The sequence below is a fragment of the Falco cherrug genome, chromosome 10, assembly GCF_023634085.1.
Source record: "Falco cherrug isolate bFalChe1 chromosome 10, bFalChe1.pri, whole genome shotgun sequence".
Taxonomy (NCBI): Eukaryota; Metazoa; Chordata; class Aves; order Falconiformes; family Falconidae; genus Falco; species Falco cherrug.
In genome coordinates, this window is record NC_073706.1 from 24,198,199 (window position 1) to 24,270,287 (window position 72,089).

At 47.2% G+C, this 72,089-nt stretch overlaps 1 protein-coding gene across 3 annotated transcripts; it reads right to left on the reverse strand.

Annotated features, from left to right (window-relative positions):
• Window positions 1-4,102: 4,102 nt before the first annotated feature.
• On the reverse strand, window positions 4,103-44,831 carry BDNF (brain derived neurotrophic factor). 3 transcript variants are annotated; one of them, XM_005436173.4, is made up of 2 exons: window positions 44,734-44,831; window positions 4,103-7,783 (listed from the first exon to the last, which is right to left on the reverse strand). In XM_005436173.4, exon 2 carries the CDS (start codon window positions 7,760-7,762, stop codon window positions 7,022-7,024), a length of 741 nt encoding a protein of 246 aa, XP_005436230.1. In that variant the 5' UTR covers window positions 7,763-7,783; window positions 44,734-44,831; the 3' UTR covers window positions 4,103-7,021. The 3 variants fall into 3 exon arrangements, with proteins under 3 accessions (XP_005436230.1, XP_055579007.1, XP_055579008.1); XM_055723032.1 differs by lacking the exon at window positions 44,734-44,831 and adding an exon at window positions 25,670-25,941; XM_055723033.1 differs by lacking the exon at window positions 44,734-44,831 and adding an exon at window positions 25,163-25,267.
• Window positions 44,832-72,089: the final 27,258 nt, after the last annotated feature.

Genomic DNA, 72,089 nt, shown 5'->3' on the forward strand with positions numbered 1-72,089 from the left:
TATTGCACACTTTGGACAAGAAAGAGTTGTCTGTGGGCTTTTTGTTCAAGTCAATGTACTTCTTGTAACAAACAGGCCTTAATTTGTTGTGCTTATTCCTGCTCCAAAAAGAGCTGACTGGCAAAGGTGGGGGTGCCCATCCTGCTCTGAGAAGGATGACATGCAGCAGCAGCATGTCAGACGCAACTGTACTGCATCACATCATCTGCACTTGGCTTTTGGCAAGCCTCACTAGATTTGCTCTTTTCATGTTCCTCAAAGGTCTTTTGCGTACGTCCTTCCACCCAATTTTACAGCTGGACCAACCTGTGCCTGTACTACACGTGCTTGAGTAAGAGTGGAGTGTAGAACCAGCAGTGAATGGGCCTCACTGGGCTGTTTCATGGATGTAAATGACGAAGTTGGCAACGGTAACTATTTTTGTAACACAAACATGACTGCCTGCACTTTATATTGTCTTTAAATAACAGATTCCCAAGACTGGAATCCAAATATAGTGAGACTTCTATGAAGGACTGTGCTGGGGTTAGAGCAAAAATGAGACTCCCAACAGAGTGGTCTTTAGTTAAAGGTCAGAAAAATTTTAATTGGAAACCTTATTAGGACAATTTTAAATCCTTAGCGTAGAGGCCATTTGAAGGACTATTTAGTGCAGTAAGTACCTACGCTCTTATTTAGAGTCTGAGTAGTTTTAAAGGCTATTACAACCAACATAACACAGTAGGAGGAGATAGCGTGGTTTATGTACATGAACTGTGCCTTTAACTTGGAAATTCCAGCACTTTATAGACTTAAGCTGGACCAGATTGTTTGCTCAGGGTCTTTTTTTAATAAAGAGAAGGAGGGGACGGTATAAGGAAAGGATTATTTTAGCAAGAGGAAACATTTTCAGAGTGCAGATGCAGGAGATGCTGTTTCTGAAAGCACAAACCTCAACACTGCTAGCAGGATATATTCCATCCCTTTGCACATCACCTGAGATATTACTTTTATTAAATAAACCAAATGCTTTTGGAGTTTCTGCTTTGGCATTCTTTAATGCGATATGAAGGGAGTTTATACAGATTCAGAAGAGGATAAGGAAGAGCATTATTTCACCTTGAGCTAACGTATAAGAGCAGCGCCTGTGCCGGGAACTCAAGTTTCTGCTCGCTGGTATCAGTATATGCAAAAAAGTTTGGAGAAGAAAGTTTTTTTTGCTTGTTTTCCCCACTCCAAGTCCGTTTTGTTCTAGCTGTCTACCTGGCCCTATCGGCAGGGCCTTCAGGACCAGTCACAGCCTTGTCCCATTGCCAGGTGCCACCAGCCCGGGGGTGGCGGGCAGGACAGCCCACTGCAGCATCCCCTGGCCACCTCAGGGCTTTCGAGGCAGCTCCCTGCCTCTTTCCACTGCTACATGGGTGCTTCGCCCAGCTGGTAGAAGCAGAAAAGAGGGATTTAGACGACAAGCTTTGCAGCTCTGTGCCAAATCCTCCTCCTCATCTTCTAAAATCCCTGCGTGAGCAAACTGGCAAGGGCTGCTCTGACGAGATCAGCAGTGTCTGCTGCCAGCCAAGGCGGCTGAGGGCTCCCGGCAGCAGGGAAGCCCTGGCTGCCTGCGTGGTGATCCTGAGCACTAGGGAATTACCAGGGATTGCCACCCCTCAGTTCCCTCCACACGTTATTCCTACGGAGCAGGGACTTGTGGCTACAGGTGCGGTGGCTGCCACCCCATACCTGAGTCAGCAATGCAGCACCAGCCTGACCAAGGGACACACCAGCAGTACCAGCAGCTGTTTTGCTTCTAGGTAAATACATATACACATTTGTGGCTTCAGTATAGACCCCCAAGAGAACCCCACAGGTTGCAGGTAGGTTTTAGAGACTCACCCTCGCACAGCAAAGCAAAAATCAGCAGTCACGTGCCACTTCCCTCAACGGGGGTTGGTGTAGCAAAGGGCAGCTTACCTTAGAGTGCCTTCTGCCACCATCTAATAGGGTGGGATTTGAAAAACTTGATTTGCAGAAGCATCTCAAATTCCACAGGTGAATCCAAATCTCATTTGGAAAAGCTAGACCCACTTATGCTGTCTCCAGGCTTCCTTCTCCCACAGACATCCCCAAAAAGCTGCCAGTTCAACTCCACTGATTGATACCAACACCACAGTCTTTGACTACCCAAAAGGGTAGCAAGTAGTTAAAAAATAATAAAAAAATGCCACAAAAAAAAAAAAAGTTCAGAAAAACCTACTCCTCTTCCAAAACACCCCACTACAGAACCTTCCTAACTTTAAAATGGCTTCACCAAGGTGGGGCCTTGGTGCTCTTTATATTTACTCCAATGAAGCGCATCCATTCCTTTTTCATTTTAATTGCCTTGCCAGGAGGTGTCTTCTCAGTGAGATCTTAATTAGAAGTAGCCTGTGGAAGTGTATTGAATCCACCTGGGACAAATTGAAATAGATATCCTCCCCCTCTCAGGGCACTGCAATGCAGCCTCGATACTCTCTTCAAAAATCTTCTTTTACTGCTTGCCATTGTTTTCTTGGCCGAGTAATTCAGAAGTGTAGCTATTAGCCTTTATTTCTGCTCCAAGTGGTAAAAGCTATGGAAATATCTTTTCCCCTACAGAGCTAGCATTTCGTAGAGCGTAGGGATGGACCGTTAGCTCCCGTATCTTCCTCTGTAGTTCAAATATGTATTTTGAGGGTGCCCATTTCACCCCCTAGGTACCTATGCCATGTGTTTAACAAGCCAAAGCAATCCCACCTGTCTCTGCCCTGCCTAGGGGAGGAGGCAGGATCCTCGGAGCCGGCTCCCACCGCCGGGAGCAGGCACATGGTGCTCTAGTAACGTGCCCCTGTTCTCCCACACACCAAAGATTTTAGTATCTGTTACTGCTTCCCTTAGCTGATTTTAAGACAACAATAAAGCAAGTGGCGTGCACGCATGTGTGTCTAATATAAATGATAATCTGCAGAGGTACCGCTGCCTCGGTTCTTGCAGAGACTTTGCTGGCGTTGGGCTCTTGGGAAATGCACAGCAATAGAATTTTTTAGGAGTTTGGGTTTGTGCTTTTTCTTTTCCTCTTAAGTTATATGAAAGTTTTCTATTCATCATGAAGATTTATTGATTGTCCTAGGGCTGTAGGATAATTAAATGTACAAAGGATTGGCAGTTGTAGTATTCTTTCAGAAATGCTTTACAATATGTTAAATCCAAGGAATTCCACTCCTAGTCCTCTGTGGGGTCATAAATAAGTTCAGTGCAGGGGATATAAATATACATGACACCATTTAGAAAACCAGGTATATGACTGGACTATGGCTATGGAGTTATGTCTCATTTATCCCTTAAGTTACTGAGGTTAGTAACCCCTCCCCCTCACTTCCATTACGCTCGTTATTGTACAGCTGAATAAAATCATACCTCTCTATATATGTCATTCATGGGGTTTCAGTCTCACGAGGACTCAGTGTGATAGAATTAAATGGAAATACATTACTCTGCAAGTATCCCCAAATTTTAGAGAAAGCCAGTTCTTGCTGCCCCTCCCTTCCCAATGCTAACTGTCCGGCTATGAAACAGGGGGCTGCCTGCCCTCCGAGGGAGATTTTATTGCTAAAATAAATTAAAAATTGTTTTAAAACAAAGAACACACATCTTTATAGTAAAACTCAAGTTTGTTTTACAATTAGAGAAAAGAGTCACATGGTCCCCCAAAAACCCCCAAGTTTTATATATATATATTTTGAAAATATATTTAAAAACATAAAAAACTCTATAGTTAAACATATATTATGTTAATCAGTACACTTAAATATAGCTTAATTATATTTACAATATGACGCGGTTGCTTTTAAATTTTAATGCCAATTTCAGTTTTTCCCAAAAAACATAAAATTATATAAATATACAATAAATATTTATGTTACACAAGGTGAATAATAGAGAACAAGGCCACAGACATTAACTTACATTTGCAAGAGTCTTTACTTTAACACAGCACTAGGCCTGCTGACATGCATGATATACCTTTGTCACAAACAGACCACAGCAAGAGTTTAATTAAGTGACATGAAAGAAAAGCAACACCCCCACCCCACCCCACCCCCACCCCGAGCTCTGTTTTAACTAAGACTGCCAAGCCCGTGGTTACAGATGTATCAGGTCAGGCAGGTGAGAGCCACGGGACTGCGGTTTAATTGCCAATTTCACCTTATAGCAGTAGCCATGGAATCGGCATAGTACAGGGACGCGAGCATCACTCCAGGTGTACTGCAGGACACAGTTCCCCTGGAGGTTCTCAGCTCCAGCCCTTGGTCCCCCCACGGGTGGGCTGCCCTTTACCCCTCCCAACCTGCCATCCCACTGCCTTAATTCTGCCACGCCAGCACCACCCTTACCTGTGCCAGGTGAGCACTTCCCAGTTAAGGATAGAGCCATAACTAACTTTGGGAAATGAGGAACTTTATTTCTAGCATGTCTTAGGCATTAACACTTCTCCTTTGGAAATCAAATTTATTTGAACTGGGAATTATTTAATCCCTGCATCTGAATTAGACTGCTGTCACGTCCTAACTCTCATTTTTTCCCAGTCTAGATGAGTGATCTGCTTGTTACTCACTCATTAGCATCACCCTTTCCCCCTCCTAAGCCACCAGCCCTGGTTTTGATGGAGGGGACCGTTACACCATCTCTCTGCTGTGGCTTAGGAGTGTTGCCAAGAATAGCTCCTGAGCCATGTTTGGGTTATTGAATGCAAAGAATTATAATACACATACAGGTACTGGCCACAGTGGAATGAAACTGTCCATTACACCACCATTCAATTTGCATGAAGACCACGTCAGGGGAAGTTTGGAGACATTGCAGTAGGCTTTTTTAATTTCTGATTGCTGTCAGGGCACCTGAATACCTGCAATCGATTGGGAAGGCTGACGTCTGAAGCTTGGGTGGGTCACACAACCCTCCCTCCTCACTCACGGCCTGGGACACCCATGGCCAAGGCAAACGGCTTTCAGTGTCTGGGTGGGATGGGTCTCCACTGACAGCTGGTTATCCTGGGGAGGGGAAGCCCTTCTACCCTAAGTAGAAGAAATCACTGATTTTGAAGGTGTCTCTGCAAGCTTCCAGCATGGGTTTCTACTAGTAACAATATAAACTCCATGTTAAATACCCTCTTCAAAGAGAATTATTGTGGGGGATCATACTTCAGATAATTAAAAACCTGGACTGGGCAAAGCTTAACTTAACAGTGAGGCAGACTGACGCAGATTCTGCAGCGTACAGAAGCAGTTCTATTTTGCAGCATTTCCCCCTCTGTTCAGCTACTTTTCTTCATCTACAGGAATTACAAATATAGCATCTGCCTTCAGTGAGCTCACTAATGAGCTATTTCTGCCTCCCTGCCCACTGTAGTCGGTGCAGGCGCTATGCACAGCTCTCAGGCTTACAGCCTGCCTTACTAGAAATACTTCGGTTGGGCTAGTTAGAGAGATAGCACAGGGCTAAATACGTCTGCCAGAACCTAAGCAACTTTAAGCCAACTCCTCCAGCACTTCCTCTTTGCTTACTTCAAGAGTATTTTTTTTAATGCCAATATTCATTTCATAAAACAAGGCTGACAGCAGAGGCAGAGCCACACAAACATAAGTGCTAATTGCTTTCAAGCAGTGGCAGGGCTTCCTCCTGCCCCAGCTGTCTCTCAGGGCAGGGATGCTGCCACAGCTCACCCACCCCAGGCACAAGGCAAAGCTCTCAGCCCTGCAGGATGCACCAGACCAGGTTCAGTGCTGACTACAGATCTGGAATCACCTCCATCACCCCAAACCACTGCTGTTGATCCCTGAACCGGCTGAACTATTTAGTCCTGTGACCAACCTCATTTCAGATCCACTAGCATCTTCCTAAACCCCTTTTTCTAGTGACATTCTTCTCGTGCTTCACCAAGACATTTGATCCAAGCACAGCATCTTTTATTACATGAAAAATCATTGCTCTCAACACTCTGTAGAATATTTTCTGTATGACAGACTCCAGTTATATGGTAAGTGAAGTACTTTAAAGATCACAGCCAACATCCTTCTGGAGGGAGGAAAGGGGAGTGGGGGAACCCAAACACAAACAAACATGGTATAAGCAAATACAGGTCTCAAGAGACAGCAAATTAAAAAAGAAAAACAAAAACCCCCAGAACAATAACAATTAAAAAAAAAAAGAAAATAACCCAAAAAAAGCACGTTGCCATACAGTTACATAAGTGCTGTCTTTAAGCCTGAAGCTCAACAATGTGAAGTGGAACATCACCATTCTTTTTCAGTTGCCTCTTTTTTTTTTATTATTATTTTTTGTCAGTAGTTGGATTGCTATTGCAAACACCTTCACAACATACAAAAAAAACCAAATTTGTTTTTAATCCAGAATAAGGTAATGATTTTTTTTTTCTTTTTCAATCTGATGGGACTTCAAAATTAAAAGAAAAACAGTAAAACTATGACAACAGCACCTTGACATTGTTTTAATTCCAACGCTATCAGAAGTTAAAAGCAGTAAACAGATATAATACTAACAGGAATAAAGATACTTACTGTCTAAAATGTAAACGGAATGTTTTGGTTCAATTTATTTTTCTGAAAGAGGACAGTTTATCATCAATTCACAATTGAAGCAGCATGCAATTTGATTTTTTTTTTTAACTTTTTATATTTTCAGATCTTGGCAACGGCGACAAACCACAATGTTATCGAGGAATGTAATGCAGACGTTTTTGTTTGCTTGGGTTTTTTTTTGTTTGGGTTTTTTTTTGGTTTTTTTTTTTTGGTTTTTTTTGTTTTTTTTTTTTTAACCTTGTGCGCAAATGACTTTTGTTCCCCTTCAGGTCATGGATATGTTCAATAAATAGATTGTGGAACCACTGTACTGTATAAACTTCAGTTATACATGCAGTCCATAAAATTATTTTTACCGAATAATTTACCCTGTTATGTATATATACAAATAGATAATTTTGTCTCAATATAATCTATACAACACAAATCCACTATCTTCCCCTTTTAATGGTTAATGTACATACACAGGAAGTGTCTATCCTTATAAAGCGCCAGCCAACTCTCTTTTTATTATCCATGGTGAGAGCTCTCACGTAAGACTGGGTAGTTCGGCACTGGGAGTTCCAGTGCCTCTTGTCTATGCCCCTGCATCCCTCCTTCGTGTACCCCTTGGGGTTGCATTTGGTCTCATAGAAGTATTGCTTCAATTGGCCTTTGGGTACCGGGACTTTTTCCAGGACTGTGACAGTCGCCCCTGACATGTCCACTGCAGTCTTTTTCTCTGCTGCCGTCACCCACTCGCTCGTGCTGTCACAGACGCTCAGTTCCCCACGGCGAGCTGGGTCAGAGTGGCGCCGGACCCTCATGGACATGTTTGCAGCATCCAAGTAGTTTTTGTACTCCTCGAGCAGAAAGAGCAGTGGGGGTTCCAAAGGCACTTGACTGCTTAGCATGACTCGGGATGTGTACAAGTCTGCATCCTTGTTTTCCTCACTGGGCTGGATGTCCTGGTCCTCATCTAGAAGCTCCTCTATGACATGTTCAAAAGTGTCCGCCAGCGATGTCAGTCCTCTTGAACCAGCGCTGGGCCCGTTTAGGCTCTCAAGAGTCCCATGGGTCCGAAGACCTGGGTAAGCCAAGCTGCCTTGTCCTCTTACACTAGCTTCTTTCATCGGGGCAGCTTTCATGCAACCGAAGTATGAGATAACCATAGTAAGGAAAAGGATGGTCATCACTCTTCTCACTTGGTGGAACTGTTAAGGACAAGAACAAGGGGGGGGGGGGAAAAGTTAACTAACTTAACAAGGGATCAAGTAACAAAAATTCACCTGAGCTGTCATAAGACATTACACATTCTCCACAGAGGTGTGCTGCATGCAGCCGCAACTTGTTACTGCTGATAAAGCACACTCTTGTACAAGGGTGTTCTTTGATTTAGAGTTTCAGATAAAGCATATGCCAAAGCTTAGGCAATATTGATACCAGCAAGTCAGAGCTCTTACATGCCGAAGTCTTTCTGTAGTAAGTATTATATTAGCTACTATGCGGGTTCCTTACTCATTGACTGATTACACCTATTTCCCGTAACAGCGAAGGCAGAACTGCTATTTAGCAATGCAACATTTCAACAATAAAAGGCAGCTTCGCAAGTTTCAAGTGCAAATGCAAACATTTGGTTTTTAAGATCTCCCTATGCCAAAAATACGCCATCGTTCTACCCACAAAAAACTGAACAGCACCAGGATAAATTGCATTTGTATTTTGAAAGCAACCTTCCAAACATAGGAAGGGCCCATACAACTCTGGGGTCTCAGCAGGTCAATTCCTCATCTAAAAGTAGAAGGTGCGTATGCATAAATATAGAACAAGGAAACTGCTCAGGACAGTATAATAAATTTGAGCTGGACAGATTGCTTGCATCATGTGAATGCCGTGGAAGGGACCTGCTGGAATACAGAGCTGCTAAGAGCTGTACTGAGATGACATACCAGAACCCCTGTACCATGCTTGCCCAGAGCCCCACGCCGCCCGCTCTCAAGCCAAAGCATCTATTTAACCCCAGTTAAAGCCCAGAGCCCAGCACAAGCACCAGCAGCACAGCCAGCCCCACTGCTGTACCAAAACTCAGCAGTTTGCCCATTTCCCTCACGTTCTGCTCCAAGTTCTGGTGCACGTTATGGGCCACGCTTGGAGGCTCCTGTGTGCGCTGGGCTCCATCCCTAGCGAGCGTGGAGGGGTAGCACCAGGAAGGAGTGCTGGTAAGAAAACTCCTCACCAGATCGGGAGCAGCACAAGTCACTCCATCAGCCCTCCCAACAGCTTGAACTTTCCCAAGCACTTTGCTAAGTCTCCATTGATTATACATTCCTCAAGCTAGTAAACTGGTTCCTCCTCAAGCGCAAAGTATGCGCTTTAGGTACTACTACAAGAGCCCCCCAAATCCCACAGTGACAGAGAGCTATACTTTCTGTCTGATCCCAAGTGCTACTACAACATCCATCACATCCAGTTGTTATTTTTCCTCCTTCCGATCCCCGCTCTCACCAGTTCTGCTTGCTAGAAAGCAATGGCATTGTTCACATTTTTGAAGCAGCAGCTAATACTTGTTTCAGAGCTTTTGAAGTTCATTCGGAAGTACCTCATACTTGGCAGCGCTCACAGGAGTAAATGCTATTTCTGTTTGCCAACAGGGTGCTATGTAAAAAGCCTTACTTCATCTCCTGCAAATATGCTGTGGGAAACTAGTACTCTTAAGACTTGAACATGGAAACACAATCTATCATAAAACATACCAAAAAAATGAAATATGTACTGGAAAAGCAGTGCCCAAATGGCAGGTCTCAAAGTTTACCTAATGGAGCATGGGGGTGGGAAGTGTCTGGGTTTGTGTCCATGCCCCCCTCATCCCCAGCCCCCCACTAAACAAGATTTTGGCCAAGAAACCTCTCTACCCCAGCACAACTCTTCCTTCATGCCTCCATCTCTCTTCCTGTTTAAAAGTGTTATTGTGGCATAGATTTATTAAGATTAAACAAACCTGACATCCGTGACTCACAGGAACATGGTGTTTGCTCTAACCATGCAGAACATTAATATTTTGCAGATTTTTTTCATCCTATGATTTTTAAAACATTCTACGGGGAGTAATATCAGATTTCTTCCTCAAAGGGGAGGAAGAGAGACACGAGAGAGATGACTGACAACACAAGGAAGGAGGTTATCAGTCTTCCTTTATCAAACACAGCGAGACAAGGCAAGAGGGAGAAGGGGCAGCTGGGCTAAAATACAAATGCAGAGCCAGTGGAACAGGCAACAAAAATAATAGTATTCATACGCTCCCTCTTCTGAGAGTTGTTTTATATAAAACATAAAAGGAAAAAAACCCCAAGCCCAGCACCCACATCACACTTTGTGACCACCAGAGCAGTGAACAGAACACAGATCTGGCTCCTCCTCAAGTTCCTGTTATTTTTATTAGAGTAGTGCCCAGAGGTCCCAGCCAATATCTTTACTCTGGAGAACAGAGTCTGTCTGAGCACGCAGTGCCCCAAAGGGCCTTCCAGCGCAAAGGAGAGAGGACATGACACAAAGAGGCACTAAGACAGGCACAAAACAGAGAAGCTCACACCCATCACCTAAGTACACCAGTTGGAGGCTGAACATTTGCTTTTCAAGCTAGGCAGGTGAACAAAGGACAGAAGGATTACTGGACCAAGCCACATCCTTCGCTGTTCTCGTTGGGCTGTTTACCTCTCACAGTAGCAAGGCACTTGGAGGGATGTGAAACAAATCAACAGCGGCTGTGCAGCTTCATTTGCAGGGACATGTTTCTTGCAAGGGACGACAGAAGACAGAGGTGCAGACAAACCTCGCCAACTGACTTCAATAAACCCTCAGCACCCTCCGCCAATGGCGGGTTGGTCACCAGACCTAAGAGTCCTTCATATCTCACGTTAAATTAATCCATCCTTAATCAGTTTTGCCTTCCATTTAGCAAGGAAACTGCTGTCGAGCTTGATCAATTTATATCCCATCCGATGACATACAACTGCCACTGTTATCTGGGGTAGCAAGAAACCGTGTACAACTATGCTCTGAACACAAAAGACTTCAAGACAGCCATTATCCACACAACGTACTGATAACACACAAGAAAGTGTGTCCCCTGAAAGCCACCCCCCTTCCTCCCATTTCTAAGAGTAGAAGAGTACATCAAAGTAAGCTTCAACAGTGCAGACACATGGAATATTGCTAGCAAGCAAACACAGATCAGACATCTACTTCTTTGTAAATGAGTCCCAGACTAAGCCAAACTGTGCGAACAGGGTGCGAAAAGATCCTTCCAGTTTGACAGTGATTTGAGCAATATAGACAGTCCTTGTCTTTGGCAGCAAAACTATACCAAGTGATTTAATACAAAGGAGTGATATTTTAATACCTAGGAAAACTCTTCATTTTAGAGGCCACAGCAATTTGTAGTAGCTGCTGCCCCAAATCTACTTGTTTAACAGGCTATAGCAGAGTAAGATTTACATCTCCCTTCGCAGGTAGAAGCTGCTGTTTAACTGACTCATGAATGCACAGTTCATCTCTTACTTAGTGAGGCAGGACTAATGTCCCAACATAGTACCAAAAAGGTCATTTGAAACACTTTGGATGGCTGCTTCCAGTCCTTGCCCTCTGCTCCCCAGCTATCAAACATTTGTTACATTGCAACCATTAAAGGTACCGCCGGTCCTGGTATACCAAGTGCCTTGTAAATCCCAAAGAGATTACGTACAGCCTTCCAATTACAGGGCAGTCACTGTGTCACCCCACGTGAAAGCAGAACTGGGGTGGGAACATGGGCAAACTCTGTATTTTCCTGTTTTCCCGGCATGCCACTACTGAACAAGCTATTTCCCCTTTCCATGCCAGGCACATCCACCGCTACGAGGCCTTGCACAGAGATGCCCCATCATTTCTACGTACACCCATGCCTGATGCTGTCCTGGTAGACCGAGCAACTATCTCCCACAGGGGCTCACCAGCGCTGAGCATTTCTACAGTGGGGCAACCTGGGTGATACTGCATGTTCCCAGGACATCAATACAGCTGAATGCCAGACAAACCAGAGTAGCCGTAGCCACTTTCAGTCAGACATAAAGCTAGGAAAACACTAAATAGAATCACTGATGATACAGTCGCAATCTGTAATCTTATCGTGCATTCATCGCCTCCCTCCACAGCTGTAACAGGTTCAGGTCTCTACTGCCCACCTTCTAGGAACAACATCTGAAAAGGCTGCAGCTCTTCTGCATTCCTCCCGTTCGGCTACGTCACTGGACATAAAAGATCAAAGACTTCTCCAGGAGAGACAATCTTGGTTCAGTTGCTGTTCCACAGATTGCTGTATACACCCGCTAATTTGTCTAAGACAGATATATGCTAGCCTCCTCATATGAGACCCAGCCTTCAGCTGCTCCCTCAGGTCACACAAGACGTCTCTGTCGGAAATCACACCAGAGACCAGCTTCCTGAACGCCATCCATTCTCATGGCTGCAAGAGCATCCCTCCTTCTCTCATGCAGCATAGCAAAGCTGAAGCAATGAAAAGAGGTCACCCACCATGGACCAGATCTCAGGAAGACGTGACCTAGTTTGTACTTCAACAAAGTCCACACAGCTACAGCTAGAATAAGGGCACATAATTGTGGCACTCGTCTCCACTAATGGGAAGGAGGCTCATTAAATGAAGGTCATGTCAATTATCTACAGCTAGTTTACATATGCAGTCAATTACCTAGCTGTACTATTTATTTCAGTATTTGTATTTAATGAGGATTCACCGGTTAATTGTTTTATTCCGTTGTTTTTTGTTATTTTAAGCAGAAATCTGGCAGCTTAACAGGTTGTATTTCCAGCAGAGAGACCCGAAGAACAGCTGTGAGCACGTACTTGCTGTTCTGCATCCTGGTATGTGCCATGAAATAACTTTCAGTAGTGAATAGATTCATAATGCTTTTAATCTCCAGAAAGGAGTGTGTGGTGGAAGATAAAATTAGCAGCAAGGCGACATTCATTTTCTGCCTTGCCATTTTCTAAGACCTTTATACAAAAGTTCAATTTACTAAATACAACCGAATGGCACAGGCATGAGTTCCTGCTCTACGCATCATTACCAGAGTCCGTGAACAGATACCAAAACGGGATGCATGTCAGCACATGATCTGCAAAGACTAAGTGTACTGAGAACAAATAGTATTAACCTTTAACACATGCATAACTGGATGTCTGACACACTCTGGTTATCCTTGCGGCTATTTAGGCAGCTGACTATATAATTACTTTTTATTACTGAAAATAAAGCACCTTCCCCCCCAGTTCATACACATGCACACCCACATCCAATTTGTATGCTTGTAAGTTGGTGCTTCACATCAGGAAGAAGAAAACCATTTTATTTTTATTCTCATGTTGGTTTTCCCGAAGGTGGTAAAGTCTACTTAGCCACAATGCCAGAGATGGCAGAGACTAAGAACCATTCTGAAAACTAAGATAAACAGCAAGCAATTTTACAAGTAATTTGTGAATGACAACTTTTAACAGGAGAAATTTGCTTTCATCTTATGTTGCTAAATATTGCCCATGGTACAGCTTCTGAGAGCAAAGAAACTCCAGCAATGCCGACACTGGCGAGGGAGAAGTATGCATCTGTTTAAAGCACTGCTGGGGGGTTCTGGGGTTCTGAGGTTTTATCAGACTCTTCCCCCAAATTTTGTGATACACAAATCACAGCTGGGCCTGTCAACCAGAGGTGGGAAAGAACCCAGAGAAAATAATGGCAAACTAATAATGCCATGACATTACACCCCTGATCTTTCACAGAGTTGTGTATCAGAGTTTCCTACAAGCTTCCGTCATACCTCTGGACGCTCTGACAGCCATGCAAAGGGCACACTTGCTTCAAAGCTCCAAGGGAGAGAGTGAACTCAGCTGCTCTAACGGGTGCAGACCAGACAGTCTCCTCATTACAAGCATGCTTATACTTAAATTGGCCAAGTGCAGGACTACAAGGAGTTCCCAGCAGGATTTCTGTCGGATGGATCTCAGACCCATTCTGCCCATACCAGGAAACAGGCAGGGTGAGTTTTGGCAGTAGGCGCCGGTGAAGGAATAGGAGGCCAGACTCACAGATGCTATCGGAGCTTTCAGGGAGACAACGGCCACGGAAGAGAACAGATGTGCACTATTTTTATCCTTCGACAATGGGAACCGATTGTTGAGCCGGTGCCACACATGCTGCCCTTCCAGCTGTTTGTCCAGCATCCTGCACACGGGGCACTCACACCACACCGGGTTTGCAAACCAACCCGGCTCCGAAAGGGGATCTGCATGCATGCCGCTCTACCTATCAAACACAACATGCTCTACCACAACATTTGTTGCCTAAATTTCCCATTGGAATACCAAGGTATGCAGTGAAAGTCCTCCCCCAATAAAAGCACTACCAGGAGGTTTATTTTTTGCTCATCGGGAGTATCGTGAGTAGGGTAACACACCACACTCCCATTGCCATGCCAGAAATTCTATACAGCAGGAACATGACATCCAAGCCTAAAACCTAAGCATTAGCAAATCCCAATTTCAAAACTGACTCCAGGCTTAGAGAGCTGCATTAGTCTTTCTCGAGTATACATCAAGATACACTTATGCCATTACCGTGGTCATTCAGAAGTAACATTATGCAATCTCTGAGAAAGCAAGGTTCACCTATAGAATAGGCTACATAATACCCACCACAACACCACAAAAACAACCACAAAACCATTCCATGAAATAATTACTTTGTGTCAATATACTCTCTGGTTCCTCCATGGGAGAAGATAATTACAGTTCTCCGAAATCATTTGCTCCGATAGCCACTAGAGCTTTATGTAACGCTGATTCAACCCGTGCATGGAAGAACGTTAGGGCAGGACCTCAGACCTTTGAGCAGCATCTGCGGTTTGTGCTCCATTTCACTCTGGCTCTTTGGTATGAAATGCTGTGCTGAATCGTCACAGGACCGAGCTACTCTGCCAAGTACACACACGAAGCTCCCGCTGAAGGCAAGGATAATTGGCACCCAAGAGGAGGAACAGAATGGAGCACGTTGCATGCAAACTAGCGTGAGTTGGATCCTTTGTACTGTGACATGTGTCCAGCAGCCCGGGAACAACCCAGAAGCTGCTGTATCAGTTGAGCTTGGATCTTACAAGTGCCTATAAACTATTGAACAGCATGTAAAACATCCCACGCACCCATCGCTTCTGCTGCAAGTGGCAAGCTTCCTAGGACCTATAGAACATTATGCACTCAACAGGAACCTAAGTGAAGCTTAGCCAAGGCGAATCAATGGTTAAAAAGCACAAGCATCAGATGGAGCAGTTGCAATGGTTTGGGCAGGCAGCGCTTTCCCTAGGGTAAGGGAGGAGAGGAAGGGCTATATCTCTTTGTTGCAAGACGCTTACCTTGGCTGAGACCCTGACTGTGTGTGGCATTGCTGTAAGAATGCCTTCCTTTTAGCCATAGCCAGCCCTTGAAATGAAGCAGATCAGTGTGTTGTGATGTGCGTGAACCATGAACTGGAAATGCCTGTTGTCAGAGCCCTGACAGGTATTAACAATATGCCTGCATTTGCCAGTGGTGTTATCAGTCATCTTTTGGCTGCCTGCCCTCGCGTGCAGGTTTCTTTCAACACATGCTCAGTCCAGTTGTTAGCCCGGCATCTCCATGGAAATACTTTCCGTAGACAGGGCAAGGGATGAGAGCTTACACCGAGGTACCAGAGCAGCTTCTGGGAGCATTCAAGTCCAAAGTTACATGGGAACCACCAGACCAGGAGCAGAAATCTAAGTTTGCAAAGCCACCTCAATCTACAGTAATGGAATAATGAGGAATTTGTATTGAACACTGATATACTCATTAGGAATCTAACCCACCTCAGTGGGCAGCCAGCACTGCATGTGTCCTGCTGCAACAATGGCTTTATCTTTGGAGATAACTCCGTTGGGATATTATGTTAACACAACTGCATTGAAAACACGTTGGTAAGAAGTGCACTTTCACCACTGTTACTTTACTATGACAATGCAGCACACCACAGGTTTCAAAGCATTATAGCTTCCAGCTTTTTTTTCCCCCACCTTTTAAGTGGTTTCCTGTTGAAACAAGACTTTTGAAATTGCTATGCCTGGTTCTCTATCCCTAATCTAGCTTTATAATTTGGGGGCCAACTTCAACCGGGTTCAATAGAGGGATACAAGTTTCACAGACAACACTATTTCCACCATCACGTGTTGTAACTGGCACACAAGTAGCTAAGACCCACCCAAAGCAGCTCCCTGCAGCTCCATCCTTAGCGAGGCAAACTCCGATGCGTAGGCTTACCCATGTGCAGAATTACAACACTGTGTACTGTTGCTTCCCTTTCACAAGCTCCACCAAGGAAAAGGGGTTGGAATTACTAGAAGGGGTGAGCAGGTACCTCTGGCAAAGACGCAAGTGTCTGAAAACAAGCTTCATTAATTGCACTGCTCAAGGTAAAAAACATTTAATGGATCATAAAGAAAGAGAAAAACCCGCACCTTTGCGGGGAAAAAAAAAAATTATCAGGTTCCTGCCTTCTCCCAGTTGCATAGAGGCGCAATTGCTCTCACAGAAGAGCATTACACTGCGGTTCCTGCAAATTACACAGACATGGGGTCCTCCCCCTCCTCAATTAAACATGAAGTTTACCTGGTTCATGACTCTCTGTACTTGCCACCAGATGTAACTATACATTATGGCATCACGGGAAATTATTTCCACAAAAAAATGTTGAGGTTCATTGAAACAATATGTTCCTGCAGACCTAATTCTGGTGGAGACAGACACTGCCTGGTGTAAATCCATAGTGCTTCGTTCATAGATTTATACCAGCTGTAAAGGTGGCCCAGTATTTATGCTGTCATAAAATTAGACGGGGCCAACACCTAAACTATAGCTAATAGCCACATCCCAACAAAATGTGACAGGTTTCAGCAAAACAGCTTCCTCGCGCTCTGGATTCCTGAGGGATACATGCATATTTGGTAATAATTACACTTTAAAGAGGAAGGAAAAAAAAAGGCTTTCTAGGTGTGCAGGCTAGCTTCTCCCTTCCCCCACTGATAAAGCACATAAATAGCCCAGACATGCCTATAAAGAGAAGTATGCACAATGCAGCCCAACACCACCTCACTCCTCGCTGGCGCTTGGGTGTCCTGTTTCCTGCGCACGCCAACCCGCCGGAGAAGCGGCTTCACTGCCAGCATCCCGGTCTCGCCGTCAGAGCCCTTAAGCTCCAAAGGGTAGGTTTGTATATGGGATTTCAGCCATTAAATAAACACTTCTCCAGGAAAACTTCAATACCTGTGGCTTCACGTAAGCCCTGCGGGGAAGGAGAGCTTCTCTTCAAATAGCTGGGGTGGGGGGAGGAAAGAGAAAGTTAAAAGGAGAAACGTTAAATTACCCAATTAGCCTGTTGAAAACGGCTGAGTGTTCTCCCTCTCCCAAACCTCTGCACAACAAAATCGAGTATCTGGAAGTCACCATCCTATTCAAAATCAAAAGCAGAGCTGTTTGATCAGAGATAATTAGTAGTTCTAGCCAGGAAAACCACACTTAGAAGTTGCAAGAGCGGAGAGACCCAGTGCTTATGGTGCTGCAACTCTCCACTCGTATGACATTTCTCGGAGAGAAGACGCTATCAAAGCTTCCAACGTGCTTTGCAAACACTGAATCTCAGCATAACTTCAGTGACGAGGAAAAACACCAGAAATCCTATTTTCCTTCTGGGGAGGCGGAGGCCCATAAAGGTGTTTATAGAACCCCCCCCAGACTGCACAGCAAGACCAGAGGAGACGAGGGAAGCCCCTGCTCCCCAGCCCTCACTCCAGCCATGGTGCAAAGCTGCCTTAACCACAGGCATCATTCCCGTATTTTGCAAATCCCTCCACGGTAACTTAGATGTCTAACCTAGGAAGAGGCAGGGCAGCTGATTAAAACCTGAGGGGTATTATTTTGAATACATATGCTAGCTCACTTCCATCTGTGTTGTTAATTAGTTCCTGACTGTAGGTTAAATGTAGGGCATGTTGTCACGAGCCTAAGGTGGGGTGGCAGGACCTCCTGCTATTGCCATATGGCTTTTTGTTTCTTCCTTCGTTCTTCAGCATTTAGCCTCATGCTTCTCATTTGTGGGCTCAACCATTACATAACAAAGAACAAGAAAAGCAAAACTAGTGGGAAAACAGAAGCATTCCTCACCATTAAAACCTCTATGAAGTTGGATTTGAAATGTAATACAATGTCATCCAGAGGCTGCTTTTACCTGCAGCAAATAGGCCTTGAAATTCAGGAGAGACTCATTCCCATGGAGAACTACTACTGCTCAAGCAGGTATTTACCAGCCCTATAAACACAAACCAGGGAGTTTGCAAGGGACCAAAGGTCAGCTTAATTCGTGCAAGACTGAGAAGAGCAAGGCTATGCACACTCGTAATACGGATGCTCAGTGCTTACAGGGGTGAAGCCAGTATAGCAGTACCATCCCCATCAAAACAATAAAAGGAAAAAAAAAGATGACTGGAACTTGGTCCTCTTTTTTCCAATGCATCTCCACAGAATTTGTTAAAATAGAAATGGCTCAGGACTGTCCTCGACAAAACCACAGGTCGTGTTTTGAAGTATACCTGCACGTGACTAAGTACAAGATACACAAGATATCGGCAGTTCCCCTGCGGTCATTTTCTAGCAAGTACAGTTTGAATACCAACAGGTCTGGTGGTGCTCTGTGACTGAAGGTTTGCTCCAAAGTGTTCAATTTTGAGTAGACACAGAAGCTGTTTGGTGTGTTTTCTAGCTCTCACTGAATACTTGACCTTCTATTAGCTAAAGGCAGGGCAAATAATTTCTAGTATTTTCAAGCATAAGATTCTATTGTTTTCATAACAGTTACAGCAATCGGAGGAAGGAAAAAACCATACAATCATATGTTGAACAAAACTGATAAAGTACAGGTGATATGACTTCACGCTTGAGGGCTATGGAATTCAAGAAGTTGTATCTAGCTTCAGACTTGGAGGCAGACTTCTTTGGAGGCTTAGACCTCAAAGTAGTTTCCTCATAAATCTTGTTTCTGCCTTTTCTTCTTAATAGAGGTATGTGGAATTGACTCACTCAGCCTTTTGCACCATCCTTGTTCATTGTTAACATTCCTACAACATTTGCAGTTACAATGGCAGAAAAGTTTTGCAGAGGAGGCAGCAGAAATTAATCATTAATGCAAAACCGAGAGAGAAAAGGACTTAAATTGAGTCTTCCAAGGAAGGTAGCTTTGCTCTTTTTTTTAAATCCAGGCGTCAATCGTTAGCTTTTAAGGGGAAAACTCATTTTCTGACATTGTTTTGCTAGTCATGACACAAATTCTGTATTTCTGCAAGAACAGGTAAAGCAGCACCATTTCATTGGCAGCAACTTGCCAGCATCGTACCATTAAGTACCCTGCTGCTGTAATGAGATGTGAAACATCCTTCTTTGCCTCCATTAAATAAAAACAATCCTTCTTTACCAGCCTGCAGGACATAGGCTGCCAACAACAAAAGAATAAATCATGACATTGACATAAACTGTCATGTTTATATCTGGAAGAGCAAAACCAGAGAACTTCAGATGTGCTTATTTCTCATTTTGGTTCAGCCCATTATAAAGATAAAGGGCAGTCGATGTTCAGCAGCAAATTCGTACTTCACCGCAGTTTCCTGGCATGGGTTCTGGTTAAGTCACCCTTGCCAGCTTGAACTTGTTAGTGGCTTTGCTTCCTCCTTGGACTCACACTGGCTTTCAGTACAAATTCTATCAAATAGTATTTCTCTCTTGGCATTTACGGCTCAGTCAAACTGGATTATCAAGTCAAAAGGAATGTAAATAGCAAGTGAAGATCCAAGTCTTAATGCAGGCAGCCAGCAGGCACAATTATCTAGAAATACTGCAAAACAAGTCCTGTCGCTCATCCCGACAGCGTCCATACGCTTCTGTGGTGCAGTGACAGCTATGACTGAGGGGAGGTTGGTTTACTTAATAATCCGGCCCTTGAATAAAGTTTAGTTTTCCTTTCTTTTCATCTCGGTATATCCATTACTGAACACTCACCAAGAGCTCTATGGCCAGTATAAAGAAGGGTAAACTAAACCATATGGCTACTAAAAGTTGCATCAAGCTTAGAAAGTAAATGGCATAACGGACTAAGGAATCCGGAGATCATAACCTTTAATTCCTTCATCTAGACAAAACTGCATTTCTCCAGGAGCTGCTACATTTAAAGAAAGCAGTGTTTTGATCATGTTAGATCAGGCACAACATGTGCTAGAATTGGCACAAGATTAAGCTTCACTCTCTTTTATAAGGTATGTATTACAGAATTCTGGGGGGAGGGGAAAAAAAAAAAAGATAACCTAGTCCTGTTCTTACTGTTACAGCCTTAACTGCAGCAACATGCTCCAAGTCTTTTGCATGCCGAGTTAATAAAGAGAATAACAGCATTTTGCTCAAGACTTTGCCTAGTTCAGTCTTTTCCTGGACTCCTCCTGCTGTGCTATGTGCGTGCAAAGGATGACAAGCCTACCTGCAGCCCAGTGCATGTACTGGGAAGACTGAGGTTGGATATGGAATCCAAGTGAGTCAAGGGCACGTTTTCAAACATTTTTTGGTACAACAACTCTCTCATACACCCTGATACGGTATAAACAGTATGCAGTTGCCTCCCGACTTGAATGGCAAATACGCCGGTATCACAGCTCCTCAGTTTCCCCACGGGAGAACTCTGTTCCCTCAGAAGCTATACATTAAGTACTTAATCACGATATACTTTACACTAACAGATTTCAAGTATCTTAAGAAGGTATCAAAACCATCACCTGGACAGATATGCAGTACCTGCAATCAACCACTGCTTTGCATTTTCAAGGCTCTGCGAGATGGAAGCGATCAGCTCCTGCTGAGGTTTAGTTCTGTGGGGTTTCTTACTCCGCTGGGCATTTGATAGCCATAAGCTAACAGTTATTATAAAAGCCCCTGAAATGTACTGTGTGTCTGTAAGAGTCAAACGGAAATGATTGCAGATAAGATTAGCAGTTCAGTGGGTAAAAAAGGCACATTGTTTCTTTTTATAAGTAGTTCCTCACAAATTAAATAGGGAACAGTGCTTACTCTTCTCTCCCAAATGCAGAGGAAGAACCCGCTATAGCCAAAGACTGATGTACAAAACAAAAATCAGAGGCTGTGAGCTCCAAAACAGGAAACTATGTCCTAAGAACCAAGGGGCAGATATAAAAAGCATATTCCATGTTGTTAGACTTGAAGTAGCAACAGATACCTCATGCCCAGTTTCACTTCGTTTAAGTTTTTAAATTGGGAAAATCCTGAATCTAGTGAAATCATGCTAAAGGCTGCTGAGTCGTTATACTAAGGAAGTCAGATTTATTTTTTTTCCCCGTTCCACCAAATATCTACTAAAGGACACCACCTACCAAGTAGGCTTCAATGATGGGATGGGGAACAAACACACCCACGTGCCAACCCAACTCAAATCCTTAAGGGACTAGTTCTACACTGCATTTTTTTGGTGCAAGTTTTGGACACGCTATCGAGTCTCACCAACAGCTGTAACAAGGCAGTGTAAGTTTGACTTGCAAATACTTCTTTAGGTGTAGCCTAAAGTCCAGCCAGCAAATGCTTTACTGAAAGCAGTGCTTCTTGTTAACCTAATTATGCCACACAACGAAGAAAAATACCACCTTGGTCACAGGGTTAAAAAAATTAAAAAAGCCCGCATGCATACACTAAATTTGCTGGTGTAGAGTGAGAGTGATTTGGATTAGCAACCTCACTCGTTTTAATTGTGCAGCCACACTTTGCAAGAGCCAGCCAGAGCAGCGTGTTTGGCTCGTGCATCTCTAGGTGGCGGTAGCTGCTCAGATTTTGACATGCCAAGAGATGCTCATCTCAAATTTAGCAACCAGTATTCCTCCCATCCTCCTAGAATTGCCTTTTCTAATTTGAAATGTGACCCCCTCCCCCATTTCTTCAGAATTTATAGTAGTCTGAAGCTGAGTCACAAGAATTTCTGCGTTTTCCTAACCAAGTACACAAGAAAAGAAATGAACTGCCAAAGTATTGAGGTAGTTTATAGCGTAAAGCATCGAGAGCTTCTTTCTAGTCGATCAAAGGACTCTGAGAAACAAACATAAGAACAATCATGCCTTCTGTTCTGTACAAATGCCACGGCCAGAAATAACTGTCCTAATTAACTGGTTTCAAAAAATGACTTCTCTGAAAAATACAACAGTCTTACCGAGGAGAGTATAAAACTGCTACAGCCTTATGGCAGCTGTCACCAGGGCATGAAAATTCACTAAATGAAGTTTCCTTTCGCTTCCTCCGGTTGTCCATGGTACTCATCCGTAGACAGCTGTATCCATTTGCAATGCCTAAATTATGCTGTAATGGGATGTTCTGCTACCACTAGTATCAGTGTTACTAAAGGATTACAATCACATCAAATCAGCATCATCCCAGCCAGCTCCCTCTGCTCACAGTTTACGAAGGGTAGAAATTCTGCTTGAAATGTGGTTGGCTTTTTTTTGGTAAGACTGTTGCCTATTCAGTCAAGTCCACAGCATCTTCAGTATTTCAGACTTATGTCAGTTTTATGTGGATTATTACTATTGGGTGCAGCAGTTGAATTCCACCAGTCTACAGTTGCCTGACAATTAGGTCCTGAATGTTGAGGAGGAGGAAAACATGAACCTGACCCTATGCTTTATGCCTGTGACTGTCCCGTTCTGCACACACAACTCCCACAAACAGTGCTCCTCACCGAGCTGCTCAGAGCCCAGAATTGTAAGCAACCCCGCCAACGTGAGGTTGTATCAGAGGACAGAGGCCACAGTATAACGGTTATCCTACTAACTCACACACCCCCCTACCTCCAAAAGTAAAGCATTTTATTCTTCTATTATTCTAGTGTTTCCAAATCAAGTAGCATAAGAATTCAAGTTGATAAAGTGTAAGTTTAAGACGCCATGGCAGAGACGCATAGCAAAATCTGCTATTGTTTGTACTTCAAGAGCTCTGAGGAGTCCCTGTCACGTACCAGGAACAGAAGACAGGCGAGACTACCTCTGCCCCAAAGAACTTACAGTCAAGAATAAGAGTGAATAACGGGTATGGCTAAGGAAGACAGTAAGATGTGGGAGCTGACAGACAGTGCGCACAGCCCACCAGCCCCACACCAGCTCGTACATCAGGCAGTTCGCTCTGTACACACCTGTACGGCTTCCTCCTGCTGGATTGCTGGGGAAAAGGGAGTTGTTACGCACAGCACCTTCCTAGCTGGAACTGAAGACAGTAGGTTATGGAGTTACCACCTCGTTTCAGCCATACACTGAAATAGCTTAGCCTCAGTGCTTTGAAAAGCTTCCTTTTAAAGGGTGTTCACAGCTAAGCATTACTAAGAATGCCAGTGTATGAACTGATCTAATAAATGATTGAGAGTTTCCTAATTAAGCAGCATTTTAGCTATTTAGGAGGAACCAAGTGCTCACAACACATGCTTGAAAACACGTCAAGACAAGTTAGCAATTAACCTATTAAAAGCATATATCCTCTTCTAGTGGAGCCTCCACCAATTCACACAATGCTTAACGTGAGGTTTCTAGTGTAGGCACAGGGCACATTCTTCGAACAAGATTTCAGCCTTTTGTACAAACCAGGAAGGCAGAGACGGGAAATACTTTTTGTTGCTGGTGGTGATTTTTGTTTGGTGGTTTTTTTTTTTTAGTAGGAGTTCACTCAGCAGAGCGAGTTGTTTCTCATCTTCATGCAGGCTTGCCCACAGAAGGGAGGAGAGGGTCTCCTACTTGCAAGTTTCTTGTGACCTCCTTTTATACCTGCACCCCGGCAGAGTACTCCTATCTGAGCTGAAGGTGCAGATCCTTGTGGTTTCCCCAGAGTAACAGTTGCAGAAAGCGCTACAAGTACTGCAAGGACTTCTCTCTGCAGCTTTCAGCTCAGCACTGCCACTATATGCAAAGCTTTTAAGCAAAAGCACGCAGATCCTTATTTTCCACTATATTCTTTCACATTTTAACGAGTCTTTAAAATCCTTTGCATCTGTGCACTACATTTGATAGTATCTGAGCATATTGTAGTACTCCCCTAGCACTACACTACAACATAATGCCTTCACGTTTAAAAGCATGCTGCTTGAAATAAAACTTTTTTTCAGTTTAGCTTTACCCCCTCCAAGATAAAAGCTCTTTCCCATTCTCCTCCAGCGATATCTGGCATATTCAGATAAAGCATTCTTGATGCTTCTGACCCGGTTTACCCCAGTCCACAGCCGTGTACTGCCAGGCAGGATCTACCCTGCAGCCCTGGGAAGCAAAGAGCACTGGTGGCGTGAACAGAAGGCAGGCTACTTAAAAATGGGTTTTCCCAGCTGAGGTTCAGTGAAGCTGAACATTAAGTGGTAGTACTACAGCAGAAAATTGTTGTGAGTTACAGAGCCCTGTAGAAAGGCTCCTGTCTCTTGTCGCACTAAGTACCTCGCCAAGACATCTGCCAGCTCCTTCACGTATTTTCGAGTCGAAATGGAGCTGCTGGTTCGCCCTGAGACCCAGGTGAGGGACGGCGCTCCCAGAGCAGCCAGAACGCCGCGGTTCGCCTTCTCCCTTCCCCTCGCCCCGGGTGTGCTGACACAGCCAGCGCCCTGCTGCTCCGCTGGCGAGGGGCCACAGCGTCCCCCCGACAGCTGCTGCCTCCCCTCCTGCCAAACCACCGGGATTCGCGGCCGGACAGAGCCAACAGTGTCCCCCTCCACCTGTGTTCATCCATACCCGGACTACGGGCGGGCCACCCCCGGGGTCGGGCTGTCACCCCGGCGAAAGCCAAGCCATCGGGTGGCTCCGAGGCGCTCCCTGGCACGGGGAGCGGGACGAGGTGACACCTCCTCGCCCGGCTCTCCGCTCCTCTTTGAAGACCAGCGAGGAAATTCGTTTCATGTACTTCTCGCCCCATGAATTAAAGATGACAGAAATACTTGCTTAAGGAAAGCGTATCGCCAGGATAGATTCTTTGCATTCATTAGAACCGTGTTACTAGAAACATAAATAAGTAATGACTATCGATCCGGCAACAGTCATAACCTCAGAACAGCAAACTGCCATAAACTGAAGGGAAAAGTAGGTGTTTTTAACCGGAACGTAGAAACCCAGGCACCGACAGCACCGCTTAAGAAATGAAGCGGCAAGGCACGCGCGGGGCTCCGCGCTTCTGACCCCGCCGGGGAGGGGGCGCGGAGCCACCGGGGCGGTCGCGCAAGGCGGCGGCGCAGCGACCGCACCTTCGCCCGCCGCATTTACCGTCTAATGCCGGTTCCTGCCCGCCAGCCCCGCGCCAGGGCGGCGGCACCCCCCGCCCGCGCACCGACCGGGCCGCCGCCGCTCCCCCCCCCCCCCCCCCCCCCCGCCCCGCGGCGGCGAGGCCCCCGCGGCACCGCGCCGCCGGTGCGGCCGCCCCGCGTGCCTCACATTCCAGCGACGGCCGAGCTCCGGCAAGTGCAGCGCTCCCCGCCCTGCCGGCACCGCGCCCGGGGCGGCCCCGGCCCTCTCGCCGGCCCCACGGCCGGGCCCCGCCGCCCGCCCCGGCCCCCGGGCCGCCGCCGCCGCTGCTGAGGGAAGGGGCCGGGGCCGCCGCCCGGCCGCGCGCCCGCCGCTAGGGGGCGGCGCCCGCCTCCCAACGGCTGCCCGCCGCGCCCCGCGCAGGGCGCCGCCACGCGGGCGGAGCGCGCCCCACGCCCGGCCCCGCGCCGCCGCCGTCGGGGGAGCGCCGCCCCTGCCCCGCCGCCGCCCGGCGCCGCGCTGCCCCTCCGGCCGGCGGCGGAGCGCGCTGCTGCCGCCCCCGCCCCCCGGCCCCTCCGCCGGCCCCGCCGCGCCGACAGGTGCGGGAACAAAGGGGCGCGGGGCCGCCCCGGCCCTCCCCGCCCCGCTCCCCGCGTCGCCCCGGCCCTGCAAGTTTCCCGGCGGGGCGCCCCGTACCTCGTCGTCCACACAAAGCCTGTCCGGGTCCCCTCCGTCAAGTCACATCCTCTCCCGGGCGCCCAGTCCCACCGGCCGCCTCCCGCCGCCCCGGCAACACAGGCAGCGGCTCAAGTGTCTCATCAAAGCTTTATGAGGGGCGGGAGGGCAGCGGAGCCGGATCCCCCACCCCCGCCGCCCAACGGGAGCCTCCCGGCCCGGCCCCGCCGCCTCCCCGCCGAGCGGCTTCGACCCCCGCACGGGCGCCTCCGGCCAGCGGCTGCGGCGGCCGCAGGCACCGCGCCGCCCCGCGCTGCCCCGCTTAAAGCCTCCGCGCCGCCTCCCCGGCCCCGCCACCGCCCCCGCCCCGCCCGCCCGGCCCGGCCCCCGCTCCCCCGGCGCCCCCCGAGCGGCGGGCAGGGCGCGGAGGGGCCGGGCCCTGAGCGGGGCGGGGGGGTCGGGCCGCCGCGGGATATTGGTTTACTCCGCCGGGTATTAAGCAAGCCCGATGCATTTAAATATCGCTCCCGCGCTGACCTCTCCGTAGTTTGCCTATTAAGAATGCAATCAAGATAATAACGGGCATTGCTTATTAATGAGCGCCCCAGGTAACGTTACACCGGTGACTCGCCGGAGGCGCGCAGCGGGCGCGGGCGCTCAGCCCCCGCGGACCGGGGGCGGCCCTGCCCGGCCGGGGAGCGGGGCCGGGGGCGGCAGCCGGAGCCCCCCGTGGCGGTAGCGCCCGCCGGCGGAGCGGGGGGGCCCCGCGGTGCCCGCGGTGTCCCGGGCCAAGCGCCCCCTCGGCGGCGCCCCTCCGTGTGCCCGTCCCCCCCCACCCCGGTCAAAAATCTGTCCCGCCGCTTCCCCCTTCCGCCTGCGCGGCACACGCGGTGAATTATTGATAGTGGAAATTGCATGGCAGAGGCAATAATGGCATCCCCTGATTGAGTGGCTCCATTTGATCTTGGTACAGACAGGGAGATGGCATGCTCCCGGCCGGCCGCGGCCACGGCCCTGGCACAGCCACCTGCCTGGCTCCCAGCACCCGCCGTCGTGGCCTCGCCTCCGCCCTGCCCCGGTCCCTCACTGGTAAAACTGGTCCATGACGTCCCATCTATTCTGTGACTCCGTTAAAACCAGTATCTTGCTACGCCTTAAAGCCCAACTGCCACCTAATTGCAATTAACGCCAAAGGCTCGATCGCTCCAGCGTACTCGTGGCCGTTTATTTATCCTCGGAGCAATGTGTGCAACTCATTGCTGCCTTCAGATGGTCTGATTGCCTGTGTGCTTTTGCTATGAAACACCTGCATTTATTAGATCAGTAAAGCAATAAAATATCCCAGGCGTTTGAAATCTGAGCACACCTAAGGCCTTCCCCATAAAACGGCTTTTAATATATATTAAGGGAAACAATCCTGGTGGTTAATATCCTTTGCAGCTTTAAGAACGTCTTTAAAAATCATGTTCAAGTACCACATTACCATCCTTCTTGTACTTGGGGGTTTGGTTTCATGTGTTTGAACTAAAAGTGTCACTGAGCTGTGAAAACAGTTCCACCTCTTTTGTCCCAGCTATTTCCAGACGGGATCCACTCCGTTCATGAGAAAGGAGACAGTTTCTCCAAGTCCTCCCTACCAGCCTGGGCTGAGGAATCACGCCCAGTTCTTGCTGGCTGACAGCGAGTTGCTAATAAAGGCAGCTCTATTCAAATTCTGCCATTAGGAATACATCAGCCACCTCTTTTCCCACTATCCAGGTATGACCTTCTCTCTCCAGTGATACAGCCAGGTGGATGTCTGAGTGCAATTTCCAATACGGGGATCGTGATCGGAACTTGCCGAGTTAACGTGTCCGTTTTATTTTCCCATTTTGGACTTTGCTCAGCTTTCCAGGTACGACCGTGCAAGCAGGGTGCCTGGGTTCACAGCCAGCCTTTTTACATGGTGATAAGACAGCACAGCTTTAATACGCTGTGTTTGTAAGATCACGCCTGCAAATATTTGGATGATCTACCAGTCAAGCTTAACAGCAGTGGCGGAGGCTGCTTTAACCCGCTGTAACGTAATACCTTACACACACCTTATTCCTGGAGGAAGGACTCTTCTCCTGCTACACTAGACATGCAGATGAGCAGCGGCGAGTACCATGCTTTAAAAACACCGAAGCATCTGCTGGCTTGTTCTCGGAAGCGAAGGAGGAGGCACACATTCTGAAAAAGTCTTGCTTGCAATCAGAATGAGTTTTTTAATTTTGGAAAGGAAGCGTCTTATGGACCGCCTGACGAGTCCTCCCTCTGTGGTACGCGCTTTCAGCTCAGCTCTGCTGGGAACGTGGGAACCGCCAATTCCAGGCAACCCTGCGCCGAAATTCCCATTTTGCTCTGCTACAAACATGCTGCCTTTTGCCCCGGCGCAGAGATTTTCCCAGGGAAGAGGTGTGGTCAGAGAGCTGCTCTATCTTGCCAGTATAATCAGCCCTTTGGGGATTATTACCAGCCAGTGCTTGATTACTGGGAAAATGAAAAAGTAGTGGAAATAATGATCTGTTTGGATTTTTCATGCATATACAAGCTGGGCACTGTATTTTTCATTCGGACACTGATTTCAAGGAGAATTTTGTATGAACGAGCCCCAAAAGACTGGGCCCACAAAGTATTTATTACTTTGTGAAGCAACCGACAGCCGTCACATGGAGACACTGCCCTGGTCAGAGCTCCGCTCCTTTGCCCGCAGGACGTACTCTGAGCTCAGAGGTCTACATAAACCATCACCTTCAGAATACATGGGATCCGCAGGATGCAATGATCAGACATCCTGATCCTGTGGATTCCCAGGTGACCCTAGAAAGAGTTATCTCTTCTCGTGTCTGAAAAAGGGCATCTCCCACTGTCTCAGGCACGGCTATGTTTTCCCCGTTTGGGTGGTACAGGCATTGGGACTGAGTGGCACTCAAAAGCAAAGCATCGCCGCGGGCTGCATGGGGCAGAAGCAGGCAGGCAGGCCCTGTTCTGGTGATTTTGGTTTGGCTAACTCAGCGTATCGAGGCTTTCAGCGTCATTGTCACAGCATGCCCACCTTACAGCATTTACCGTGAAACCAAGTGTCTTTTTCCTATACTTAACTAGTTAAAGTTATTTTTTGCATACACAAATCACACCTCACCCTTTTCCATACACAGCAACAGGGGAGGAATGAAAAAGAGTTTGAGTCGTCAATCAACGTAACGTTGATTTATCCCTGCAGCAGTATCAGATTGCTTGCAGGGGGGTAAGACCATTGCTTTTTGCTGAATTCAATTTAAACTGTAGCATAGGCACTAATGATGCTGTAGATACTATAAAGAAGAAAGCAGAAGCATGCACATCTGGTTTCTGTCTCGGTGGAGGTTATGCATTATAGTGATTGATGCACGAGGTCCAAATTTACTGATAAACTAATTATATGATAAAGTAGTTTGTGGGGCTCTTAAATTCCCCCATTGCAATTGTAAGAGAAGCAATAAAAAAAAAGTCAATATTTGAAAAGAGTAACATTCTTAAAAGGTCCGTAGTTAGTCAATACATAACTGGCGATTCATCTTCCCCCACCTCCACAAATGTGTCTTTACATTCCCCGTTTTATTCATGTAGTATCTCGACCTGGTGTTGAATGAGAAAAAGGTCAAGAAGCTACAGTTTGGACCGCCTCTCACTCGGTTGTCAGGAAATATAAACTAATCCTGATTACAGCAATGAGAATGCTGTTGAAGTACTCAGGTTTTGACACTGGAGTATTTTTTCTATTAATAATTTTAATTGGCTGAGGTCAGTTCTTATATCGCTACAACCATTTTTATGTTTAATTATGTTTATTCGTGTTTCCTAGTTACCTATCTCTGCTATTTTTTCACATGAAAGGGCTGGAAAGTTCATGGAAATAAACTTTTCCAACTCAAGTAACGCTAAAAATTGCAATGGATTATAAACACAATTGGAGGTTGCAGGCCCGTTGCATTTGCAAGCAGATGACTGGGCTGTGACGCCACTCTCCGATGATTCACCCATCGCAGCGCACACAGCGGAGCCACTCATGGTCTGTACAAACACCAGCAGGGCTACAAAACCCTCAGCATCTTCAAGGACCGAACCCAGATTTTGCTCAGCTGTCTTAAAATCTTTGTAATCATCCAGGATGTGACTGAGCGGGGTGACCCGCGTGTTAATGCCCCGGGGTGGGTGGCACCTGGATCTCACAGCCTCCAGGTTTACCTTGTGTCCAGCCCGCAATGAGTTGGGGTGGTTGTGGTCTACAAGGAGCTTGCTGGGTGGCCAGAGTGAACCCGGGCCTTAAATAGCACAGGGTACTTGCTCCTAATATCAACCATAATTTCACCTTCAGTGAACAGAATCTGCTGAGAGGCCTTTCGGCCTCTGCAAAACAGCAAAGATGGGAATACAAACCCAAAGATCTTTCATTAGATGTAGTCTGCAGGCTGCATGTGTACAGGATAAAGCAGTGGAACCTACCCTTTCAATCACAGCCACCAAAACCACAGCATTTTTGCTGAAGAAAATGCTACCTAATAGCTCAGAATCATCACCCTGCAGCTACAGCAAAAGTGAATTTAAAACTCCAACAATTAAAATAATTGGTCTCTTCTCATGTCTAGAGGTATGCCAGCTTTCCATCACATGGGGGGATCTGTACCCTGGATCTTGTCCCATGCCTTCTAGTCAGGGATTTCAGCACAATTTATGTGCATGAAACTGCTTCTTTAACAGAGCTCTGTGGTAGGTGCAGTTTAGTCTTTTGCAAATGAGGAAATGCATGTGTCTATTATGTATAAATTTATTAAGCTGCTCATGAACATACTTGTTCAGCAAGCACGCCCCTTCTGTGTTTGTTCCTTGCCACCGCTCATGTAGTTGCCTCGACCGGTATCATCTGTCACAGAAGTGGAACATGAGTCATACGTGACGATTACCACATGCACCCAGTGATGCACGCACACTCCTCTCCAGCCAAATCTCCAGGCTTCCCTGTCCGGGTTCTGCATGGACCCCATGTGCTGCTGAGACAGTGGGACTCCTAAACCCCACATGGAATCCCTCATCCTCCCGCAGAAGGGCTGGGAGTAGCTGGTAGGATGATCCACCCTTCGTCCCACGGAGCCGTGCTGGGCTGGGGCGGAGGCTGGCTATTGGGGACAGCGGCACGACCAAAAAGGTGAGGACCAAAACAAAGAAAGGAGAGAACGAATCCAACCCAGCAGCAAAACCAAACGGGTTTGTCATTCCCTGATGCTTCAACACTCACTAAACCTGGGAATTTGTCTCCTGAGGCTCTCTGCCTTACTGCTGTCGCTTTGGAGGCATTAAACACCCGGCAGCTGAGCAGAGAGCAAAGTATCTGGGCTGTGCCCGAGAGTATCCAGTGTACCAGGTGTCTGGCAAATGGTGCCTGAGCCCTTCCCCGCTCGCCCCGACCTCCCCGCCGACAGCCCGGCCATGGCTCCGTCCCAGCGGACAGAGAAGAGGGCATGAAACAACAGCAATGACAAAAAAGCAGGCTCCGAGTGAGCCGCAGACAGGGGAGGGGAGAAGAAAATCCCCTCTCCCCCAAAGAGGTTGTGTGTGATTCCTCGGGATGGGGGAAACCCGAGCCAGGTGTGGAAAGACAGATGGCTAGAGATGCACCCCTGTGACGAATCCGGCCATTGGAGCTCTATGATTAAAGAAGATCAGAAAACTGCTGGTGCACTTGTGGGTGAAAGGTGTTGGGATTGACTCATCTCTCCTTTCCTCTAAGTATTCAGTGGGTTTCAATTAGATGCAATACAGTGGATTATTTTTAATATTTAAAGGGATCAGATTCCAGGGGCTCAATAAACTTAGCCAGGCATCTTGTCAGAGTAGCTACATGCCCTATCAAACCCTCCTCAGTGCGTAAATGTGAAGAGCTTATTTTGGGTATGTCCTAAAAATAAGCAAGCCCCAAACCCCCCGGCCTGCAAATGCTCTTTTGTACTTCGTTTCTATTTAAGCAACTAAAATCTCCTCTGACATCAAGCTCAAGCACTCCATTCGCCAGGTGCGGCCGCTCAGCGATATTGCCTGGAGGGTGACGGGCGATAAGAGATCTAAAGCAAACAGGGAGGGGAGATGGAGGATGGTGCTTGGCGCTGGGCACTGGTATCTGTGCCGGGGTGCCCACCACCCGTGGGGCCCCGCTCCCGGAGCTGGCAGGACGGATCCTCCTCGGCTATGCAGAGATCCTTGGGAATGGAAAGCATGTGTAAACATTAAATAGTTCCTCTAGCTCTCCTGCCCTGCGCTGCTGTCATATTAAGGCATTTTACAGTGCATTTAGCCATCGTCATCTTCCCAAAGAGGTTAAGGTGCTTTGGCTCCATCCCTCTTTAAAGCACAGCTACGTCAATACTTTTAACAAGCTGATGTGTTTAAAGATTATTTCAAGATTATTATTTTTTTTAAAATAGGATGTCAAGCTATTTTACCTAAAAAACAGCTCTAGAGTTCAAAACATTTTCCTTGTTAACCACCTAAAGCATTAAACAGAGAAGTATCTGAGAAACAGTAGATATTTTTGTTAATTGCAAACTAAAATTATCACTGTGGCAATAAAAATTAAATAGAGTCCTCAAAATGAAGCTCAGACCACATTGTGTTCTCCTCCAGTTACTGTGACTTGTGGCTCAGAAAACAAGTACTGGATTAGTCACATTAAAGCCAAAATTTCCCTTGACTAACACATTTCATTTGTTTGCAGTCTTTTTTGTTTATTGAACACTTGGGTTTATTAATCTTAAACTAATTTAGTAAGTGGAACCATGGTGTGTATAAACGTTACTACATTCCGCGTCAGAGATTAATAGGCAGCCATGTGTCAAGTCCGGCGGTTTTCACTTGCCCAGATGAATGCGGCGGGCTGTTCAGCCGTGGCGGAGGAGCATCCGGGCGGCATGCGAGCACCGACGGCGGCAAAAAAGTCAAGATCTGGGCCACCACCGGGCTATGTGCTCACCCACACCTCGGGGCATGTTAATGCACAGCAAAAGATGCCAACAAAGAGGGTGCCACCCCCTCTCTCTCCTTCCACCAAAACACCCAGCCCAACCCCAGGGAGCAGGACTTGCATGGGGGCCTTTATTTCTCTGCATTGGCCGGATGAAATGATTTAACTGACTTGCAGTGCAGAATCGCTCTGAATAGTAATTAGTACCGGTGTAGTTGTATTATAGTTGTATTTATGGTACTGCTATTAAAATATTATTTTCCTCCTCACAAGTACAGCACGGGAGGAATTGGATGCACAGCTGGTTCTCTCTCTGCAGCACATGATGAGCTTGGACGATCGTTTAGAAATGCAGAGAGGTGGGAACAGAGCACAGAGCGGATGTACAGCTACTCTGGAATTCAAAAATCCTGAAATATTGATTCAGAGAATCAATACAAATTTTGAGGTACTTTAAAATAACTTCCCTCAAGTTCGACACCATTTCCCAAATGGGAAAACTATCGATTTCTCTCTCCCAGCCTGCACAAAGACAGGGCGGCTCTTGGGGGGTAGTGGTGGAGCAGCAGAACCTCAAGCAGGGGGAAAGCGATGGCGCCCCTGCCATGCCCGAAGCCCCTCTATTTTAAGGGTTAGATGCCACTTCAAAGACTACTCAGGCAAAATCCACCCCTGGCTTTGGCGAGGCATTTAGTGGGGCCTTTTCTCAGCAGTTCAGGACTCATGCCATTGGAGTATAGATTTGTAAACAACATTATCTGCATTTATTGCCTGGACACTGTTTATTTTTCACATAGTTTATACAGCTGAAGCATAAATGCCTACAAGGGAGCAGTGGCTTTAAACACCTCTTTGCATTTCATTAGTTAGCCTGTTTAATCTGCTATAATTTATTGCAACTTGCAGCTGCATCATACGGCCTTATAGTACCTTTACATATTTGAATACAAACACCACTGAAGTCAGCAGGAATGCAAAGTGTTTAAATCAGAAGAGAACCAAGTGCTAGATTTTGAGTAAGGACTCTGCAGTAAGGCATTTAAACCCTTATTTTAGACTCCTGTTCGGTTTCTGTTTGATGCTTTACCCTGCTATATGCTCCGAGCAGAATCCCTTTCCCTTCCAGGCATGTATAGCTTCTTCCCCTTTGGTTTCTTAATTTGGGTTAGATCCCATAATATGAAAAATATACTCTGATACTGCACCTAGAGCACATTGATGAGGCCTAAAGAGCTCTTCTGTGATGGGAATTAAGATCAAAAAGGATATGGAATTTAAATATTCAACATTTCTTCTCAGATGTGAAACAGAAAAATTGTTTTGATGCAAAAGTCATTGCAACAGAATATGTTACTTAGACTCTGGGACCATATTAGGGTAAAATGGCTTTTTAGATAGGAATTGCACTGCAAGAAACTCCTTCATATGGAAATTATGACATTTTGTCTATTGCCTCTTACTACAAATGTTTAAAAGATCTGTTAAAAATAATCTCCTAAGAAGTTGTATCAAGATAAAAGAAATAAATAGGAACCGGTAAAATTTAGAGGCTTATTTCTGATTAGTTTCTTAATTTAGACCCTGTTAACTGCCAGAAAATTGCACCAGTTACCAGAGCTGGGAAAGCATAACTGATAACATAGCTTATTTTGCAGTTTGGGTTTGCTGTGCTTTTGTCAGGCCCTCACCCTCGCAGTAGACGAACGCTGGGTTAATTCCACATACTGCTGGGCTTAGAGAGACTCAGGAAAAAAGGCTGAGCCCAAGCACTAACACAAACGAAAGCCAAGTGTGCGAAAAACACATTCTCACTGTCTGTTTGACAAAGCGTTCCTAGACCTCCACCTGAATTTAGCTGATTGATTTTCAGCTAACTTCAGCTAACGATTGATCTTCACTAACATCCCACAAAACGCACGGACACAGAAGAAGGCGGACAGCTTCCCCCGCCAAGGTTTTGGACAGAGCCAGGCAGAACACGCTCGCAGACCGCTGAGGGACTGCTAAGCCAGCTTGCTGGGAAGATGGACCTCTCATCCTGTGTTCCCCCGTACCAGGCAAGATGCATCACTATTTCTTTTCCATCCGAGCGCTGCTCCCCCGGCGTGGGCCAGCCTGGGCTTGCTGGGACTCCAGCACTATCCATCATTTCTGCTTGCCCATCACCTGCCGGTGCTCCCACACCTCCTCGCTGGCAGGGGTCCAACAGTGGTCCCCAGGAGCCCCGCAGGACCACCCTCCAGCCACACAACCAGTTAGCCCAGGGACCTGCTCCTGGCCAGGGCTAGCCCAGCAGGGATAGGGATGGGCATTTATGCTGTTTTAAAGTGCCGGTGTAAGTGCGTTGTAGGCTCCTGATCTGGGCTGCTTTCTGGTCCAGTGCTTTTTCTCTCTCTCATTTCCCAAGGAGAGAGTTATGTTATAATTAATTGTTATAAATAACCTGCTAGATTCTTCAGATAAATGCTAACAGCCTTCCATCACTTTGTTTTTTTGTGTTTCTTTTTTTTTTTTTTTTTTTGCATTGGTACAATAAATAGGTCTTTGGGAGTATTCTCAGATTCTGAAAGCGCATCCCTTCTATACGTGCTTGAACCATTTGAACCATACAACCCTATAATTTTCCTTCCCTATCACTTGCCTACCTATGTTACCATATCCCCATCTAGCCTCTGCCTTGCCAAGCAGTGACAGTGCCTACAGAACAGATAAAGAGAAGATAACTCAGCCACAGCCCAGGTGCCTCCTGCTTGACGGTACCACTGGGCTGCCACTGCGGGAGCAGTGCCTGGGGGCACAGGGAGGGCTCGTGGCCACGGCTCCATCCCACCACAGCAGTGGTGCTGTGTCCTGGACCAAAGGCTCTGAGCACCTGTGTCTGAGATGCCTATGAGGAGTCAAAGGTGGGGTTGGACAAGACGTGACAAGAGGTTGACAAAACTTGCAGCGATGCCAAGCATTCAGGCTGAGCATCTGGAGCACACCAGGCACCTGCCTTGTTTCTTCTCCTCCACCGACCCTTCCATAGGGCTCCTTCCCTCATGTCGCACAACACACCTCCTCTTCCAGGGGCTCTCTGTGTCCTCCCCATCCCTTCCACATGGTTGCTCACATCAGGGGGTCTGCACCCTCCAAACCACCTACTAGCACAGTCCCCCATCCCTCTTATCTCCATTTCTCTGGCTGTGGGAACCGTGTGTGGCTCGTCACCACCTCCAGGTCTGCAGTGAGGGTGAGCAGGAGGCTATTGCTATGCCAGGGGGCATTAATGTTGACCTGCAGTTAGCTCCAGGAGCTTCATGGGGACAGCTGACCCTCTGTGCAGGGTCTCGGGGCTTACCCCAGCCTGCAGGCCACACTGGAAACCCACAGGGAGAGACAGAAAAAGACAAACTGATCCAAACAAGGTTCAGTTCCCCAGTCTGTCCTGGGGGAGCACGCTCTGAAGCCTGCCTGCCACTCAGTTTCTGAGAGGGAGCTGGCATCACACACACCATCCTCACTGTGTTTACAGCCCTGGCAGAGGTGAGCTGGGAAGTTCTGCTGCTGAGGGGGGCCCCAGGCAGCTGTCACACACTAGCAGCAGCTGGTGAAATGGCCTCTGGTGGTCAAGGAGGCGAGTCAGTACATTGCCTTGGTCCTGCCCTATTGCTCTTGGACTGGCTGTTCTGCCAGGGGATGGTATGGACCCAAAAGCAAACAGTTTTTAAAGGTCCATCCTCTTTGACTTTCCTCCTGGCCTGAAATGTACGCCTCACATTAGTCTGAGTTCCCCCCCTTCTTTGTGTGGAAAATCCCTATGGATAAATGAATACGAAATTCTGGGCATTTCAAAATAACTTTCTAGCTTTGCCTTAAAACTGGCTTAGCCTCCTTGTCAGATATTTTGGGTTCCTTAAAATTTGTGAGCCAGCAAAATTTTCTTTAGGGAATGCTGCAGGAAATCTTTGATGGGAAAGTCAATGATAAAAATAACTATTCGGTGCCAAAGGCGGTAGACTGGGGATTAAAAACCCCTCTGAAGTCGGAGACGTTCAGGTCTCTGACAGAGCTCAGAAGAGACGCAAGAAAAGCGGTGGGTATCGTGGGCTATGCCCATGGTTGGGCAGCTGATGACTGAGTCTAGGTGAAGGATTTGGGAAGAGGAAAACAACAGGTGGTGGGCGGGAAAAGGCCGAGAATCAGATCTGCCTGGGGAATAGGTGGTGGATAGAGTGACCGACTGCTGATGTAGGAATGAATACCACAGAGAAAGAGAAGAATCAGGTGAATTTATGATTAAACTCTTACCTCTTGCACCACCAAGGCCTTTGTGAAAGACTTAATGGCAACAAAAAAAACCTAAGAAAAAACCCTAGACTTAAGTACTTGCTCCCTCAGAAGAGGATGAGAGCAAAGCCTGTGACAAATATTCGTCATGTCACTGAGAAAGGTGTTCAAATACCATGATGAATGATGAGTGTGGTATAAGGACTTAGAGTACCTCAGTCAATAAACCAAATTTGGGACACAAAAAGAGATTCATATGGGAAATACTGTGAGATTCACTCCTGTGTAGATGACTGTTTCAATAACCACTAGATACATTATTCTTTTTCTTTTTTTTTTTTCTCTGATGCAATAGATTTTCAGCAATAGAATAAGGGGTATCACACTTCAGGCTACAGCGAGTGACATGTACAGAAGTGAAAGACATCCAAGATGTATCATCATCCACTGGAAAATTCCAAACCCAGAACTTAGCCTCGCATAAAAACCGCTAGGGCTTTTTGTTTTCCTGGCCAATGCTATTTTATCAGATACCTGTTTACAAAATTCAGCTAAATACCCTCTCAGATGGTTTGATAAACTTTTGGCAGATGTGAATGAACATGTATTTGACAGAGCCAGCTCACCACCTAAGCAGCTCCAGTCTCTTGACCCCTGCTCATGACTCTCACTGCAGCCCATTCTCATTAGAGTTGGTCAGGTTTCAAAAGGTATTTGCTGTCAGAAATCAGCTGCCTTTTTTTTTCTCTCTTTTTTTTCCACTCCTTTTCTTTTGATAACCACCTGTTTCCCTGAATCCATTATCTTTTCATTATATATTTTGTTTTGAATCTGAATATTTTATCAAAAAGTCATTGTCGGACTTTTGAAGATAGCTTCAGCGGGAAATACTGAAAGCCTATTTAAAACGCTCTGTAAAACAATATAGAACTGAGTTTGTGTTGAAAATATTGGGGGAAAAAAGATAATTTTGAAATGTCAAATATTTTCACAACTCTGTCTGCCTCGTCAGCATGCAGCCTCTTCTGGTTGTTCAGGGAAAAACCTTAATGGGAGCTAAATGGTAGACACACAACAACCAGTGGGCCACCATACAACCTTCTTCCACCGCTATTGTTTTAAGGAGTTAAATATGTAAAAAAATAAAGAAACCTGAATGGAGGATCAGGGCTAAAGTCAATGCTATGACATTTCTACAGCTGTACAGGTTTAGTGTCTCTAACATCACAATAACATACTGCAAGAGTGAGGAGGTTAAGCTATGCTGCTATGTCTTAGGTGCGAGCAGACCCAACCTAGACAGCTTCCATCATTCTTTTACCACTCACAAGTGCTTCTTAAAAAATTTCTACTTATAAAGAGGCTTGAACGTAATTTTAAAGTTAATTTTAATTTATGGTATTTTTCAGTGCTCAGAGAGGAGTTTGATAACATCTCTGTATTGTTGATGAACAAACTGAGGTAAAAGAATTGGAAAGATTGCCCGTACCACACACGAGCCATATAGAAACTAGACTTTACACCCTGTAGGTTATTAATGGAAGCAGCTGAGGACCCAGCCTCACTGGTCTTCCCTCCTGTCTGTCTTAAAACAGGCTGTATGACCATGCATACAAAGCAAAGCCCCAAGCACTGCCCACATTCTTCGGCTCCTGCCAGACAGATGAGAGAAGGGTTAATCCAAAGCCTTCCCACTGCCAGGGTTCCTTCCTCCTCAACATGCCTCAACTCTTTTTTTTAAACTGCTTCAGCTTGTATTTGACCATTTGTTATAATAATGGAGTCTAGCGAGATGCTTGTGGCCCCATAAACTTCAGACATAATTTTAACTATGTCAGCTTTAAAAAGTCAGTATCTGCCTCATCAAAGGGCAATCTTGTCCAATGTGGGTGTCTGTACCAATTGTGTTTTGAACTGCAGCAATAATCCAACCAAACCATGCGAAGAGCTTTTCTACACCCACATTTCTTAATTATCATCATGAGACTGAGGTAGCCGAGACCAGATCTATAATGTTTTCTGGATGTCAAAATGCCCACACACCTTCTGTAATCCTTGTGCTACCAGCCCCCTTTCATATTGCATTTTAGCTGGTCCATCTAATTATCTATTACCACAACTGTTTACTGCGTTATTGCAGAGTCTCACAAAGGCTCGTCAGGAGGAAAGGGCTCTGTTTAAGAAAAAGGAAACAACTGTCTGATGAGACCGCCCTAGCTGCACAACCCTATAAACATTTTAGTGGATGATAACCCCCTCTTCGCCCCTTTCAGAAATGAACCTTTTTTTTTTTTAATTATTTCTTACAGTCCAGTGAGACCTAGGGCTTTAAAAGTCTCTGCATACATCGCATCCATAAACAATGTATTTTCTTGGGAGGTTTGGGGTCTGCTGTTGGAAAGTTTGGAGAATAAATAAGTTCATTATTTTCACATGTGCTACAGTCAATAAAGATGTGAAATAGGAAAGTAGCGAAAATGTTATGACTTAATGAACACTTTGCGTAATCATTCTTGCCAAATGTCAAAATAAATTGGAGGCCAGAGTGTACGGTTTACGCTTGTTAAATTGGGGTTTTGTGTGCTATTTTGGGGAAGGAAAAAACAAAACAAAAAAAGACCAGACCACGAAAAGGCAGGGGGAAGAGAAAGTGTACACTTGGCCACTCACAGCAAGACCATTAGAGTCCCACCGCTGATATTCCCCACGGGAGACCATACAACAGCCTGGGACTGCGGGGAAGCCACTTACCGACAGTGAAGCTGGCTCTACGGCCAGTGTCCCAGCCCAGAGGCTCTGCACTGGCCAAGAAGGAGCAGGAACCAAACCCCAGCAGCCCAGTTTACACCCTGGGCTGGACCTGGCTAATCCCTGCCTCCCTGGGAAGCAGCTTGATGCTGTCACATCCATTTGCACCTTCAAAAGACAGTTTTCATCAGGAGACTGAGTTTGTGCTCTGCCAGGAAGTTCAAATGACAACGGGAATAAGGTGACTGGAGCCAGATTTCGCTTTTGCTAGAGGCTGAAATGTGAAATGTCTGTCCGCTTTACAGCTATCCCATCGGATCCAGTTTTGGCATAGAGCTACTAAGAAATGCAGCTTTTGCCTCTGTTATGCAAAGACTTCTGCTCGTCCAAGCCACGAGTACCTTGAAAGCTCTGAGTTTAGAAACATCTACACGGCTAAGGACCCGACTGTTTGAACACCGAAGCGTGTCACAGCTATTTTCCCTTTGAGATTGCCTCAGGAAAAGACCAATTAGGATTACGTGATAAGTAAAATTGCTCCCATACTTAAGTGATTAGGAAAATAGGTCTCTCAAACTGCCTGTTCAAAAGGAGATAAAAGCAATATTGTCCTTTTGTGGTTAGATTTTAACTTATTTATGTTTTTCCCCATTGAGTACATGTTCTAGCAGCACTGAGAGGCCACAGGCACGTGCTTCTTACTCCACCTCTACTTCTAGTAATGGGAGTGCCACGAAGGTGCCTGCATTTCTTGCCGCCTGCGTGAAATGCATGGATACATTTATGTGGCTTTCATTTATTTTGTTTCATGACACAGGGAGGGGGGAAAAATCCTTTTCATACACCTACATCTATCACATAGCAACTAAGAATAGAAGCAATATTGAGACAGATGGAAATGTTAACGGTGACAGCTCACAAGCACGAATCACACATTTGTGAAATAATGAAATGGGTGGGCAGTTGTTATATGAACTCCATGTCAGTTGGTATGTTTTCCTGGCTATAAGTTTGCAAGAGTATGTCTCAGATATATTTTCAGTTAATGGGAGAAGTCAGTGCCCTGCCCTGCTGCACACCTTGCCGGCATGTGGGTGTAGGGATTCATTGAGGCTGGCGAGTGGTTTGCACGCAAAACTGCTCATCACGCGCCCCGGGCGCTGCAGGACATCCCCTGACATGTCCCTGCCGTGGCATTTCAGTATTCCTAATGATGTGGTGGGAGAGACACACAAAGGAGGTGTAAAAACGTTTAGAAACCCAAACACAAGGGAAACATGGGATACTCACACTTGCTTCAAAGTCTTCCTTGCAGGGATACAAGTATTACCCTTTTTTAAATGTATCATCTGCCTGTGTTCTGTGGTCCCTATTACTAGCTGAGCTTGCCAGCCACGAACCGGAATGAGGATTACAAAATCAGTCCTGTGTTTCTCAGGTCATTTTCTTTCTAGTTCTTCATGCCCCAAAAGCCACCGTCTCCATTTTAAGGACCACTTTGACAAGCCTGGTTTTGCTAACCCCAGTTTCCCAGCCCCATTCTCAAGTTAGTTCCAAGGGGAGGGAGCTGTGGAAGTATCCATGTGCATTTCACCTTGTGCTACCCGTCTCTTTCCCCAGTGTAGGGAACCTACTAATTTTCAACAACTTTGAGAGGTACTGTTTCTTACGGATGCTGTTTACAGCACTTGACGTGACTATTTTTTGCTAGAGGAATGAACTAGATCTCCCAAAATCTTACGGATGCTCTCTTTGTTTGTGTATCTGATTAAAAATAATTCCAGCAGCTACATCTTCGAGTGCTCAGTGGTGATTTACTACAGTGATTCATGGTAAGACTTACAGCGCTGAGGAAAATCTGTCCCTTGGGATTCATCCACCTTTCCAGAATTTCTCATGGCAGGGCAATCATATGCCACTGTATTTAGGAAGCAACGTGTGGTTACTAAATGGCAGCCAGTCTGCATTTTCCCTGGGCATTTCTGAGAGCTCAACAACATCAGTGCGACAAAGAAATGAAATAAAGGACTTGCTGTACAAAGGCAAATGTGCACATCCAGCCACCTCAGATTAATGAAATGTTAGACATAATCCTCCAGCATACATGCCTGTGAATGGTGGCCACTAAAATAAATAGTGAGAACTATCAGACCATTTGAAATAGGAAATTATTGAATGATGCTGAAAATCAAGCGGCTATCCAAATGGAGAGGTACCGCGAATGACGAACTTGCAGAGGGACCATGCCTACGTCAAATAGCACATTAAATAAAATCTCACACTGGACACAGCCACCTGACAGCCACCAAAGCACTGAAGACAACACTCGTGGTATCAGGTGAAAGAAAAGGAAAACAATAAAAAAGAAGCAAGAAAGACTGCCACGTCAAAACTTTGCAAGTGGAAGAGATATTTGAAGGAGGTCGGACATTTTACAGTATCATAACCATAAGAGATGAAAGGTGGTGACAAACCACCACCAAAGCGGTGACAGCTCTTGGAGAAATAGTGGATACTAAAAAATCAATAAAGCGACTTGCAGATTAAGGTATGAGTCACCGTGAGCAAATGTGACCAAATACGGCCCAATGTCATTTGTTAGCAGTCGTCCGTCCCATGCGCCTCTGCAGAGAACGATTAGAATTCAACGCAAACACGGCAATAGGGGCAGGAAGGGAAAAATTGGAACCAAGAGGTTTTTACAACTTAGTAAGGAAGTAACAGGTGTAAAAATAAAAGTAGATACGCAGCATTATCCATGGAATGGAAAATTCACGTGAATAGAAGCTCGTCAGCAAACTCCTATGTAATAGGACCATTTATTTGGGGAAGCGGATGGGGTTTAGTAGGGCTCATCACCACTAGATCACAGCAGATGTATTCAAATATTAGCGCTACCACCTGACTTTTTCCAAAGTGAAAAAAGGGCAGAGGACGTTTCATTATGAATTTGATGAAACCGATCCTGCAAACTAGGTGCGTTTGAGTTTCATCCAGGCTGCCGGTGAGTGATGCTCCTGAGACCCGTGTCTTCTCCGGCTAGTTTCACCCGAGAGATGCCTCTCATCGCACCCTGACAGGCATCCCCGGCAGACGCAACTTCTCCAAGTGGAAATGGAAAAATACACTCGGTAGGGCCTTTCCCCGGGCTCCCACCGAGCGGCGCGGCCGGGCCCGGGGGCGGGGGGGGGGGGGGGGGGGCCCGGTGCCGAGCCCAGGCCGCCGTTAGCTCATCTCCAGGAGAGAAAGGCGGATGTTTTTCTTCAATGGGAAAAAAAATTAAAAAAAATAACCCCCGCCCCCAGCAGATACTAACGCAGAAGAGACGCCAGGTGACCGACTTTAGGGGAGCTCCGCGCCGGCGCCCCCCCGGTGCCGTCCTGCAGCACCTCCATTTTGGCTGTGCGCGCCGGTGCCGCCGCCCGGCCCGGCCCCGGTGCTGCCCGCGGCACCGTCCGAGGGCTGCTGCCGACGTGCCTCTGCCGGGGGGTGGCACACGACACAAGGGGGGGGGGGGAGAGGGGCGGCATCCCCGGCCCCCCCTCCCCGCGCCCCCAGCTCCGCAGGACGGTGCCTCCCGGGGGGAGGCGGTCTCCGTGGCAACCGCGGCGGGGGCGGGCGGGGTAGCGGTGGCGGGGCGGGGGGGGACACCGGCGAGGGGAGCCTGGCCCCCGGGCCGGCCCGGCCGGGGCGCACAGAGCCCTGCGCGGCGGGGATGCCGCCCCCTCCCCCGCGGCGGGCGGCCCCGGCGGTGCCAGCCCCCTCCTGCCGGGGGGTTTCCCTCCTCGGCGCCGCTACGTGCGAGCCGGAGCGGGAGCCCGGCGGGAGGCGGGGGCGGCGGGGCCGCGGGATCCTCCCTCCTCCCTCCCTCCCTCCCCGGCGGGGCCCGGCGCCGCAGCGGGGCCGGCCGCGGGGCTCTGCCGCAGGGAGCGCCCGCCGCCCCCGCGCCCTGCCGGGGCTGGGGGCGCCGGAGCCACCCGGCCGCCCCTCGGCTCCCCCGGGGCGGGGAGGGGGGTGGCTCCCGGCGGCCGGGATCCCCCCGGGCGGGGAGGCGCACGCTGGCTGGAGCGGGGCGGCGGAGCCAGCGCGGCTCCGTGCGGACCCTCCTCCGCGGGAGCGCACCCCTTCCGCGGCAGCGCGGGTGTGCCGCTGGGGCGGATCAATGCACAGACTCCGTGCAGAGCCGGAGACCCCCCGAGCTTCTCTACCTGCGAGCACTGCTGCTACCGCCGCTGCTCCACCAAACTGCTGACTTTCCAGAGCTTATTTTTAGCCCGGAGACTAAATATTATTAGCTACATTTCTACGTAGGAAGAATCGGAAGGGCGGGGGGGGGGGGGGGGGGAAGGCACCAGAGAGAGGGAGATGAGCCTAAAGCTTATCCGAATGATCTCCAGGTGGGGGGGCTGCGTTTGGATTTCAGGCTTGTCAAACACCTTCCCCCCCCCCCCCCCCCCTCCCCTTTTAATTATAGCAAAGTAGATGCGGATATTGGATCATCAGCAATGCATGCACGGCTCCCCCTTTCAGTCGTAGGTTGCGTACACAGAGGGGCCATCAGTGATCCCTCAAGCTGGGGACCCGCTAATCTCCATGTAGGTAAAGATCAGCTGCGTCTCTTTATCTATGTAAGATCAGTTGTGCACAGTGCCAGCTAGAGCTCAGCTGCATTTCTTTAGCTATGCAAAAATCAACTTGCATTCTTAGCTAGGAAGAAAAAAACCACCACAACACAAACCCCAACACACACCACCATCGCATCTGCTTATCTAGGTAAAGATCAGTTGCATCTCTGCCCAAAGCATGCACACGCACATAGAGAGACGAGATTCCCAGATTAAATCAGGCACAACTTAACTCAACTCGTAGTGCAATCTCATCAAGCTTCTCCTACCTTTTCTAGCCTCCACACACCGAGCAAGCCAGCAAGGTAACAAAACTAGGCAAAGAGCAGGCACCCATCCCCGCGCCACGGAGAGAGAGAGAGAGAGAGAGAGAGAGAGAGAGAGGCAGGAGCCAGAGGGGGGCCCGGGGGGGTCAGCCCTCCGCTTACCTTAGGCACAGCTAACACCACGAGCAGTGGCTAGATCGCGGAGATAAACACTGGCATTTCCCAAAGTTGACACCGTCAAATCAACCCCCGGAGCTTGCAAGACTCTGGGTGTTGGTTTTTTTTTTTTTCCTTTTTTTTTTTTTTTCCCCCTCTCCTTTTCCTATTCCAGTCCGCACCGCTAGGAATTCAACTTCGCCCAGCTCCGGCGGGGCGAGAGGGCGGCGGGCGGGGAGGGGAGGGGAAGGACAGGGGGGTGGCGGGGGGCGGGGGGGAGCCGGCACCAAGTGCCAGCGGCTCCCCGACCCGCAGGGGCGCGGAGCGGGCCGCGGTGCGGTGCGGGGCCGGGGCCGCCACCGCCCCCCCGCGGGCCGCCCCCCCCGCGGGCCGCCCCCCCCGCTCCGCTCCGCGCCCGCCGCCGCCTCTGTCCAGGGTGCTGCCGCCGCCGCCGCCGCCGCGCCCCGCTGCGCGCCCCGCTGCGCGCCCGGGCCGCTCCTCGCCCCCGTCCCCCACGCGCCGTCACGTGCCGCGGTCGCGCCGCTCCGCACCCCCCCGCCGCTGCCGGGGCAATGCCCGGCCCTCGCTCCGCGGCGGGGCGCGGAGGTGCCCCCCCCTCCCCCCGAGCGTCAGCCGCCTCCCGTGCCCGCTGGGAGCGAGGGCAGGAGGGAGCCGGGAGGAGCGAGCGCCCGGCCGCAGCCAAGTCGCCGGCAGCTCCAAGTTTCTCCGACGCGGTGTTTCCATCGCAGCCTTAAATCAAAGAGCGTTGCAATTAAAGTTACACCGGCTAAAGCACAATTCCTCCGGCCTCCGCGGGTTACGCGCTTTGGTATATTAAGTACTGGAAAGCCAAGCCCGTGATATGAGATACTGTCGTTAAGCAACATCTCAAGCTTTCTTTCTGTTTTTTGTTGTTGTTTTGTTTTTTCTCTCCAGTTATAAAAATAGGCTTTTTTATTGATACTTACCATTGTTACTTTGCTGTCCTGGAGACAGAAGTGTCTTAAAATCCAGTCTCTCCAACAGATGCTGGAAGGTAATGTGTCTTGTTTGAAGTCATCATGTGAGAACTTCTGCTTTGCTCAGTGGATCGCCCACCACTTGGTGTGACTTATGAATCTAATAACCCTTTGCAATATCCGCAAGCTTAAACTCTCCACCACCTTGGTGCCTACAGAAGACAGAAAGCAACTGGCAGGGAGTTTTAAAAACCTATAGATTTACGCAAACGCCTTAGCTCAGAGTCACGTTTCCCTTTGAGTTCTTACGTGATCTTAATGAATGAGAGGGGTTACCAACTGACACGGTATAAAAAACGTGATCGCAGCCGCCTCCCAGGAAACCGGAGCGGGACAGAAAGTTCCCGAGGAAAGTCCTCGCCGGCCGGGCGCGCTGTGCAGTGAGCCCTGACCGCCGGCCGCGCTGCTTCCAGCGCCCGGCTCGCACCTGGGGCCGTGCAAGACGAGCTGGCTCTGGAGATTTGCATTGGTGACAGGTAAGTAAACATTTGGCTTTTTTTTTTTTTTGTTTTTTTTTTGTTTTATGTCACGTTCGCTCTCGCTCACACGGGAAGTGCTCCAGGGACTTGTTGCATACTAGCTCTTGCCACAAGAGGAAGCTGGCAGAGCTGCCAAGACGAGCTCCCTTCGGGAAGCCCCTGCCTTTTCCCAGCCCTAACTTCCCAGCACACTTTTCCTCCCCCTCCTGGCTGTGCCCGCGCCGGGAGGCTCAGCCCCGGGGGCGCGCAGCCCCGCGCCGAGCCCCGCCGCCGGGCGGGGGGAGGAGGAGGAGGAGGAGGAGGCGGCGGCGGCAGGGGAGGGAAGGGCAAGGGGAAGGGGAGCGCATCCCGGGGACCTGCCCCCCCTCCGGCCCGCCCCCGGCTCTGCCGCTCGGCCCCGCGGGGGGCGCAGCCCCCCTCCCCAGGAGAAGAGGGGGTCGAGCCCCGGGTTGCTCCGGCCAAGTCTCCGCAAAGCCCCCGTCCCCCATTTTATCTCGGTCTCTCCCGGCTCTGCAAGCCCCAGCGCGGAGCGGGTGCGGGGGGCGAGGGGGCGCGAGTTGCGTTGCCTTTGGAGGCGAACTGCGGCCAAGTGAACCCGGACTCTCCAAAGTTTGTGGCTGCTGCCTCTCGTACAGCAGAAAGCAAGACCAAGACCCAGCAGCTCCTTGCCCGCTCCCGTTCTCTCCCGGTTGACTGTTGAAATCACATTTACGGGTCGTTTCTCTTCAGTGTCCGTCTCCCGCCGCCCGCCCCACGCCCCCCCCCCAGCCCCAGGTACCTCTGCCTGGGAGCCAAAGCAAGCAGCCTCTTCCATGACAACCGTTTATGTTGATCCATGCAATAACCAGCAGATGCTGCCCTAGGACTGGTACAGCTGGTGCTCTCCTGCCTCGGCTGTCCTGGGGGCAAGGTGTTAGAAGAAAAGTCAAGTGGTCTCCAGCAAAGCTGCCCCGAGGAGAGCTGCTGAATCCCTTCGCCGGCACTACATCCTTGCTGTATGGCATGCAGCGGGCAGAGCCGCTCCGAAGGGCTGTTGCTGATGTAAGGCTGCACCGAACAGATCACCCTATCAGTTGTCACCCGAGCCCCATCCCTTAGTACTGATCTTCAGTCAGGAAGCTGAAGTTTTCTTCCAACAGTTGGAAGTGTTAGGAGTTGGGAATACCATTCTTTAAATTACATTAAAGGGGGAAAAAAAAAAAAGCGCACAAACGTTTCAACAAGTGGGCTTTCAGTGAGTTCTGCTTTCTCCCAGTGTTCTAAGCAAACAGCTCCTGCCTCTCTCTCAGGGGAGTAAAATAACTATGCTAATATCTACTTTGGGTAGTAAGTCACATGTTTTATATTTTGGCTACACAAATACGTGTCTAAGTCTTAGAAGTTTCTGACTCCATGGAGTCCTCAGTGGTTTTGGATAAAGAGAACTTTATAAAGATGCAATATCAATTAAAAAAACCCCAATTCTACATGCTTATTTCATAGCTTAAGAAACATAGGCTTTCATTGAGAAAGTAATTCCAGCTGCATCACTTGCAAGAAAGTATCTTATCTACAGCACTGTTCCTCACCTACTTCTCATCTCATTAACTTCTAGATATTTCCATTTTCTGATGAAGGTTTTAGTTGTTAGAGATGCCCAGAAGAAACCTCTGCCAGGTCACAGTATTATATTGATGTAGTAACGTTAAACTTACAAAAAAACTTCCATGAAAGCTTACCAGGAGAACCACAGTAGACACTGGACATGTCTCATCCAGCTGCGTTTTCCAGAGCAAATTGGTGGCATTTGCCAGTAATGCTAAGGCAGGGTCATGCTGACAGAACCACTAGCAAAGATACTCCTTTAAAGAGCTAACTAGAAGAGCTCCTAGTCCAGAGTTCTGCTTTAGATAACACAAAACGACTCCACCACCTTCACTGGAGATAGGTGACAACTGGTAACCCATCTCATGCTCGTTAGTCCACATTAAGCACCTGTTTGCTGAGGAGATAGTTTGCTTTACATTGCTTCAGTCACATCAATCTGAAGTAATTCATGAAAAAACACAGGCGCAGGAATCAAGAGAATGGTACCAAAATGTATGGAAGAACAACAGGTCACTGGTAGGGTAGTGTGGGATGCTATAGACCACGGGAATTATCTGGCAGAAGAGAACGAGGTAGTATAAAGCAACCACAGTCCTTTCCTCATAGTGCCATTCACTGGCAACAGAACAGCCCAACTTGTTCTGAGGGACCAGAGCTGGCGATAGGACATCAGTCAATGCACAAAAATGATGGAGGGGAGTCACCGACAGACAGCTGAGAGAGATTCCTGCAAGAAAGGCCTTAGAAAGGGGATGGAATAGAATTAAACCCAGATGTTTGTTGAGTTTCCAGCCATTTCCTTTCCCTACATCTTGTTTCTGACTGTGGTTTTGTTATCTAGAAGGGCTGATGATCCCTGTGCCATGGGAACCCAGCCACGAAAAATCACTCAATGTGGGTAGGTGCAGAGGACTATTTTTTTCCCTTATAACCGTAGAGGAGCACAATTGGTTCCAAGTTACTTGTTTGACAAGTCATACACTTCAGTAAAAGTCGGGACTAGTGGGCAGAGTTTGGTCCACCGTTTAAAACTAATAATTGGGTGATCCGTTTACAGGGTGTTGAAACAGGATAGCTGTTAGCTTTTGCCAGAATGACATGGCACAGCATTTGCTATATTCAGGTAGTTCATACATATAAGGCAATGTACATCTCTTGTTCCAAGTCTGTTTATCTTGGATTTACATTGTTACCAGATGAAGTATACAGCTGTAGGACTTGACTTCAGTGGGACTACTCATATGTAAATAGTGACATAACTGTTTAGCAGATGAGGCCTCATTAAGCAGGAATCAGTCATACATTTTTCCCCTCTCTTAGACAAAAGAATGTGAAAAATACTGCAGGAGCATTGCTAGAAAGTCACCCTGCCTTGAACCAACCTGCCAAACAGCCCAAAATCCCAAGCGAGCTGCAAACGTTCCTTCCCTGCCTTAAAACATCTTTGGAAAACAATGAGCTATTACTGGTTGGCTTTTTCACATACTTGAAAGGCTACCAAAATGCATGGAGGACTGCTAAGCCCACGTTAAAAGACGCCTTATATCCATTATACACAGGCTGCTCCTTCAGAGATCACTGAAAACCCACCTCAAACACCAGTGTTAGCAATCCGAGCAGAATCAGACGATAACAGTAGCTGTCAACTTCATGGAGATGCTTCTGAAATAAGAGCTATATTACATCACCGCTGGTGTGAAACAGGGCTGCCAACTTATCTCCATGCCAGCAATCTAATGGCGTGTTTGAAAGAAAGGTCCCCCGGGGTCATTGTGTGCTAGTTCGGCTGGTAACCTCCTGCTTCTTCAACAGGCAGATTTGGCACCTGCCCTGCTACTGTCCGGAGGGTAAATACCATCCTCCTACTATGTATTTAGGGTAACCTCCCATCAAGTGTTGATTTTCTGTGCCTGGTCTCCTCCTCCTGGAGATTATCCCGCTCTGGTATCTCCATCTTTTCCCCGATCTTCATGCTGCAAGCATTAGCAGTCTTTCACTCTGCCTCCTCCCTCCCTGGAAGAGTTTTCCTTTCTTTCCGAGCCTACTCGTCTTCAAACTGCTCCCAACTGCGTATATTCCACGCTGGTAACATGCAGATGAACATCGTAGTCATGATCCCACTCAGATACTAAACAAGCCTCCCACCAATGCCTAGTCCTCCTTTAAAGTGCTAGAACATTTCAGCTTGCTTTCAGTCTCCCGAAAGCACCAGGAAATCCTCTGGAGTAGGCAGGCAGCAGCAAGCGTGCTCGCTGTGTTGTACCTCAGAGAACGGCTTGGCATGGGCTCACCTCCAAGCGCACTTCTGGAGGGAAGAGAGGTGAGACCCCTGAGGTGGGGTGGTGCGTCCATAGCCAGTGCAGAGCCTCGGCTCCTGCCGACCTCACCTCAGTGCCCCAGGAGAGGGGCTTCAGCATCAACGGGAGGCATTTTGCATGTTGCTGTCTTTTAAAAATCACAAGCAGTGCCAAGCTCACGGTCACGCTTGGTAAAACCAGGAGAGAGACCCAAGGGCAGCTCGAGCTCGGTATGCCCAAAGAAACCCAGACCTGACACAAGTCATGATAAACTCTGGGTTTCCATCATCAGAGGTGCTTGGAGCAAGCACCTTGAGACCGGTGCCTTGGCCAGTGTTCCTGCACCGTAGAGGCAACAGAACAGGCTGGAGTGGGAGGAAATGTGGCAGAGGTAAGAGCGGGTCTGCCAACGTTGTGTCAGCCACTGATTTGCTCATGCTGGGGAAATCCTTTGCTCTACACTTTTGGCTGGCTCTAGGTCCCCCCACATCGCTTCCACAGCATGCTGGGGCTGTAGCGAAGGTTTAAGAATAGGTCTAAGAGCTTTGCATTAAGTATTTAGTTGCCATCAACTATTTAAAAAAAGTTTTGCTTAAACTATTTTTGTTATTTATGGAAAAGGTGCGTTTCAGGAAAACTTCCAGCATTATTGTTTTCCTCAAACAACTGCTGATGCAAATGTGGCTCAGACTACATCTTATCTGCTTGTGTGGCACTCATTTAGGTTACCTGCGAAAGACAGGAGATGAGATAAATGTAATGGAAACTATTGGCCCATGTAAGTTCTCCTGGATGACCTGAGCAAAATGAGCCACAGGGTATCTCTTACTAGAAGAAAACCAGAGATAGGGAGAGAAATCAGAACCTGGAGAAAAAAAGAAACATGACAGCTGTAATCTGTTACTATTGCAACCTGATTATGGCCTTTGTTGCTGTGGCCGGGGACCCTTTCTTTTGGCTTTAAAGACTATGTCTTGCTTCATGTAACCCCAGGGAAAGTATTTTTGGACACATCAACCTTTAAAACCGACTCTTTCTTCAATTTCCTTTAAAAAGAGCAAACATACAACACGACTGTGAACAAAATAAGCTATGCCACCACCTCACCACATTTTTAAATGCTGTTCTGTACAGTCCTGAGTTAGTAAAGAACTCCAGCACTTCCAGTACAGAAATAGCCTTACAAAACTAAAGGGGATTAGCCTTAATTGTACTTATGAGTGAAAAGTAAACACATACTTCAGTTCCTTTCTAAGTTTATGTTTATAAGGGAACTATCTCCCAAACCATATTAATCTACTTCTCGACAGTCAAATACCCTATCAGCTTCCATGGGAGTTCTCAGCAACAGCTGCGGATTTGAACCTCATTGAGCATGATGGAAACGTGTTATTGTTAAGAACAAAATATCTGTTGAGAAATTATACACTGAGTTAGCAGAGAGCAAGAGGAACTGGGTGCATATCGTGTAAAGATTATTAAGGGATGCTGGCGAGCTCTGATTAAGAGCGACCCTTGACTTTGTCTCGGCATGTATATGATGAACTCTTTCAAATATAATTGTGTTCTCTTTAAGTCCTATGTGTAAAAAAGGAAGAAGATGAGATAACAGAATAAGAGGGGAGCAGGGAAATAGTCATGTAGGAGAGAAACACTAAAGGAAAGGAAAAAGACAGAGAAACTCTTGTGAAGCTACCACTGAACCAAGGGTATTTAGTAGAACAGTAACCTCCATCCTGGCTCTTGCATAGAGTTAACTGAAAAACCGGTCCCTGCACCAGCTATGTTTGCAACTGTCCAGTATATTTTTATCCTGTCATTTTCTGATTAAAATGACAAACAAATTCTCTCCTGATACAGTATTCACAACAGCCAGGAAACAGCGCTAATGCTGACCTAAATAAATAAAGCTTCACCTGCGTAAGAATTCCTGCAAGGATCCTTTAACAGAAGGTACTTTGAAAACATTTACTGCAAAATGCATATGAAACCCTGGGGGACAAACAACCTGCTAGACACTATGGTCTCACTATCCCAATTTGGCAAGCAAGGCTGAGACCTTTATAAATATGCTGCTGAAGAAAACAGTGGTATTCAGAGTAAGACTTCTGATGCCAAATCAGAAGGTCCTGGATCCTACTGGTAGACCTTTCAGTTAGAGCACAGATGAATTTCCATAGGAAAAAATACTGTTTTGTGGAGCTGTATGCCTGACTTGGAGCTAAAGGGTGTTGGCACACATACGGCTTTGAGTACCTGCTTGTCTTGTGATGATTTGCTTGATGTTTTCTGCCCCAGGTGGTGCTATTACTCCCCCTTAACTTTTTGATAGGGTCATTCATTGCCGTTAAGGAGACCAGTTACATCCTTAACAAAACAGATCTCTTTAGATGCACTGTTTATCGAGGTGAATTAGATCTGTTGTTCTTAATCAATCAGATGAGGCAGCGCTGAGATCCCTTTCCAAAAATCAAGCTTCCAAAGACCGAGGCAGGTCTAGAGGAAAATTTTGTGGAGGCTTATTTGGGATTTTATTGTCAATGCATCAAACTCAGCAGTGTTAGAGGTTGCTTGTAAAAATATTGTTGCTGCTCCTACTTTCTATTTCCATCATAGATTTAAAGCTGGTTTTGTTCCATTTGCAGCCCACATACTGCTGCAGCATCCTTCCTTTTGCTCTACCTGATAACCCGTCAAAAAGGTGGGCCGCTAGCAAAGCCTCTGCTGAGTGGCAATTAGCAAGTCTTCTGTTCCAGCAGAGATGACAAAACCGGCTTTTGTTTTTTCCTGGACTTGGAGACAGAATGGCAAAGAAGGGCCATTATTTTCATTTAGCGTCCCCTGTAACTGCCCGCTTACCTTCGAGATGTTCTGCATGGGCTCTATGAGTCCGTGCCTTCCTTACATGCAATGTACATACAAAGCCTTTAGGTGCGCAGATGTCATTGTGAATTAATCCACTTCAGCCACTTAAGTCTTTTCTGCCTTTCATCACCTCTACTGGAGTTGAACTAAATATAAGCTACGGATTTTCCCTTCCACTTTCTTTCCTGATACACTCTCCTATTCTAATTGCTCTTCATAGGAGCCAAAGTAACCTTTGTTTGTGACCCAAGGAACTTCATTGAATAAGTATATCTAGAAGTGTTTCTAACATTGAACAGCACACAAACTGCATGATTACTTTTAGTGTCTCTTATTGAACAGAAAATATTTTAATAACTTGAAAGATTCTTCAGTGAACAGTACTGGATCTGGGCAATTTATAGCGTATTTAAATATTTTTACATTGGTACCCAAGATTGAATTCCAATATTTCTCTTTTGTATCTCTGAGCATTTTAATATGCTTCTGGGAACACTTACCTTTTATGATGAAAACAATATTTTCTAGCATAAAGTGGTGATTTCAGCTTAAGTGCAACCATATGTATTTTAGGGCAAGGGCTCTTGGTTCTAAATAACTGTTTAATGTTAAGGATCTATCACAATGGAAATGTCACAAACTACCATATACCAGCTTTCTTGGAGAAACAAAGGTAAAATGCAGAACAGCACAGCTTCTATACTTTGAATAAATACTTTGAAGCACAACTGTAAATTGAGATTATTTTCAATGAAAATTGTGTAACTACTGAGATATGGGAAAACCACCAAACAAATCTGCTTGATTTAATGAACTGCGTCCTATTTTAGCTTACCAGTCTGATTACTGGTGGGTAATAACACCGCTAAACCTAATTTCACAAAATAATGCAAATGACTTATCTGTGGATCTGTACAGCATATACCCCTCATCAGTAGAAACATCACATTCAATTATTTTGTTTCAGGAAAAGATCTCAAACCTTTCCGAAACCTGCATCAATCTTTACAGCTTGGAGGGACATTTTTGTGTCCATTTTACAAAAAGAAACACTGAAGCAGACAGCATTTAAACTGCCAGTAAATGACTCTGGTATTGCAGCTTGGTCCCTAAGCAGTTTGCCCACAGTAATAATGCCGGTCAAGATTTGGCAGTCCCAACACTTTTTTCTAAGAAGTATATAATGACTCTTCCATGCCCGCTGGGTATATTACTTTGACACTGGGAAAAGATCCATGTAAAAATATTTGTATCATTATATCAAGGATATGCACTCATTCATATTGCCTAACGGCAAAATGCTGGCAAGGAGTAATTATTAATTTGGGGGTAAAATGACTTTAGCTGTTCAACCTGTACATAAATCACAAGCAAAAGAAGAGACTTGGGCAAACAGCAAGAGAGCAGCAATCAGATTTTCCAGCTCTTAAGCCTTCTCAGACTCACTCTGCCTACCCTAAAGGTTAACATCCACCTGTGGGTGACAACTTGTGCACTTACCCGTGGCCTGCACCCCAGGGTAGCGAATTTGGAAGAAGTTCTATGGAACAGATGTGAAATCATAGAGTAGAAACATAGAATCATTTAGGTTGGAAAAGACCCTGAAGATCATCGAGTCCAACTGTTAATCAGACACTGCCAAGCCCACCACTAACCTATGTCCCCAGGTGTGACATCCACACGTCTTCTCAACACCTCCGGGGATGGTGACTCAGCCCCGTCCCTGGGCAGCCTGTGCCAGTGCCGACAGCCCGTGCAGTGAAGACATTTTTCCTAAAATCCCATCTAAACCTCCCCGGCGCAACCTGGGGCTGTTTTTTCTTACTCTGTCGCCTGTTACCTGGGAGAAGAGACCAACACCCACCTCGCTACGGCCCCTGCCAGGCAGCTGTAGGGAGGGATCAGGCCCCCCCCGAGCCCCCTCCTCGCCGGGCTGAACCCCCCCGCTCCCCCCGCCGCCCCCCCAGCCTTGTGCCCCATCCCCGGCCGGGGTCCCCTGCAGCTGGCTGAGGGCGCTGCCCCCCTGGCCCAGGCCGTGGGCAGAGCCATGGCACAGGGCTGGCCCCAGCACGGAGCCCTGGGAACACCCCGTGTGCCCGGCGCCCCCGGGAGGTGGCTCCATCCACCCCCGCGCTTCGGGCTCGGCCGCCCGGGCAGCTTTGACCCCAGCGCAGAGCTCGCCCGCCCGGCCGGCAGCAGCCGCTGGCACAGGGGGTGCTGGGGGAGACGGGCCAAAGGCTCCGCTGGGCTCCGGGTGGGCAGCACGCGCGGCCTCCCCTCACCCGCTCAGCGGGTCGCCTTGCTGTAGAAGATTGGGTCAGTTCAGTGCTTATGGAAGCACTGGCCGTGAAGGCATGGCATGGCACTGCGTGTGACCCTAGAGCGGCCACGCTCCCTGCCTGGTGACCACACTCCCTTTGTGGCCGGGCATCCCTGAGCCCTGCCGTGTCTCAGAGCCACGGGAGCTGGTAGCCAGGCGAGCAGGCGGCTGGCCCCCGAGCCCGCGCTGCTGGGGTGTGCCGTGCTGGGGCGACTGGAAGCGCGCAGGCCCAGGCGGGCGCCGGCAGCGCACCCACCATGCCGGGGGCCTTCTGCACCACAGCAGCTGTCCCGTGCCGTGCTGTGCTGCCAGCCTCCCCTCTTTAATCAGGCTTTTAATCAATCAGCACTTGGGACAAAACACAGGCCTGGAGAGCAGAATATGTATGCCAATGTTTTCCGATCTTTTACGGGTGACTCATTTTTTGTGCAGCCTGTTTTCCACGAGGAGGAGAAGGCAACCCAGATACTACCCAGGGGAGGGAGGTGTGAAGATTCAGATAACTACAATACAGATAATTCCAAATTATTTGTCAGGAAAACTCAAGATGACTATCGCTGTCAACAATTTCGGTCTCTGAGGTCCATGTCGTTACATGAGACTGAAATGAAACTTGGCCTAAGGTTTCCCTGCCTTTCAGTGGGTTGGTTTGTTGGCTTAGAGGTGCAGTGGCTGCAAAGGCGCTGTCTCTCGTAATCTCACATTTATCTTTTTCTTGGGTTTCTCACAAATCTTTCGACATTCCTTGCGGGGAGTAATCCCCACTAAATCTAAAGTACGTGGCAGTGCTCCAAAGCAAAAAATCTGGGAGTAAAATCTAGAAGGAAAACCATAGGCTGGAAAAGAAGCGATTAATCGCAAGTAGGTAGGTAAGAAGAAAGTCATAGAATACCAGTACTTCTCAATTATTTAAACTTAATCAGCAGCATATAAATCATGGTGTCTTAACGTGACACCTTCCTGTGCCACTAAGCCTCTGTCAAAAAATATATTGTAGGTGTTGGCCTAAAGAGCGTTCTCAGAGAGTAGAGCAACACCAGCAAATACAATAGGAAGATGAAGCGATTAAAACAATTTATATAGTTAATTAATAACATAAAACTACCTAAAAAGCTTTGGATGAGATTTGAAGAGTGCAGGCTGGATTCTCAGCTGCTTAAATTGATAGAGTTCCATGGCTTTGCGGGGCTGAGCCACTTTGCACCAGAGCAGGATCTGTCTTACGTGCCTTGGGCCTCTTAGAGAAACAGTAAAGAAGAAAGCTAAACAGAAACTGTTCCAATCACTTTAACGATTGCTTGTCTATGTTGGTAACTAAATGAAGCCAATTAAAGAACTTCCCCCCTCCCCCCTCCCCCCAGTTCTTTATTGTGATAAAGGCTTTTCATTGTGCAAACTCATTAGTAAAGCTTACTGTCTGTCACTTACATTTACTAATATAAATAGCCAAAAAGCACGGATAAATAACCTGCTGGCTCTGAAAATCAGCAGTACAGAAAGGTCTATGCTCGCAGTCATGTGAGGTAAATAAGAACAATGTGCTATCCTCTGTCGCTAACATTCCCCATCTTTATGTGTGCTGGTTTGTACATTTGATGTCTTAAGTTACTTTTCCCATTGCAGCAATGTAGGCACCATCCAAAGCAAGAAGCACCTGAAATAATTGTGTCCTGATGTCAGGGTGCATGCTAAGCCCTGGGAGGGGTGCTGTTCTTTAAGAGGGAAGGGAGGAAACTGGCTCTTCCTGGGCCAGCCAAAGGAGCCAGTGGGAGCACGTCGACTCTCTCTAGCAGCCTCTGCAGAGGAAACAGGGTAGGGTTGGAGCATATGGAGCTGGGAGGGATTACATGCAGGTGGCACCCACTCTGCAGGTTTCTGGCTGGAGGACAGGAGTTGCCAATAGATGAGAAGGTGTTTTTTGGGGTTCAGCAGCAGAAAGAGCAGCAACGAGGCCCAGGAGAGACGATAGTGAGAAGGCCCTGGTGGGAAGTCTCATGCCAGTCCAGTCCAGCAGTACCTGTGGAGATGCTGGTGCCACAAGGGCACGAGAGCTTAGGTATCTCGGGTGCATCTGGACCACAGGCAAAAGGAGGCATCACCAGGTGTTCCCTCCAGTGCAGCCCAAAATTCTTAGGAAGAGATTAAAATCGGAGCCTCTCACTTGGATCTCAGCCCTTGCAACCTGCTTTTCCTCCCAGAGCAGTCAAGGCTGGGGTTTAGACAAAGCTTTCCAAGTTTACCTTATGAAGACGTGGCTGGTGGTCGTGTGCCATGTCCTGGCAAGTCCTACAGCCCGCTTGTGGGAGGGGAGGCAGGCAGGGCACGGCCACCCTTTGCCACTGCACATCCCCATCAGTGCCAAGGATGCCAGGCAGAGGAGAGGATGGGTTAACGTCTGCAGAGATGGCAGATCGCTGGCAAGTGGAAAGGCTTTTATTGATCTGAGGACTGTGGCTACGTAAAGCAGGAGTGTCATGTCCCAGTGTGAAAGGTTGGGCATCGTATTGGCCTACGGCTTCCCAGCCTTTCTGTACACATATGCATATGAGTGACACGTATTTACATGAACCTGTAAGAATTTACATGTGCACAAAGACTGACTATAAACCAGAATGGAAATACAGCAGTTTAGAGAATAAAGAACTAAAGATTAGAGAAGTACTGAAAACAATGGTGCAAGAAATGATCTTCACCAACTCCTGATGCCCTGTAAGTTGGAATGAGCTATCTGAGGCCTTTTTTCTGGAGGTATACTGGAGAAGAGGTTCAGCAGGGGTGCTGCTATGGTCTCTGGGAAGATTATTTGTACAAGATAGGGTGAGCAAAATCAGGACTTCATGTCTCTGCCATGCTCTCCTATGGACGCGACCCTTTCACGTGCATAGCTCACGGTTTACAGAAGTAAGTGAGACTGTAAGAGCAGGATCTGAAATGTGTGGGCAGTATTTTTCCTCAGTCTTACCAAAAGGAAGGCAACATCAAAATACTGAAGTTGATAGAAATAATTTGAATACGTAGTCATTATTTCCCACACATAATTTATGGCTAGATTAGCAAAAGCATTTCAAGTACTCTCATGGACAATGCACGGTTCAATGGCCAAGTAGCAAGAAGTTACAATGCCTGTCCCAATAAGCTTAGAGCAGTGCAGGGTGTAAAAGCCCTTGTGGCTGTGCAAGTCTCAGACTCCCTCACCTTCATCTCCTACACACGCATGGTCTATGGAGGACACAGGTATCAGTGAGATAGGCGGGAGCATGCAACATGGGCTTGGATACCCCAGAAAAACTCTAAACCCACCCAAATGCACAGTTCCCCAAGCCCTCCCCAACAAGCCACCCACCACCCGACCCTACCTCTGAGAAGACACAAAGAGCCACATGAGCTCCTTACCTCCTGGAGGTGTTGAGAGGATGCAGTCCTCCGTCTGCAGGGCACGCAGGTCCTGCCGCCACAGGGGTTTGCCGGGCAGAGGCACTGGAGCAAACACTCGTGCGAGTGAACAGACCCGCAAATTTGTACAGATGTAAGGTAGTGGTTGTGTAAGAGCGCTGGCGATTTACATTTGCTATCTGCAGATAGGGATGAAACGCAGGTTGCTTGCAGTACGCTTGCACGCTCGTACACGCACACCCTGGAGGGAGAGTAAAGCGGAGCCCTTGGATCTCAGTCAAGGCGGTGATTCAGAGGCAGAGCAGCACGCGCGGGATGGGTAGCTGCTAGCCAGCTACTTGTTGGGTGGGCTTGGGCTAATTAAGCTGTCTGATGGGAGAAAGGAATCAAGGATTCAGGAGTGAGTAGAGAACAAAAGTGCAAGTCAAAATTCGGTGTCCGTTAGCTTGATGTGTAATTTCATGACAGTTTACAGACCTGTGCAGGAGAACAAAGTGGAAAGCATCTATTTTTATGTTGCAGAGGGATGCTGAGCTGAAGACAAGGCTTAGTCCACAAAACACAGTTTGGCTTCTTTTTAGTCTTAATCCACCTCCTGTTACACACTCTGCTCAAAACAGCACACATCTTCATAACATCACTTGCATGCGGGGTAGCCTTGTTTTGTTACAGGACTGAGTTCAGGGAGGAAATTGGTTTCTGATGCTCTGAATGGCCTTGTAAATGAATGATGAATGAAGACGCAGGCAAACCAGGAGATACAGGGAAGAAATTGATAAATAGATGAGAATGCTGTGGAAAAAAACCAAGGGGATCTAAATTACTTACACAAAATCCAGTAGTAATTTGCGTGCTTGGTATTAGATATTAATGGCATCTCTCTCCCTGCTGCACTGAAACATGTTTTATATGCACAAATAAAGGAAACTGCCAACCACCCCAGTGTTTGCGTTAGTTTTAGAGAACCCCCACATTTAATTTCCAAGCTTAAAAGGAAATAAGAAACCTGGAGCTCTGGAGATCATTGCTGTTTCCTTCCAGAGCAATTCTGCATGTTTGACATCTTATCTATTGTTTATGTCAGGCAAACAGTGCCTGGACAACACACAGAGTGGGCTGCAGTGGTAACACGGCGAGTGAATACCTATGAGTCTTGGTGATTCATCGCTCCAAGGAGCTCTTGCTTTAATCACGGAGGACTGGCAGCTGAGGAAGATTATGAGGATTTATGACTTTGGGGCAGAGTGACAGCTGTCCCAGGTATTCCAACCCAAATCTACAAATCAATGATTTTATTAGAAAGTGACAGCATTAGTGGTGAAGGGTTGAGCAACCAACCAACCCCCCAGAACAAAACTGTCACGTGAGAGAACAACCCTGCTTCACCCACAGAAAAATCAATCTGAAATGAAAGCTTTTCGATGGCTGAAGGGTCTGTCTGTGAACTCATGTCTAGCTAAGGTAACCTCGCCTTTCTGAGTGTTGGGCTGCCCGTTTTATCACAGATCTGGAGAAGCATAGTTTAGTGCCAGGACCTTGGTTGCAGCAGTTAGCCACGGAGCATCCCCCAGCCCTGCCCGCATCCCTGCACGACCACTGCGTTTCACCGCTCCACTTTCACAGAAACCTTTTTATACCCACTCTGCTGGTTTAGATGAACAGTTTGGTGTCCGCATCATGTTTTACGTAAGAGACTGATGCTCCCTCCACAGCTGCACTTCTCTACCGCAAACAGCTGGGTCCTGTCTGAAAGCAGCAATCCCTATAGGTCATGGCAAAAGGAAATCTTCCCCTTGGAACTTGTGGCTGGAAAGTTTAACTAGAAATTAAGAAATCTGGGCTCTATCGCACCTCACAACGCTCACACGTGCAGATGAATAGTTTCCTTATCTATGTGACTCAGTTTCTGCACCCCTGAAACAGAAAAGCTGCCTCTCTGGAGTGTTTATTCACAAAAATGTATCTGAGGCTTTCAGCCGGGTGGAGACGTAAAAGTGCAAAGTGCTGGTATGGGCAGCAGCTGTGGCCTGCTTTCACCTAGAAATGAAGGAGCGACATACTGAAAGCTTTCACATCACCTACCACGCAAGCCTGTGTGCAAACCAAGAAACGCACTTTATTTTAGAGGAGGGACCTGCCCTGCTGCTGCCTGGTAGAGCAGGGAGGTACAAAGGACGCTTATGCAGAGCCCGCTCCCAGACTGAGCTGCTCCAGCAAAGACCATACCTACCTTCTAGCCTCAAAGAAATTGCCATGGGAATCGTGCCCCCTTTCCAGCCCTATTTGAATCACTTAAAGCTGCGAGCCTTTCCAGCCCACAAGCACTCGATTAATCAAGATGTGTCAGCTCATGCCTGTTGCGAGGACTGAGCCACGTGGCTGCTAAAGGGGCCATTACAGTGTCCCGTCAGGGTAGTTTAGGGCTGGTTGATTTGTCTGATTTCCATTCAGTAGCTGTAAAACCAGCAAAAATAATCAAGAGGAGGAAGAAAAAAAGAGAGAGAACTCATATACTTGCTTTCTGACTGCACATCTTGCAGTTCTTTGCACAAAGCAAAGTCAAAAGCAAGGTTCCATTCACAAACTGATGCCCATTTTGTCACCGCAAAGCATATGGACAACACATTTAATTTAGAGATGCTATCTGTAGAGGGGAGTGCCGATACAAGGTAACAGTCACGTGTGCTGCAAAGGCAACACCAAGATGTTTTTCCTCAGAGGGACATGAAATCCTATGTGAAGCCCACCACGGTATCACGGTGTGTCTGCATTGCTGTCCTAGAAGAATGCTTGGGGAGAGAAAGGTCACCACTCCCAGAGCTGCTGGAGGCTGTTGCTTCTCACTCAACAGTAACTGACAGGGCTATCGTTCACTGGCAGGAGATCAAACAACAAGCCCACCTCATTCTGAGAAAGGGCAACCCATTCAGAGCTTTAGGGTTGATTGTAATACTCCTCTCCCAGTCTCCATTTGCTTTCAAGGGTGATCAGAAACATAGCATTGGGGGGGTGGGCAGGAAGAGAGACTTTTGAGGGACTGATCAGCCACTTCAGATTTTGTTGCATCCTCATGGCATACTTTTATCATTTTATTAGGAAATACTGCTATTTTTTCTTAAGCTCTAATCTTTTAGAGAGGCAGCATCAGTAGCTAGAACCACCGATGAAGTTTCTGTATGGAAGCATCCTCACCTGAAACTTAAGGTGTTGGAATAACGTTTTCCTACTTATAGCTCTTCTACCCACCATGTAAGCAAGACTGAGTGTTAGTCCTGAGGATGTTACTCCAGGGATCCAATTTTTTCCTGTCCTTGATGGGAGAGATGAGAACTATCTTCCAAGTCATTACTGTGGCTATAGTCAGTTATCAGGAAAAAAACACTAAAAATATTGACACTTATATAAAATAGTACACTATCAAACAAGTGCTTAGAAATCAGGAGAAAGTGAAAATAACAAGCCAACAGCATTCTTGAAGTTCCTACAGTAACGTCACACGTTGTTCTATCACTTTCTGTGGAAAAGGATTTCCCATGGTGTTGCCGCTATATGTGCAAGATGACTGTTTACACAGCTAATTACTAAGCTCTATACATTTCCAGCTGAAAGATTAGAAAAAAATGGACAAGTTAGAAAATGTCACCTCAACCGGGATTTTTGATCACAGAAGACTCTTAGCAACAATAGTTCCCGGGATAAGATGATGGAGCGTTTGAAAGAGAGGAATAAAAGTAATATTGTCAAGGTCTTGCCTGGTGACTCGGTGGCTTGAGGAGAGTTTTGCAAAGAAACAACAAAGCTGATGGTGCTGTGGGCTGTGATGCTCCAAACCATCTATCAGCTTAGCACTTTGGTTTTGAAAAAAACCTCTAAATTTTGCCTATTTTCCCACTCTTCAGGAAGGGACAAATATGCAGCTTTGGAGAACAACAGGTTCCTAGATCTGCCATAAGAGTATGTCTAACATTTTAATGACCTGGGAGCCAGACATTTTTTTGGTTTTGGTTAGTATTTCAGTAACATGCCTCAGATACTTTGCTTCACTTCGTAACCTCAAATGTGGTACAGCATAGCCAGACGCTTGCAATATGCAGCGTCATGGACAGGCACCAGGAGTGCTGCATATACAATGGAAAAAATGCAGTAGTGACACATACACATCTATAGCTATATATACACACACATAGTGCCATGCAGGTGAGCACAGGCAGCCTGGATTTTCCAGGGTGACATGTTATTTAGTCTTCTCATGGCCTTGGAAGATTTTTTTCCCTTGGAGCTTGTAATGTGCCCCCTCTAAGAGGGCTTGGACCCACCATGAGGCTCTTTTCGACAGCTACCAGCTCACCTCCCTTCCCAGCCGATGTTAAGTAAACATTGGCTTTTAACCCCTAGGGTATTACACTTGACCTTTGTACCCACCGCAAATATCTCCTTAAATAAATGCTTGAGTAATGAAGAAGGAGGAGACAGAAGGATCCAGGGGAAAAATAGCATATGCAAAACTCAGTTGAGCTGTCTGGTCACTACATCCTGATACAAAGGTGATTGGGGAGGTTTCGTGATGGATGACATGCCATTTGCAAGAGCTCTGTCTGTAGTTGCCAGCACAGAAAGAGGTCCTTAAAATTCTAGCAGCTGAAGCCCTGCCATCCGTCAGGGAGAGGAACATAGCCATCCACCCACCCGCTTGGCCTGCGCGGGAGCCCGAATGATAAGCATAAGTCACAATCATTTTGTTTGTGCAAAACTCTTGGCCGTGAAGTAGCAGCTGGTGCCTGGCTTGCTGCGTGTGGCACTCCTATTTGTACTGACAAGTACCTCTATATGCAGGGGCTCCCAAACTCCTGGTGTGCAGGACTTTTCCTACCTGGCAGCAAACCGGTCAGAGGGGGAGATGCTGCTGTTTGTGGTGGGATTACTCAGTCGCGGGAGTACAGTGCGTTCCTACCTGCGAGAATGATTGATTTCATAAAACAGCTTGGAAATGAGGGCAGTGTTGTTTAGGCTTTGACTTGTAGCATTCAAATGCTATTGTAACCCAATTCATCTTTTTATTCCCCCTCCCTGGCTTGCGACTGTCACCCATCACATAGGGTGCAAAATGGAAATAGGTTTTGTCTGCCTTTGCTTGGATCGCAGCAGTGTTAATTTTTAATTGAAAGGCACGCTCTTACACCAAGAAGCCAGATGGATTTGATTCAAACTTCACTCAAGCATCCTTTGACTGAGCTTAGCGTAATTAATATTAGACTAAAATAAGAGATCTATGCAATGCACTCCCCATTCAGAAAGTCCAGGGAACTTTGCACGTAAGACCCACCTTTTCCCCTGCAGCTCTTGGTTACTTGGTCTGGTTCCCATGCTGCTCACACTGGCTAAACACAGACTAATTCCCAGCAAAATAAATAGCGTTTCTAAGTCAGTACAAAAGCGTGTGGCTTCTTTGCCTGAATTATAAATTCTCCACCGGTTACACCTGTGGCCAATAGGGCCTGAGGGATAAAGCAATATGAAAGCAGGTCATTATTTGAGTAAACATGAGACGATGCCATGAGGAAGTATTTGGCTCACCAGGTGGCAGAGAAACAGCAGCGTTATTCTGCTTTTCTCTGCTTCTTCATCAAGGCGGGCAGCACCGGCCATTTTTCACATCACACAACTGTCCTCCCCCGTCCCTTATGGGTGAAGCGGTGGTTTGGGGAATGACGTAATCAGAGCAGGAATTTGGGCTAGACAGCTTTTTCCCCACTGGTTTGAGGCACCAGCTGGGGAACACTTGCAATTAACGGGACCAGCATTTTGATAGAGAGAACACAGGGCAGTTGGCAGAGGACGGTACATCTCATCATCCCTGATTTACACAGGGGAAACCAAGGTATAGATGTGCAAGTCAAGGCACACTTAGTGCCGCAGCTCAGAGTTACTAGCATTTAATCTTGACTTTTGTGGGCTGAAGGGGAGCTGCCAGGTGAAGGGGGAAGGCATGGGGTCGATCCCCAGTTCCCCTCCCGCAGCCATCCCCCGGGCTGGCAGGATTTGCTCACTGACCTTTCCAGGAATGGGGCTGCATGTCTGAGCGAAGACTCACTCAGGATCAACCCCCGTGACTCTGGATAAATGAAACACTTTGCCGTCTGGCATATCACTCCGTTTCCCACGAATGGCACAAATAGTCACCGCGGCATGTACAAACACAAGGAAGCTATTATTGGTGCCTCTCCTTGGCTCGCCGTCGTGACGTCCAACCTGGAGGCAAGTGTTAATGCCCTTATAAGGCTCCTCACACACATTTAAATGTGTTATCCTTTGGCCGATGATACAAACTGCTATCTCAGTAGCATACGGCATGGGGAGGTGGGAGATTTTCTTGGCTCTGTGGTGAGAGAGAGAAATTAAAAAGGAGCCTACAATGCTGAGTCACTGTGACAAATAACTTACTATGGAATACATTCAGGCTTTAGCAAGGAGGCAGCTGATAGTGAGTCAGGGACTGACTAGTGCCTCCTAGATTTTCCTCCTTGGGAAAGATTCAATTTAATGGGATGAAGCACCAGTAAAAAGTCATTCTTGGTGTTATCGAGTCAATATCACTAATTATATACACCGTTAAAACCGTCAGGTTACATTATATGTCACGTAATAGATGCATTTTGTTTGGTGGATATCATCTCCCCCATTATGAGGCTGTTCAGTACGCCCCAGTAAAAACACTGGTTTTCAGACGCCAGAAATTTTGCCAAACTTCAGGTGTTTGGCCGTGTTAATTCAAGCAGCTCTCCTCTTTTGGTTGCTCAACTTTACAGGCTTATGAATGTCCTATTTAACGTTCTGGTTTAACACTCCATAGCTCAATTTAAACCCAAATAGATAGTCTTGTGTTAAAAAAAACCCTTCCAAGTGCAAAATGGGTACAGTTTTGAGGCGGAAGGTAGAAGAAGGTCACAATTCACCCAAACATTTAGTGAAGTCAAATTTGCATGTTTGCATGTCCTCAATTATGGCCATTTTTTGGGGTGGTGGTGTTGGTGCATATGTGCACACATCTTACCCCTCTCCCCACCCTGACAGGCTGATGTTCAGACATGGAAACGAGATCTCACCCTAAGAATTAACTCACTTAGGACTGCGGACCCGGAAGAGGGAAGCAGAAAGCAGGTCTGAGCAAGTTTGTTCTGGTCCCCTTCCCCTAGACCCCCAACCACATACTTGCCAGTGAAAGAGCAGAAACATCAAGAAACAAAGCCTCCCAAAGGCTGAAAGCCTGCAGCCAAACCCCTTTCTTATTCATACAACCCCTCTTCTGTTTACACTGGCTGGCACAGCTGCTGATTAAATTCTCAAATACTCATGCAATCTCCTACCACCACGTGACAGATGCTGCTCCCTTTAGGAGGCAACTTGCTATCTTGCTGAACATAAATAATACAGAAAAAGTTAAAAGGCATCTGTCACCCAAGAACGAAGCGTTGAAGCCTGTTCAGCCAGCGCATCCTTAGCCGTGGCAGCAGGGGATCAAGGGGCCCGAGCAACGCGATACCTCCTGTGTTCCCACCAGGCTGCTCACCCAGCTGATGTCCCTTTCATCTTTGCCTGTGCTCTTGCCTTCAGAGAGACCCAATAGCATCGGCCCCAAAATTCCTAAGATACCATGCTAACCATTACATTATGGGGAAGATTATAACTGACCACGACCAGGTGGAAAGAATTTCCTATCTTCCTTTTCCACCTGCACTCTGGGGGGAGACATGGGGCGCAGCCTGGCAAGGGGAGCATTTTCCCCTCAAGTAATTCCAGCTGGGACACTGCAGCCAGGCCACCCTTTATGAGCACAAGTATCATAAAGGCGTAGAACAATCCACTGTTTGCTTGACCTGACAATTAGGGAGTGAATTATACTCATGCTGCTCTTCTCTAAAGAGTGGCTGCTAAGGAAGTGTAATTAGTTACTCATGTCTGTTGTCTAACTCATATGAACTACAGTGGTCCAGTTGCTAGTGAATGGGGTCCATAAAGCTGGTCAAATATTTTTGCATGATGCTTTTGTTTGTTTCTTGAACAAAAGTGTCTTTTTTTTCCCCTAAAACAAAGCTTTTCTTGAGAAATGGTGATATCATCAACAATTTCACTGTCTTTTTTTAGCCCAGTGCATCTCTCCCTAACCCTGTGGGACAAAGAGCTTCCTTATTTCCACCACGGCTCTACTAAATCACATTACAAACCCCAGTATTAAAGTGACTGGCATGCTTGGTAGAAGGGTGGAGGGGCAGCCAAGGGCATTTCCAGGCCAGGGAAGAGGCAAGTCCACAGGGCTGCAGGGAACGACTCGTTCCGCTGGTGCCAGCATCAGCTTGTCTGTGGTTGCTGAAGGACTTTTAAGCCAGGCTCTCACTGGCCCCGAGGCGATGAAGCGGTCTTAAAGTGGTTGTGAGCCTATAGTTGTGATCAAAAGAGTCTTCTTTCAAGGAAGAATTGTCTTCTATCTGCAAAAATCACACACAGACCCTGCTTTTAAAAGCAGCAAATTCATATAATTTTAAAGGAAAAATACTCGCGTTTTCCTTTGTGTGCTTGTGAGGAGAGGCTCTCAGATGTGACCTTTCCAGAATGCCTGTCAATGATCAGCTATAAAACAAGAAATCGCAGTAATATTTTTCTAATGCAGAGTGAGAGCAGCCAACTTCCCATCGAAAAGGAGGAGGATTTTCTCAAACTAATTTTATTTCCTTATCTTTAGTCATCTGTTGAAAAGAAAACACTAAATATATTCCTCAGTCTACTCCTTCCAGTGATAGCTCGAAGGAGTAAAGAACCATATGCTCCTTCAGCTGATCTATACTGTCTCCATGACAATGCACATTTACAAAGTTTGCTTCTGACAACTTTGTAGTAGGAGCTCCAATTGCTTGTATTTAAGGGTACGAGGCAGCCTTTTGGGAGGGAAGGGCTGCTTGTTGCTGCAGCTACATCGGTCGGGCTCCCCTTCCCACGTCGGCTGCGGAGGGCTGCCTTCCTGCGCCAGGATCTAGGGAAGGCCACCACACTGCTGCACGGAAACCTCCCAGACCTTCAGCTGGTAGAAATCAGTTTAGCTTCAGCCATGTCAGTGCAGCCCAGCCACCTAGCACCAGCCGAGAGGCTAATACACTTAGTCCCTTCCAGTTCCACACAAGTTTAAATACCCAAGATACACCTGAAAAGGCTTTTTACTTATCACAAAATCATAGATTTTCGCTGAGCATCCTCCTTGTTAAAGGATCTTTTCCCTACGTAGCATTTTCATGCAATGAAACCAGATTTCCCAAAGGTTTCTCTATCTGGAGCACAGCAGGGTCTTGAAGCTGTGACCTCTTCGAGCAAGACAGTGGAGTGGAGGAGCAGGAGCAGGAGCTGGGCATGGGTGCTCTGCGCCGAGGCACCCACCATGGCTGGGATGCAGGCAAAGGGAGACGGGTTAGCTGGCTAGTGGGGAATGGAAATAGTGTGCCAGAAAATAAAGTGGGTATGAACTACAGACAAGGAGGCTCAAGTGTCAGAAGTAAAAGGGAAAAGTAGTAACTTTAAGATGGGAAGATGCACTGTTTGTCTTGACAAAGGCAAGTTATAGGATTTTAATACCTTAAAAATATAATTCTAGACCTAGGCATATTTTACACTTGAAAATATGCAATTCCTTGTTTGGTCATCCTTCCAGTACTTAGGGCAGACTAGGGGTTGGAAAGTCCTGTATTTAAGGCTTTTACTCCTCTCTTTGGGCCAGCTCATCTCACCCCAGCATGACGGGCTGGTGTTTTTTCCCAGGTTCAGTGGGTACACCAGGAGGGGTGTCCCTGAGCCAGGGGGAGGAGAAGGGTCCTGGGTGGAGGTAGCAGGTCACACCCCTCCAAGGAGGCGAGGCAGCACCTGCCCAGCCATGCCTCCCCCTCCACGGGTTGGAGATGCCTTGTGGGGGCCAGGTGCTGTGAACACCCTTCAGGGTCCTGGCACAACCTGCCGAGGATCCAGACCCCGATGGGGCAGGCTGTGTCCCGAGCCCTATAGCACTGCAAACTCACCCCAACAGGGATTCGTTTAGCTGTCTGACGCTTACTGGCATGCCTGTGGTTAGCAGCATGCTGCATGACGTGCACAGCCATCGGCAAAGGGCGAGGGAGCCACCCAGCAGGGCACTCAGGCTGGCACAAATCTAAAATTTGGGAATCTTCTAAAAATAGCACTTGGAGAGGCCAGGATCAAGAAGTCTTTTTACAGCTGCAGATGCATCGTATCAGGGACCAGTCATTAAAGACAGTCACCTTCTCGGACTGTTACCCCGTGCAAACCACTGGACAATATCTGTTCCGGGACTTCTGAGAGCTATCAGCATCCAGGAGAGACATCAGCCAACAACAAGGCAGCCACTACCACCCCTCCTGTCGCCCAGGTAGGTCAGGGCAGTGCCAGGAGGAGACCATGTTCTCCATGTGAGAGAAGATGACACAGTGGCAGGTTTTAGTGTATTGACTCTTCAGATCTGTTGGATCTTTTAAAAAAAGAATTAAGAAAGGGTCAGAAATGCTGATGGGTGGGCAGCAGCACAAAGGCGGGACAGATGCTATGTTTGTGGCTGCAAACAAGCGGATTTCCCATGGTGGGGACCAGTGCTCCTGGAGGTACCAGTGACCTACCCTCCTGGCTGAAGCAAGGTCTTACCACCCAGAACAAGAGGTGTTTTATTCTCCATTAAATCCTTTATATTCCTGTGGGTTTTTTTTCAAGTTTCTTGGGTTTTCCTTATTTTAAAATATATGGTATTTTAAAATCTTTTATTTTGTGTTTATCTTTCATGTTAAGAGGTTTTCTACTGCAACCACAAGAATAACTTCCATCTGAAAATACCATTTGCCAGAAAATGTTGACATATTCCAGTACTTCCAGAAGCCATGTTACATATCAAACAGTATCCAGAAGTTTACTTCTAACCCAGCAATCCAGGATGCAACTTACTGACTACTTTAATGAAAAAAAAAAAAATCAAACAAAATTAATGTTACGATATAATAGCAGAAAAGCATTCACAAGCAGGCTGCGCCTGGGCCACAGGCTGTCAATTGGCAGCCTCTACGTAAACAAGTGCAGGAAGACGTTATATTGTTATTTTCAGAGCCTGTGTGTTTCACTAGTCCCCAATCGGTACAATGGCTGTCAGCACTCCTCTTTTGAATTTCACACATTTGCTTAATCAGAAACCAACAGAAATACACAACGGGCTGAAGTGGTGCAAGAGACTCAAATTCTTTCTTTATCAAGGAGTAACCCAAGATATGGGTTGTAGATCAGGTTAACCCCACATAATTAGTTTCAAATGGACCTGTAGTACATATTTCAGCTCGATAATAAAAACTTCAGCCAGCTAAGATGTGGCCGTATTTAAAAAAGTATAGAAGAACAAAGATACATTTATTTTTAAATAAACCCACCACATTCATTTGAATTGTCAGAATAAAATATTTAGAGATTTTTTCTTTCCGAAGTTCACAACCCCATAAGCTGACGCAGGCAGAAAAATCCCTATGAATTTATCGGATATTTGGATTTTTGCTAGACTGGCAATTTTCACTAAGAAACCTCTACCACTAGACTTTTCCTGCTTGTACATCCCATTTAAACATGAACAGGACTCCCAAGAGCTGGCAGACACAGAGTCCTGCTGAGCAGCTCTCTGCTGCCCTGCTCCTCCCAGCAGCCAGGCCCAGGGCACTGCTCGCAAGCTGTCTCCCTATCCATTTGATGCCTGTAAATATATGCCAAGTTCTAATTACGCTTGACAGTTCTCTAGAAATTCAGATTTCTTCCCACCCCCACCCCCCCTCCTGAAAACACCAGATTCCTCCTGAAGAGTCTGTTTAGAGGGAGTGATGCTAAGGCTTCTCTAATTACAGCTGAGTCTCTGGTTATCCTTTCACCCCGTACACCGGGAGCTAAGGCAAATCCTGCCAGAGAGGAGTCACATCTAGACTAGTCTACCAGCATTATGCAATGAAAGGAGGTGTGCTGCTGTCGCAGGAAGGAGTTTCTGCTGAGAAGAGAGACAGCTCAGAGTCACAGCTTCCTCTTCAAGCCTCTGGAACTCACGGATTCAGAAAGATTTGGTTTCCCCAGCACAAAACACCTTTCTTTCAGGGAGTAAGAGCCAGCCCTGCTTGGGCTTTGCTAAAGTCTCCATGTAGTGGGAAAGCACACGAGACCCGGCATGCCAGGAGCTCAGGAGGCACCGCTCAAAGTTATTTGGTGCCTCCGAGAGCTCCCCGGTGAATGACGATGTGAAGGATTCAATGTGGGTGCCCAAGTGTCGAACAAACACTGCCTATTAAAGAGTTTAACGGGTGGAAATGCTTTCCAGACACACAAGCCTTTTCTGAGGGAATTGCTACTCCGTAGGATGTCAGACACATAACGCCGATGCCATAAATGTCACCATACAGCAGTTTTCATTCAGAAAATATATGATTGATGTCAAGAAAACCCAAAGAAATATATATCCCTTTTAATTCTTCTTACCTCTGCCCCCTTCTCCAGGGTTTTGGGAAAACAGGCTTTGGGAGAAGCTTTGAACAGTCATGAAAAATCAATCACCTCCAGCTTTCAGAGGGTGGCAAAAAGCTAAAAAACTGCCACATCTTTTGGGAGGTCGAAAAAGGGGCACAGCCCTGGCAGATAGAGGTCTGTGTCTTCACAGCCCGGCTCCCCAGCCCGCTGCACCCCATGGTGCTGCCAGCACAGCCACCCTTGGGGACAAGTGCTGGTGTGCCCCGGGGACCTATGAGACATTTTTTGCTAGGAAGGATTTCAGGCCAGAGGCTGGTAGGGAAAAAAAAAAAATTATCTGTGCACGTAGAAGAGTTAATGGCTTCCTGCAAAATTATTGTACCCCAATGGAAAAAAAAAAAAAAAAAGTATTTTTTTCCTAGCTTGGTGGGGGTGTGCACACAATGAAGAGCAGATGGAGCCAGAGGCACCTTACTGCGGTCAGGACTGTGGTCAGATGAACCCAGATGAATAGGTATGCATGGATGGCGACAAGCCATGAGCCTGCCTGGCCAGCAGCATCCTTTTGCTCCCATAACGCCGAGCTCAAGCTCCATCTCCTCACCTCCCCTGCATCTGGGAACCTTGGAAGGGGTCTCCTTCCCCACGTCTACAAAAATGAACATATTTTTCTTATTCCTTTTTCCTATTTACTTTGTTTCGTATTTCCCTAAGCCAACAGCTCCACTGTGTTTATTCATTTTGATCCTAGAGGAGTCTCTCTGGAGGTTCAGGATAAATGACCACGATTACACTGCCATGGCACCGACACCCTCTGGCTTGCTGGGGGCTCTGTTGTGTTACACCCCACAAGCAGATAGCGAGGGACAGCAAC

Coding starts and splice junctions, on each gene's coding strand:
- BDNF (XM_005436173.4), bottom strand. CDS start 7,762: ATGACCATCCTTTTCCTTACTATGGTTATCTCATACTTCGGTTGCATG.